The sequence below is a fragment of the Nyctereutes procyonoides genome, unplaced genomic scaffold (genome assembly GCF_905146905.1).
Source record: "Nyctereutes procyonoides isolate TBG_1078 unplaced genomic scaffold, NYPRO_anot_genome, whole genome shotgun sequence".
In the NCBI taxonomy this organism is placed as follows: domain Eukaryota; kingdom Metazoa; phylum Chordata; class Mammalia; order Carnivora; family Canidae; genus Nyctereutes; species Nyctereutes procyonoides.
Window position 1 is genome coordinate 35131031 of NW_026575133.1, and position 69062 is coordinate 35200092.

Sequence of the window (69062 nt, forward strand, 5' to 3'; positions counted from 1 at the left end):
ATTCTAAGCCATAAAGATAATTTAATTCCTACTGATTCTAGATCCTATTTAATTCTAGAAGCTTTGCTGTTTTGCCTTTCATGTCTAGATTGACAACCCATCTGAAATCGTTTTTTATTGATGGTATGCGATACTCATTAAAATTCATTGTTTTCTTTTTTTTAAAATTTTTATTTATTTATGATAGTCACACACACACAGAGAGAGAGAGAGAGAGAGAGAGGCAGAGACACAGGCAGAGGGAGAAGTAGGCTCCATGCACCGGGAGCCCGACGTTGGATTCGATCCCGGATCTCCAGGATCGCGCCCTGGGCCAAAGGCAGGCGCCAAATGCTGCGCCACCCAGGGATCCCAAATTCATTGTTTTCTATAAGGATATCGATTGACCCAGCGCCCGCCCTGTATTGAGAAGACCCTGCCTTCTCCTCTGCGCTGTCACCCTTTCCATATGCCCACCCATGTATCCATCCATCCTCCTCTTTTCAGACTCCTTGTTCTGTTCCATTTGTCTATGTGTCTGTTGCTGCACCAAGGCCAGGCTGTTGTAGTTACTATAGTTTATATATATATATATATATATATATATATATATATATATATATATATCCTGGTATCTGGTATTAAATGCTCCATCCTTGTTCTTGTTTTTCAAGACCGCCTTGGTGGTTCTTAGCCCTTCCCAAATGGGTGGGTGGGGATATAAAACTGAGAAATGGGGATCCCTGGGTGGCGCAGCGGTTTGGCGCCTGCCTTTGGCCCAGGGCGCGACCCTGGAGACCCGGGATCGAATCCCACGTCAGGCTCCCGGTGCATGGAGCCTGCTTCTCCCTCTGCCTGTGTCTCTGCCTCTCTCTCTCTGTGCGACTATCATAAATAAATAAAAAAAAATTAAAAAAAATAAAAATAAAAATAAAACTGAGAAATGGCTTGAAATCGGGATCCCTGGGTGGCTCAGTGGTTTAGCACCTGCCTTCGGCCCAGGGTGTGATCCTGGAGTCCCGGGATCGAGTCCCACGTCGGGCTCCCTGCATGGAGCCTGCTTCCCCCTCTGCCTGTGTCTCTGCCTCTGTGTGTGTGTCTCGTGAATAAATAAATAAAATCTTTTTTTAAAAAAAAAACTGAGAATTGGCCTGAAATTTGTTGGATTCTTATTGGGCTTGTAATGAATCTATAGATCAACCTGGAGAGAACTGTCATCTTTACGATTTTGGGGCTCCTAATCTAAGAGCAAGGCACACTCCTGTATTCACATACGACTTCCTCAACTTCTCAGTACTATTTTGTGATTTTTCAGTGTATCTATCTTCTGCATATTTCTGCATATATTTGAGTTTGGGTTTTTTTTTTAAACTAACACAAATGGTAGCTTTTATTTTTAATTTTTTAAATTAAAAAAATATCTCTGTTCCTTCATTCCTGGTACATATAACATGATCCTTAAACTTTCTTTTTGAAACAGTTATAGATTTTCAAGAAGTTGCAGACAAATACAGAGGGAGGTTCTCTGTGTCCTTTGCCTAGCCTTCACTGCTGGCACCATCCTGCATGACCAGTTCAGCATCAATACCAGGGCATTTACTTCAATGCAACCCACAGAACATATTCACATCCCACTAGCTATACATGTGCTCATCTGTGGGTGCCTGTGTGCACGTAGCTCCATAGTTTTATCACCTGTGTGGCTTTGTGGACTACCACCTTCACAGGATGTGGAATGTTCCATCACCACAAGACACATCCTTGATGTCCTAGCCTCTGGCTACCGCTAATCTGCTCTCTGTCTCTATGATGTTATTTCAAGGATGTTACATGAACGCAGTCATAATCTATTTGAGGTTGGTTCTCTCTATTCAACAAAATACCGCTGTTTCCACCAGCAGTAAGCAAGTGAGCGGTTTCTGCAAGTTCCCCAGCATCGGGATCATCACCATGTCTTGCTTAACGTTCCTGGGAGGTGCGTAGTGACATCTCATTACGGGTTTATTTTACATTTTTCTAACTGCTAATGATGTTGAGCATCCTTTCCTGTGCTTATTGGCCATCTGTGTGTCCTATTCAACGAAGTCTGTTCAAATCTCTTTCCTAACCTCTCTTTCTCTCTCTTATTTTTCAAGATTTGAGAGAGAGAGAGAGAGAGAGAGAGAGAGAGAGCAGGGGAAGGGGCACAAGGAGAGAGAGAATCTCAAGCAGATTCCATGCTGAGTGGGAAGCCCCACACGGGGCTTGATCCCAGGGTCCTGAAATCATGACATGAGCTGAAGCCAAGAGTTGGATGCTTAACTGACTGAGCCACCTGGGCACACCTCCCGTTTCCTAAGTGGATTGTTTCTGAATGTTCAGTTTTGAGAGCTGTTTACATATTCTGGATCCAAGTCCTTTGTCAGATCGCACACCTTTTCCCCCCATCTGACACCTGCCTTTCCATTTGTGTAAGATCACTGATGGAAGCATTTCAATTTTGCTTAGTTCCAATGTATCACATTTTCCTTTTGTGTATCATGCTCTTGAAGCCAAGTCCAAGATTTCTTCCCCTGACCCTTGGTCCTGAAGGCTTTGTTCTACGACCGTTTTCCAAAAGCTGTATAGTTTTACATTTACATTTAGGTCCGTAATCTATTTTAATTTTTGCATGTGGTGTGAAGATCATCTCAAGGTTCATTTTTGTGTGTGTGTGTCCATGTTTGTCCAGTTTCTGCAACACCACTGTGCAAGAAGCGATCCTTCCTTTACTGAATCGCATTTGAATCCTTGTGAAACATCAGTTGAGAATATTTGTGTTGGTTTATTTCTGGTCCTGCATTCTGTTCCGTTGATCTGTGCGTCTGTCCCTCCACCAACATGCATGGGCTTGAGAAATGTTGCTATTTACTAAATTCTTAACATAGCAAGAATGATTGCTTCCCTTCATTCATTCTTCTTTTTCAAAATGAATGTGGCTATTCTAGGGTCCATATGTTTCCTTATAAATTTTATAATAAGCTTCTTTATGTGTACAAAGAATCTTGATGGAGTTTTAGTAGGAATTGCATTGAACCTACAGATCATTTTGAGGAGAATTGGTGTTGTTGCTCTGCTGAGTCTTCCAACCCAGGGACATAGCAAATCTCTCCGATGATTGATGTTTTCTCTGACTTCTTACTCTGGTGGATTGTGGTTTCCAGAACACATATCCTATATATGCCTTGTTAGGTTATACCTAAGTAGTACGTTGTTTTTGTTTTTTTTTTCCTGGAGCAATTACAAACAGTACTGCATTTTTAAATTTCAGCCTCCAATTATTTGCTGTTAGTATACAGAAAGGCAGATTTTTGTGTGTTGACCTTGTAACCTGCAGCCTCACAGGCCTCGTGTATTAGTTCTTGGGGACTTGGGCGTACATTGCTTTGGATTTTCTACATAGCCAACCATGTTATCTGTGAATAAAGGCAGTCTAATTTCTTCCCTTTTCTTCTTCCTTTCCTATCCTTTCTACTCCTGCCTTATTGTACGGTCTAGGATGCCAGGGCTGTTGAATGAGAGCAGGGATGGTGGGTATCTTTGTTGTTTCCTCTCTTACAAGGATTAGAAGGAAGGCATCAGCCTGTCACCATCCAGTGTGATGTCAGCCATGGGATTTGCAGATATTCTTTACCAAGTTGAATGAAGCAGCTCTCCCTTTATTCCCTGCTTGCTGGGTTTGGTTTTGTTTTTTAAAAATCAATGAATGAGCGTTGTTATCTTGTCAAATGCTTCTTCTACTGCAGCGGTTCTGATCACTGATTCTTCTTCACCTGTTAAGGTGGATTGTAGTGACTGACTTTTGAATAGAAAATCGACCTTGCATCCTTTAAACAAATCCCACTTGGTGGTGGTGTAGTCTCCATTTTATTCATTGCTGGATTCAATTTGCTAAGGTTTTGCTGAGGATTTTGGGGTCTAAGTTCAAGAGAAATATTGATCTATAATGTTGTTTTCATTTTTTGTGCTATCCTTGTCCATCTGAGTATCATAAAATGGGCTGGGAGCATTCGCTCTTCTTCTTTTTTCCAGAGGAGACTCTATAAAGTTAAATCTTTAAGTGTTCGACAGAATTCTCCACTGAAATCATCTGGGCCTGGAAATTTCTCTTTTGGGGCAGGGGAGGTGGGGGAAATTATAAAATTAGAAATTCAATTTGGATAATTTAGGTTATCAAATCATTGTTAGGGCTTATGTCTCTTTTCCTTTTTATTTCTTCCCTCTGCTTCTTTTGTCTTGCCTTATGGTTGGAAACCTTTTCACTTTCTAGAGACCCATCATGATTAGTTCCATCATAATAATAGTTCAATTTCCTTATGAGGTGGTGTTTTGGTTAGTGCCGTTCTGTATCCTATGGTTTCCTTACCGGTTGCTCTGGATGTGGCCGTGCATACCTGTGACCTATCACAACCTGTCATATCACTGCTTTACCACTTTGGGTGAATAGTCAACTTCTGTTGACATCCTTGTGCCTGCCCCACTTTCTAAATGTGAATGCTCTGAGTGTTTCCTCCATGCACAGCAAACATGCTTCGACCATCTGATGTGATTTGAGCAGCTCATGATGAAAGGTCATTTAACCCTATGCCATGGTTTTCCCTTCATTCTAAAGTTCCTAGTCTCCTCTTTCCACCATCCTCTTTGCACTTGCAAGCTCCCGTAGCCACGCTTAAGGGTGGGGTCTGATGGAAGCAAAGTCTCTCAGTGTTCCTTCACCTCAGAATGTCTTTGTTTCCCCCCTTTACACCTGAAGCACAGCTATGCTGGATGCAGGAGTCCCAGTCCAGGGGCTCATTCTTCCTCTGTGTTGATGGACAGTCCCCCCAGTGTCACCAGCTGAACCCAGCAAGAGTCTGCCAACCAGTGGTTGGGGAAAGTAAAAGAGGAACACTTCCCACATAATTTCATGAATCCAGTATTATCCTGATAGCGTAATCTTACAAGGACAGTCCAGATTGAAAACTACAGCCCATCTCTCTCATGAATATACATGAAAAATTCTTTTAAAATATTTGCAAATAGCGTCCGGCAATATACCAAAAGCATGAGACAATCTGACCATGTGGTGTTTAGTGGGATTCAAGACGGTTCATTATTCAAAAGCCAATCAGTGAGATCCACTGTATTAATAGGCTGGAGCAGAAGTTACATGTTTCTATCAATAGATGCAAGAAACCTGTTTAACAGAATCTAACATCATCCACGGTAACAATTCTCAGAAAACAAAGAACCGAGGAGCCGCTCCAACTTCATAAAGAGCATTTATAAATCTCCCGGAGTTAGCATTACACTTTGCCAAAAACTGAGTGTTTTCCCCTAAGAATGCAAGGAGGTGGGCTCTTGCCACTACTGTCCAACACAGAACTAGAAGTTCTGTCCAGTGTAATAAAGACAGGGGAAGAAGTGAGGGGCATCCAGGCTGGAAAGAATGAAATAAAACCGTTCCTATTTATAGATGACATGACTGTCTGCACAGGAAGTCCCCAGGATTCTATACAGCATCCTCTAGAACTAACAGTGTATTCAGCAAGGCCACAGAATACACACTAAGCATACAAAAGCCAGTTGTGTTCTCATGTACCAGCAATGAACACAAGTGAAACAAAATTTAAAATACCATTTGATTTCCCCTAAGATCGGGAACAAGACAGGGATGTCCACTCTCACCACTGCTATTCAACATAGTATTGGAAGTCCTAGCCTCAGCAATCAGACAACAAAAAGACATTAAAGGCATTCAAATTTGCAAAGAAGAAGTCAAACTCTCCCTCTTCGCCGATGACATGAGACTCTACGTAGAAAACCCAAAAGTCTCCACCCCAAGATTGCTAGAACTCATACAGCAATTTGGCAGCGTGGCAGGATACAAAATCAATGCCCAGAAGTCAGTGGCATTTCTATACACTAACAATGAGACTGAAGAAAGAGAAATTAAGGAGTCAATCCCATTTACAATTGCACCCAAAAGCATAAGATACCTAGGAATAAACCTAACCAAAGAGGTCAAGGATCTATACCCTAAAAACTACAGAACACTTCTGAAAGAAATTGAGGAAGATACAAAGAGATGGAAAAATATTCCATGCTCATGGATTGGCAGAATTAATATTGTGAAAATGTCAATGTTACCCAGGGCAATTTACATGTTTAATGCAATCCCTATCAAAATACCATGGACTTTCTTCAGAGAGTTGGAACAAATTATTTTAAGATTTGTGTGGAATCAGAAAAGACCCCAGATGGCCAGGGGAATTTTAAAAAAGAAAACCATAGCTGGGGGCATCACAATGCCAGATTTCAGGTTGTACTACAAAGCTGTGGTCATCAAGACAGTGTGGTACTGGCACAAAAACAGACACATAGATCAATGGAACAGAATAGAGAACCCAGAAGTGGACCCTCAACTTTATGGTCAACTAATATTCGACAAAGGAGGAAAGACTACTCCACTGGAAGAAAGACAGTCTCTTCAATAAATGGTGCTGGGAAAATTGGACATCCACATGCAGAAGAATGAAACTGGACCACTCTCTTGCACCAGACACAAAGATAAACTCAAAACGGATGAAAGATCTAAATGTGAGACAAGACTCCATCAAAATCCTAGAGGAGAACACAGGCAACACCCTTTTTGAACTTGGCCACAGTAACTTCTTGCAAGATACATCCACGAAAGCAAAAGAAACAAAAGCAAAAATGAACTATTGGGACTTCATCAAGATAAGAAGCTTTTGCACAGCAAAGGATACAGTCAACAAAACTCAAAGACAACCTACAGAATGGGAGAAGATATTTGCAAATAACATATCAGATAAAGGGCTAGTTTCCAAGATCTATAAAGAACTTATTAAACTCAACACCAAAGAAACCAACAATCCAATCACGAAATGGGTAAAAGACATGAAGAGAAATCTCAGAGGAAGACATAGACATGGCCAACATGCACATGAGAAAATGCTCCGCATCACTTGCCATCAGGGAAATACAAATCAAAACCACAATGAGATCCCACCTCACACCAGTGAGAATGGGGAAAATTAACAAGGCAGGAAACCACAAATGTTGGAGAGGATGCGGAGAAAAGGGAACCCTCTTACACTGTTGGTGGGAATGTGAACTGGTGCAGCCACTCTGGAAAACTGTGTGGAGGTTCCTCAAAGAGTCAAAAATAGACCTGCCCTACGACCCAGCAATTGCACTGTTGGGGATTTTCCCCAAAGACACAGAGGCAGTGAGACGCTGGGACACCTGCACCCCCATTGTTTCTAGCAGCCATGTCCACAATAGCCAAACTGTGGAAGGAGCCTCGGTGCCCATCGAAAGATGAATGGATAAAGAAGATGTGGTTTATGTATACAATGGAATATTCCTCAGCCATTAGAAACGACAAATACCCACCATTTGCTTCAACGTGGATGGAACTGGAGGGTATTATGCTGAGTGAAGTAAGTCAATCGGAGAAGGACAAACAGTGTATGTTGTCATTCATTTGGGGAATATTAAAAACAGTGAAAGGGAATAAAGGGGAAATGAGAGAAAATGAGTGGAAAATATCAGTGAGGGAGACAGAACGTGAGAGACTCCTACCTCTGGGAAATGAACAAGGGGTGATGGAAAGGGAGTTGGGCGGTGGATTGGGGTGACGGGGTGAGAGGCACTGAGAGGGGCACTTGATGGGATAACCACTGGGTGATATGCTATATGTTGGTAAATTGAACTCCAATAAAAAAATACTTCAAAATGAATGAATAAATAAATAAATAAATTTTCAAATCAAAAAGAAAAAGATAAAAATAAATAAAAACAAAAAATAAAATACCATTTGAAGACACTAAACATTTTTTAAGTGTTTAGGTGTACTCTACCCAAACTGCAGAACTTCCATGCTGGAAAGTGTCCGGTGCTGGCGGCAGGACTCAGAGAGGGTGCAGATAAATGGGGGGGGGGAATCTGCTGGGCATGGGGGGTAGGAGTCAGCACAGCAAAGAGGCTAATCCTCCCCAAACTGCTATGCATGTTTATCGCAATCACTATCAGAATCGCAGCAAGAGTTTCCATACGTACAGGGAAGACGACCCTAAAATTTATATGAAAAGGCAAAAGTAGAACGGCTAACAGTTTCGAAGGAGATAAAGCTGGAGGAATTAGTCTACTGACCTTGAGACTCCCTCTACAACTACAGTCGTCGAGGGTATTGTTGCGACACAGATGTTGGTGGGACAGACCAGAGAAGCCCCATGGCACTACTGGCGGCTTCTGTAATTCAAAACTTTACTCAAGTAACGGTAGGTTCACACGCGGTCATAGGAAGCAACACGGAGATCCTTCGTACACTTCGCCCAATTTCTCCCAAAGATAACATTCGCGTAACTCTAGTAGCGTCACCACCGGGACGTGGATGCTGATGGTCCACTCACCTCCTTCAGACTTCCCGCGTTTCCTGTGCTTATTTGCGTCTGCGTCACTGCGCGTGTCCTAAGTTTTACAAAACGTTTTCATCTGTGTAGGTTTTGGGTTCACCATCGCCCCCCCCCCCCAAGACACCGAACTGCCCAACACCACGCGGATTCCTCATGCTGGTCTTGTAAGTGCACCACTTTACTCTCGTTCCTGCAAACGTCCCCCCCACTGCTAACCCTGCGGCTATTACTTAATGTGGCCTCGGTCTCCAAAACGTCATTTCAAAATTGTGTCAATGGAGTCGTGCCTTCTCAGAAGTCATTTTCTCAGAGTGCGATTCCTTGTTCTTTTCCACGTCCGTGGTGCTGGCTGCACTCCGTGGTGTGCGCCGGTCCGTTTACCGCTCACCCTTTGAAGGACACCCCGCCTGGTTACTCCAGGGTCTGGCTGCCACAAACGCCCATGCACAGGTTTTCGTGGGGACACAAGTTCTCGGGGAAGAAGTCAGAGGTGACACAACAATAATGCTTGGGATCTAGGTCAACAATAGTGCTTGGGATCTAGGTCTAGTCAAGTGCTTGGGATCTAGGTCAAGCTGTACATGCTGCCACGTGCATGCGCGCACGCACGAGGCGTGTGGGTTCCTGCGAGGTTTCCATCACTTGCTTTACATTGCTAGGCAGCGTGGACGTGTCGGGCGCTACACACGACCTCACGTGGAGACTGGAGACCTTATGATCTGGGGGATGGTGCTTTACGAGCATACACTACATAAATGTGAATCTTATTAGCACCGGCTCACAAGTCATGTGACCTCGGGATGGAGCAAGAATCTGCCATTCATCCAGAAACATCCACGTTTTCTTATGAACCAATATTGAGTTTTCCCTCACTTGGTTTCACTGCCGTAGTGATCACATAAGGAGTCAGACTGGAGCTGGACAGAAGCACGGCTTGCAGGTGTTTATGAACGAAGCTCATCCGGAAGTGAATTCCCTGAGCGCGTGGTTTTCCCGCCCCAGTGTTTCTGGACAGGGAAGGACACGTTGGTTGTAGCCGGCTACATGGGTCTCCATCGGGGGCAAAGCTGGGAAAGAAAACGGGCAGCGCTAGAGGCAAGATGTGAGTGGGATGGATGACAGGGCAAGGTGAGAACAGACAACACAGGGTGCCCCCCACCCCCGCCAGCCTGGAAGGGGCGCTGGGCTCCCTGGAGACAGAGGTTGAGCGGGGATGAGGTCTTGGGCAGGAGGTGACCCCATGGGGCTGGAGGTGCACCTGCAACGCGGAGGAGCTTTACCTGGGGCTGGGACTTGGCGGGGTAGGAAGCGAAGGTGGGCTTAGCAAGGGTGCCCCTCAATGGGGACCACTGCCCCAGGTTTCAGGGCCCACCCGCCATCTCCTGGTTGCCCTGGATCCACCCACTGGGACCCCGCATCCCGACCAGCACCAGCTTTCAAGTCCGACAAACATCCGCTGGAAGACCTTGGTTTCCAGCCCCGCGTTCCCATGCTGGCCCCCAACTCCGCGAGCATCCCCAAAGGCCGGGACCCAGCGCAAGTCCAACCGCAGAAAACCCTTTAGAGCAGCGGCCAGAGGAGAAACCCTGCCGAGGAGGGCGCAGTTCCGGGGAGCGCTCAGGGCTCGGGGGTCGGGGCGATGCTGTCCGAGGAGGTAGGGGGCTGCCGGCCCGAGGCCCCCCATCCCGGCCGGGAGGATGGGGTCGGGGTCGGGGAGCCCTGCATGCGCCCTGGGGCGGGGAGGTCCGCGTGCACCCCGGGCCCCCATCCCGGCCTGGAGGACGGACACGGGGCGGGGAGCCCTGTCCTGCATGCGCCCTGGGGCGGGGAGGTCCGCGTGCACCAGGCTCCCCATCCCGGCCGGGAGGATGGGGTCGGGGTCGGGGAGCCCTGCCCTGCGCCCTGGGGCGGGGAGGTCCGCGTGCACCCCCGGGGCCCCCATCCCGGCCTGGAGGACGGACACGGGGCGGGGAGCCCTGTCCTGCATGTGCCCTGGGGCGGGGAGGTCCGCGTGCACCAGGCTCCCCATCTCGGCCTGGAGGATGGGGTCGGGGTCGGGGAGCCCTGCCCTGCGCCCTGGGGCGGGGAGGTCCGCGTGCACCCCCGGGGTCCCCATCCCGGCCTGGAGGATGGGGTCGGGGTCGGGGTCGGGGAGCCCTGCCCTGCGCCCTGGGGCGGGGAGGTCCGCGTGCACCCCCGGGGCCCCCATCCCGGCCTGGAGGACGGACACGGGGCGGGGAGCCCTGTCCTGCATGTGCCCTGGGGCGGGGAGGTCCGCGTGCACCCCCGGGCCCCCATCCCGGCCTGGAGGACGGACATGGGGCGGGGAGCCCTGTCCTGCATGCGCCCTGGGGCGGGGAGGTCCGCGTGCACCCCCGGGGTCCCCATCCCGGCCTGGAGGATGGGGTCGGGGTCGGGGAGCCCTGCCCTGCGCCCTGGGGCGGGGAGGTCCGCGTGCACCCCCGGGGCCCCCATCCCGGCCTGGAGGACGGACACGGGGCGGGGAGCCCTGTCCTGCATGTGCCCTGGGGCGGGGAGGTCCGCGTGCACCAGGCTCCCCATCTCGGCCTGGAGGATGGGGTCGGGGTCGGGGAGCCCTGCCCTGCGCCCTGGGGCGGGGAGGTCCGCGTGCACCCCCGGGGTCCCCATCCCGGCCTGGAGGATGGGGTCGGGGTCGGGGAGCCCTGCCCTGCGCCCTGGGGCGGGGAGGTCCGCGTGCACCCCCGGGGCCCCCATCTCGGCCGGGAGGATGGGGTCGGGGTCGGGGAGCCCTGCCCTGCGCCCTGGGGCGGATGTTCAGCTGCGCACCCTGCAGCCCCGGGGACGCGGGGGATCGGCCTCGGCTCCGCGCCCCGCACCCCGGAGACCCCGCAGACGACCTCTCGGTCGCAGCCCCGGAACCGGGTCCGGCTGGCGGGACCCGCTCTGGGCGCATGCGCCGCCCCGCCCCCCGGCGGCAGCTCCCGGCAGGCGCCGCGGGCACCCCGGCCGTGACGTCACGCGGCGCGCCGGCCGCGGAAGAGGCCCCCGTCGCGCCCGCGTCCCCTCGGGTCCTTGAGCCGGTGCCGAGCGCGGAGCCATGGCGTCGAGGCTGCTGAGAGCGCTCCCTGCGTCCGCGGCGGCCGCCCTCCGCGCGGTGAGGCGGGAGCGGGCGGCGGGGTGCTGCTGGGCCGTCCTCCCGGGGTGCTGCGGCCCGATGGTGGGAGAGGCCGGGGGGCGACCGGGGGGGGGGGGGGCGGGGGCGGGCAGGAGGACCCGGGCCGCGGGCGGCCGCAGGGGACGCTGGGAAACCGGCTTTTGTTTGTGTTTATAGTAACCGGGTCGCGCGGGTGCCTCGGCCTGCAGGCGCCTCGCCGCGCGTGGGGGTCGGACCGCGGAGGGCCCTGCCTGACCTCCCTGCTGAGGATGCCGGCCGGAGGGCTCGCAAGAGGACGGCGCAGTGGCCTTTAAAAAAAAAAAAAGTCTTTATTTATATTTATTCCTGAGAGAGAGAGAGGCAGAGACCCAGGCAGAGGGCGAAGCAGGCTCCGTGCAGGGAGCCCGACGTGGGACTCGATCTCAGGACCCCGGGGTCACGCCCTGGGCCCAAGGCTGATGCTCAACCGCTGAGCCTCCCCGGGGTCCCCAGCGCAGTCTTTTTTTTTTTTTTTTTTAAACATTATTTATTTATTTAATTATTAATGAGAGACACAGAGGGAGAAGGAGGCTCTCTGCGGGGACCCCAACATGGGACTCGATCTCAGGACCCCGGGGTCACGCCCTGGGCCCAAGGCTGATGCTCAACCGCTGAGCCTCCCCGGGGTCCCCAGCGCAGTCTTTTTTTTTTTTTTTTTTTTAAACTTTATTTATTTATTTATCTATTTATCTATTTATTTATTTATTTATTAATGAGAGACACAGAGGGAGAAGGAGGCTCCCTGCGGGGACCCCAACATGGGACTCGATCCCAGGACCCCGGGGTCACGCCCTGGGCCCAAGGCAGAGGCTCAGCCGCGGAGCCCACCCCAACCCCCCCCTCCCCCGCCCCGGGCGTCCCCAGTGCAGTAGTCTTAACTAAAAAGCCACCTACATGTTTCCCGACACGACTCAGGCCGCCAAAGAGAAGAAACCTAGGAATAGCGGTCACCTTTATAACGTGCAGTGTCCGGCGAATCGCGTTAGTGGTCCCAGAATCGAGGAGGTGCGCCGGGCTGCAGGTGCCAGCAGTAGGCGGACACCCCCTCCCCCCTGTCAGTCACAGCGTGCTCACTTGCTGCTGGTACCCTCTGCAGGGGGTGTGGGTGAGCTTCAGCCCCAGTCTCGAGAAAACAAGAGTAGGATGGAGAGGGTAGACGGCCCTGTTACCCGGGTAATTGAAGGAATTGGGAATGTGTCGCGAAAGGTCAGCTGCCCCGTGTGGTTCTGGAGAGCAGTAAGACACGACGGAGAGCGCGGAATCCTGGAGAATTGTGCCATGACTGTGAAAACCCACTCTGTGAAGATTTCAGTCGGTAGTTGGCTGTGGCCTGGCCAGACGTTCCCGGGCACCTGCTGCGAGCCCCATGTGTGCCGCGGTCAAGCTGTGGGCACGGATGGAGAGCGTTTGCACAGGGCTCCTGGGTAGCCAGGGGCAGAGAGCTTAGTTTCCGGGGTGCAAGGTGCAGCGTGACCGGCACCCCCTTACCTCCTCTGCTGCTCCCCAGTCCACTTGGCATGAGCTACGCTGGCCTTGCTGATGTTGCAGTGCTCTTGCCTCCACTCTCCCTGAAAGACCCTCTTGCAGATGTCCAGCTGGCCAGTCCCCTTGGCGCCTTCACGTCTTTGTCCACACGTCACTCTGTCCCCCAGTGTAGCATACCTGGCCCATACGCCGTGCTGCCCTCCCCACCACTTATTTCATATGCAGTGGACAACACAGGTTTGAACTGTGCAGGTCCACTTATTTGCTGATTTTTTTTTTTTAAATAAGTACAGTATTGTAAATGTAGTTTCTCTTCTTTAAGAGTTTCCTAAAGTCATGAAGTTTTCTCCAGCTTTATTGTAAGAAAACAGTGTATGATATGTATCACGTACAAAATACATGTTAATCGACTTTTTATTATCAGCAAGGCCTCCAGCCCACAGGAGGCTATTAGTACTTAACTTCTCGGGGACTCAAAAGTTATACGTGGATTTTTACCTGCACAGGGGAGGGGAGGGCAGCATCCCAGCTCCTGCATTGTTCAAGGCTCAACTGTAACGACTTTTTTTTATTTTGTCCCGTTGAATCCATTGGCTCGTTTCCATATCCACATTGTCTAGAGAAAGTGCTTTGCGTTGTGTAGGCTCCTGATAAATACTTGTTGAATGAATAAATAAGTGAGTGAACGTTTCTTTATATGGTTTTTGGCTAGTTTTAATACTTTCAAAATAAGCAACGCATTCCTTTTTTTCCATATTCTATCGATATTCCTTATTGATCCGTATAACCTTTATATACACTAGGGATTTTCTTAGCTGTTTGCCTTTTGATTGTGTCTCTTTATGTCGTGTGTTTTGTTATGTGTGTTGGTGGGGGTGGGTCATTTGGCCTTTTGAGCAGAGAATAGGTTGGGTATGTTGGAGACAGGAGATGAAGCGGGCATTGCATCATAGATGAGAGACGTGAAGATGTCTGCACCATCGTGGCGGGGATAGGGAGGAGACAGTTTGCTCCAGAGTTAAGGTCAGTAGGATTTTGTGAATGATACGGTTGAAGGAAGGAGTAGGATATCCAAGGTGATTCCCGTGTGTGCTCGGTTTTGGTTGGTGGATAGATAGGGAGCTTGGGGGGAGAGCAGATTTGGGGGTTAGGGTATGGATGTTAAATTTCAGTTCTAAGCCTGTTAGCTTTCAGATATTTTCAGGACCTCTAGATGGAGCTGTTCAAAAGCAGGTAACCATCGAGTCTGGAGCTCAGGACGAAGTCTGGACTAGAAAAATGCTCTGTTCCTCTCCTCTCTAACTTCCATTTCCTTCCTCTCTGTCTTCCATCCATCCATCCATCCATCCATCCATCCATCCACCCTTTGTAGAACACGGTATGCATATTCTATTCCAGACCCTGAGGATTTAGCAGTAAACAAAGCAGATAGTCTCTCTGTCCCTATGAACTTAAATTAGGGGTGGGGCAGGGAGACCAGTAGTTAAGTAAGTAGGTAATAAAAAAGTAGGTATTGGCATTTTTATCACCAGGGGTCTTCTCGGCCCTTTTACCTAATGGCTGCTGGTGCCTGCAGTAACCAGAATGCTCACGTGGTGCTGTTGTGTTTTTCAGGGAGGAATCCATACAAGTGCACAGTGTAAGCTACAGTATGGCCCTTTGGCATACATACTCGGCGAAAGAACAACCAAAAAGTTCACGGAACGCAGCAAAGTGATAACTGTAGATGGCAATATATGTTCTGGAAAAAGCAAGGTTGCGAAAGAAATAGCAGAGAAATTAGGTACGGACTTCTGTCTCGTGGAGCACCTTCCTCGCAGGTGCACAACTGCTTCTCTGAGTTTGGTATTACTGTAGCATTGACTAGGTACAATTGGGCCCAAGGTAGGCATTTTACATTTTTAAAATACATTAAAATGTGTTTTTAATGATTGCATTTAATGAAAAATTTAAGAATTCGTACTGGTCATCAATTTGAATTGGAAGTTTTTCTTGATGATGTCAGCAGAGCACTTTCACATGAGTGGTCTTGTTTGAGCTTTGTGACAGTCCTCAGAAGTAGAGCCCCGCTTACTGCTGTCACTCACACGTGTGTACACTCCGTAAGAAGCTGCTGTCACACGGCGGCTGATTCGTACAAAGCCAGGATTTGAACCCTGGGTCCTGATTCCTGGTGAAGGTGTTTGTCCATCATCCTTTTCTGTAGTATTTGGCTGGTGCCCACTTGTACATGGGGGGCTCCCACAGTCCCGGGCCCTTTCCTTTTGGGGAGGAACTTCCATGGGAGCATTGGGGACCCCTGGCAGCACAGCCCTCTCGCTGATGTGCTTCTGTTGCACACGCGTGCTGGATAACGTCTTCAGCGTTTTGTGTAAACACAGGTGTGAGGGTGGCTCAGCCTCAGCGATGTGTCTAGATGGGGCTTTGTTCCTGGAGTCCATGCTGCCCGCGAGGGCAGATGAGGCACTCATGTCGCATTTCTTCTCTCAGGCTTGAGGCACTTCCCCGAAGCAGGGATACATTACGCCGACAGCACTACAGGAGACGGCAGGCCGTTGGACGTGGAGTTCAGTGGCAGCTGCAGCATGGAGAAGTTCTACGACGACCCGAGGAGTAACGACGGCAACAGCTACCGCCTGCAGTCCTGGCTGTATGCCAACCGCCTCCTGCAGTACGCGGACGCCTTGGAGCACTTGCTGAGCACAGGTGCAGTACCCGTGACCTGGTAGCTGTGGGGCGTGCTCAGCACTCGAACCCTGTTCTGGAGTTGAGCCATTTTAGATTGCCACGAAGTAGAGCTTTTCTTTGAGAGTATTTGATGAGGCAAGTCCTGTCTTTTTAAGAAGATCATAAATTCCCCGAGATCCACATTATTCCTGCTTTAGAATACAATTCACTTAGTGTTGTTTCATTTCTGTACTGGAGTGAGGTTCATGGATTATATGGAATTTCCATGCCGCTGCTCTAGGCTCCTAGGTGGGATGTATCCACAGATGCAGGAAAGAGAGAGCCTATAAATGACTGTGATGAAGGGGAGTCACACGTGCAGTGGAGCCAAGCCGTGAGTCACGCAGAGATGTGACACACAAAGTAGGCTTGTGTCTGTGGGCCCAGGGTGGGCTGGGATTCACCTTCTCCACCCCTGGGTAGCAGCTAAACCTGGAGAAAGTGCAGAGGCCGGGGGGATTGGCGGGGTGGGTAGAGCACACAGAGCCCCATGGGCCCCTACAGTGGAAGGGGGTGTACTTCTGGAAGTCTTTGGAAGCTGGCAAGAAATGGACAAGGGCCATATATTGGGTCAGGCACTGTTTGGGAGATGGGCAGCAGGGGTCAGGACGTAAAGTTAGTGCAGAGAAGGGTCCAGTCCAGAAGGGACTGCATCATCCTGGGGACCAGCAGTGTGGGGTTGAACGTGGCTCCTACCCCAGAATGTGCTGGTGTAGCAGACACTGCTGTCCTGGGCCAAAGCTCGTGAGAGGAGATGATGCAGATTGTATGAGCTGCGTCTCCGCCCCTTACGGCAGTGGTTGTCACTCCAAGTCAGCTGTCCAGTTACCTGGTGAACTCATTTACAGACCGCTTAGCTGCCACCCAGAGGGTCGTGGTGTGAGAGCAAGAAGGTATTTTGACAAGGGCCCCAGGTGGCTGAGGAACTGGTTCACAAACCTGCATTTGGGAACCACTGCCTCGTGTTCTAGCAGGCTCCGCTGTGCGGTACATGTCCCGGCAGGGTTGCCCATACACAGCACCTGCTCTGGGGGGCCTCTGCAAATGTAAGGTGCATGCTCTGGTGGGCTTCACCATATGGTACATGCTCCGGTGGGGCTGCAAGTGTACGGTATATGGTACATGCTCCAGCAGGGCTGCACGTATATGGTATATGGTACATGCTTCAGCGGGGCTCCGCGTATATGGACCTGCTCCAGCTGGCTGCACGTATATGGTACATGCTCCAGCCGGTCTCCACATATATGGTACATGCTCCAGCAGGGCTCCGCGTATATGGTATGTGGTACATGCTCCAGCGGGGCTCCGCGTATATGGACCTGCTCCAGCTGGCTGCACATACATGGTACATGCTCCAGCGGGGCTGCACGTATATGGTACGTGTTCCAGCGGGGCTCCACTATGCAGTAATGCTCCAGGGGGCTCCACATATATGGTACATGCTCTGGCAGTCTCCAAGGATATAGTATATGCCATGAGATGCAGGATTCACTCTTCAGTTAAACGGTTATAGAGGAGTCAGGTTATTGTCTTGTTTTTCCAAAATTTTCTTAGTGATACGTTTCTTCCTATGAAGGTAATCATGATTTTCGTTAGTGCTGCTCCTGAGAAGAAATGTGGTGTCCCTTGTGATACCTGTACCAGGACCCGGCTCACAGCAACTGTGTGGTGGCTCAGAATACATACTGCCACTGGGCTTGCTTCAGATTCTTTTAGAAGCATATTTCAGTCCTGTGTTAGGATTTCCTGTTAAAGTCAAAAAGGAGCATTTTAAATGAAAACTTACTTATTCTTGTTATATTAATCATTGAACACTGTGTGAGTGCCTGCTGTGTGCCAGGTGCCAGGTGTGTTCTAGAAGCCAGGGTGGAGGAAGTGAAGCCTGCAGCCTCCTGGAGCTTACACTGTGGTAGGGAGATAAGAGTAAACGTGAGATGCTCAGAAGGGGTTTGCAGTGGGGCTGGGGCTGTTCTTCCAGGTGGGAAGGTGGGGGAGGCCTCAGTGCTGGCATAGCAGGGCTGAGTGCAGGGATCCTGAGGGGGCAGGAGCCAGGAGGGACCGTGCTCAGGGCGGCTGTGGTCACAGGAGGCCACTGTCACATAAGTGCCACGAGTGGGCTGGGACTGAATGAGGCTGAGAAGTTTGGCCTGGGCAAGATGCTTTTCCTCTGGGGGAGAGAGGAAGCCATTGGAGGCTTGAGCGCAGTTTTGAGAGTGCCCATCTGTGTCTGGGAGAGCGGCTGGGAGCAAGGGCAGAGACAGGCCCTAGTTGGCGCTGAGGCTGGGACCTTGCCAGCAGTGAGGAGGTCTTCCTTGGGGGGAGGTGGCTGTGGAAGCCGTGTAGAATGGTCGGGTTCAAGACGTGGTTAGGAGAAGGTTGGTGGTTCACTGAGACTTGGGCACGGGGCATGGGGGGAGAGTCATGCATGCTGCTGGGGACTGGCCAAGCAGTCAGACGGGGGCGGGATTGGGGTGGGTAGCTGGGGTGGGAAAGCTGTGGTTTCAGACAGAAATACTTCCCTCTTAACTGGGTAGCTGGCAGGAGGAGACAGTGTTACATCACCAAGACCAGGAGTGTTCTCCTAGTTTTTGGAAATGTTTAGTATGCGAATGGTGTTATCAGTAACTTGACTTTCTAAAGTGAAGTTACTTGTTCCCACTGGCTTGATTTTTACCTGATTTCTGATTTTTATCTCCCTGTTTTTATACAGGACAAGGTGTCGTATTGGAACGCTCCATCTTCAGTGACTTTGTTTTCTTGGAGGCGATGTACAACCAGCAATTCATCCGAAAGCAGTGTGAGTCGGGCTGCAATCAGGCCTTCTTGGGTGTGTTGTGTTGCTTTGTAAAGGTTCTGTAGATTCCCCTTGCACTTAGGGGGCCCTCTGTGCGTCTGTTAAACATAAGACTAAATGCCATTACCTGTTACATTAACATAGGAAAAAAGAGGGTTCCCTCCACCCTCTTTTCCTCCTAAGTTCGTATCTCCTGGTGAAAGCAGAGGTTCCACCTAACCTTCCCCAAAACCACACCCCCGTCCCTATCTCTTCAACCTTGCAAAATACCTAAGCCCACTTCCTCTGATCTGGTTTAGTTTCGCTGAACTGACCAATTTCTAGTGTGTGATGTTGTGTGTCATTAGGAGGTCTGTTTTCCTTGTGCCAGCACCTGCACGACAGCATGATCATCATCTTCTCCTTCTGTCTGATACGGTGCTGTCCTGATGCTTCTAGGGACAGCCACAGCGTGTGGGGGGAGTTGAAAGTGTGACAGGTGGCACATGGACGAGGATAAGGACTGGTCAAAGGGGGCCTGACGGAGGAGTCACAGAGACAGGTCAGGGAGGGTCTGGGAGGACATTTCACCGAGAGCTTGGCCGGCTGGAGCTGGCGGGTGGCTCACCCTGGAGGGCAGAGTACCAGGGGCTGGTTCATGAACGGGCAGTGGAGCAAGCCAGGGGACCATGAGGGATCCTCTGCTTACACGTTCTGCTGTTAGGGTGGTGCCTGGGCTCGCAGAGAGCGCCGCCAGAGCCCTTGCTTCTGGCCCAGGCACCGGCCCTCTCTGGGCATTCGGAGCAGCAGTAGGGGTTTCTGGGGCAGACATGACAGCAGCGTCAATGCCCGTTCCTCCAGGGTGCTGTGGGCACACACAGCTCTAACTGTTAGAGCTGTGAGCTCTAACTGGCTGGGAGACCCGGGGCTGCCCTCGACAGCATCCCTGAGAAGTGGGCCCGGGCAGGCTGGCAGCAGGGTGCCGGGGAGCTAGGTGAGGCACGGCCGGAGGAGCCTGTGGTGTTGAGGCGGGGAGGGCCCGTGCTGGCAGGGACGGCGCGGGAGAGGCCTGCGCCCCAGCGAGGATGCTTGGCTTCTTCCTGAAAGTACCGAGGAGCCGCTGATGGTGTTGGGTGTGGAAGGATGTGGTCGGGTTGAGTTCATTCGTCTGAGGGGAAATCAAAGGAAAGGAGGCCTGATGGGGGGAAGTCAGCGTGGGATGGCGTCTTACTTAGGATGACGGCCACGCTAGGTATTCAGCTTCGCGGGGGGAGATGGGGGAGTCACACAGATTCACCAGGCTTGCTCCCCTGCAAAGAGGGTGGGAAGCGGCAGCGGGCCGGGAAGGAGGTGTCGCCCACAGGCGTGCTGAGTTCCAGATCCCCGTGAGATGGTCAGGTGCACGTTCTGGCTGGTGGTCGTGTGTCACAGACGTGGCTTGGGGGGCTCGGCAGACAGGAAAGCCCCACCTGAGATGTACGCACGGTGGCCGGGGTCCTTGGGCCTTCTGGGATTCTGGGCAGGGAAGCCTGCTGCGGCATTGAAGCTGAATCAGGTCAGTGAGGGTGGCACGGGCACAGTGGTCGCACGAGTGTGCAGGATCTCCTGGGACAGCAGCTGAGAGGTGCCCTTGAGGAGGCCATGACTTCAGCCAGAGTCATTTCCGTGTGGGGCTGGGGGAGAACATGACTTGAGACTGGCTGGCGCAGCACGAGGTGGAAGATGGCCTCAGAAGTGGGAAGCTCCCAGGAGCACGGAGAAGGAGGCAGAAGAATGCGCGTCTTGCCTGAGGGTGGGCGAGGCTGGCCTGGTTCCGGGCTGACCAGGTAGGAAGCCGGTATCAGGCCGAGTGTTTTCTGCCCGACAGGAGGACAGTACCCCCAGGTGAGCCTCGGGCACTCGCTGTCCCCTCCCCACGCGTGCATCGCAGAGCCTTGCCGACCTTTGGGTCTGTCCCGAATTGCCGCTAGAGCCGCAGTTGCCAGCCGTGGTCACCTGAATGTTTCCTTTAGAGCAGAATTGTCTTTCTGTGGCTCCTTGTGTGATTCCCGTAGTTTATCGCTCCTGGAAGTTTCCACCCTGTGGAAATCTGCAGAGCTGGCTCTGGTACCGTTGCTGTACGGGGAGGCCGCCCGGGGGCAGAGTGCTCCTCGGAACAGCATGGATGTGCTTAGTGTCACAAGTTACGGGGCTGTGGTCTGCGGCCTGTTCTGCGCAGTGCTAACTCGAGGACAGTTCTCTCTCTGCCTTAATTGCTCTTTTATTTCTTATTACTAAATCTGCTTCACTAGGTAGTTCTGTGTAGCTGATTAAAGTTACTGAAATACGTTGGAACCAGGAAAATGTAGTTTCATATTGTTGAGTTCTTTGAAAAAGTGCATAACAAACGTCTGTACTCCTGGAGAATATGAGACTGTTCTCTCCTGCTGTACACAGCAGGGCGCAGGATGCGTTCCAGCCACGGGCTGCCAGGGCGGCCGCTCATGTGCCCTCCCCTTGCCTAGGAAGTAGACGTAGGTGCTGCATTGTGGTCGGATGCCCTTAGAATATGACCTTTCGAATGTTCCTAAGGCCAGTGTTTAAGTCTCATCGTTCCACCCTAGATGTGACGTGCTGTCTCTGGGCCCCCTGCTTGGGGTCTAACGGGGCCGAGCGGCACTGGGGTGCGGGGCTGTGGGAGTGGCGTGCCCTGGCACCTGCCGCGGGTCACGGGTCACGTGTGTCCAGCCAGTGCCGACAGTGGTGCATTCTGGATTCAGATTGACATGTGGAATTGCCTAGACCTTTGCGCTTTTATTCAAAAGGACGCGTGTTGTGGACGCCTGTGGTGGCCTGTACGTGACGGATGTGCCTGTCTCGTGTGTGCCAGGTGTGGACCACTACAACGAGGTGAAGAAGGTCACCATCTGTGAATACCTGCCTCCTCACGTGGTGATCTACATCGACGTGCCTGTTCCAGAGATCCAGAGTCGGATTCAGAAGAAAGGAGATGTAATTCAGCTTTTCAGTTGAAGACCATGCTCTTTTCACGTGTCCTCGTTATTTTGACGTAGATCGGCACTTACTGGTGACGTTGCCGGCAGTTCGCTGTCGGGCACCGCCAGCCTTCACGGGGATGGGCGGCACGCAGTGGGGCCCCCGAGAACGGGCCCTGGTCAGCCCTGCTCTCCAGCAGTGCTCTGCAGCCCCCAGCGCCAGTCCACTGTCATGCCCTGTCCCGTCCCCCGAGCCACCCTGTGAGGATGGGTCAGTGTCCTGGGAGACCAGCTCTGCCCTGCACCTTTCTGTTCTCTAGTGGGGTTTCCACGCCCTATTTTTCTCCTGCAGATTGTGATTTCTAATATCCTTCAGTTCTTCCCTCCTGCCTAACCCAGATTGAGCCCCTCTCTCTTCCGTGCATGGAGACTCTCGAACAGCCGGGCAGCCGTCTCCACACGGGTGGCGTTGGGTGAGCCTGGATCAGGGCACCGAAGCTGCGGTTGGAGCAGCTCACTGGCTCTGCGGGCACGATGCAGGAGACCGGTCACGAAGACCGTCACTGCCCCTCGGGCGGGTTCTTGTTTGGAAATACCACTCCCCCCCCAAAAAAAAAAAGAAAAAAAAAAGAAAATACCACTCCCACTTAGAGTGGTTCTTCCTGGGGCAGAATATGGGTTTCTCCCTGATGCTGGGATGAAGTGTACAGTCGCGTGTGGGAGAGGTCAGCAGCAAACAGGGAGACGAGGAATGTGTCAGGCGAGGTCAGTGCCCCGGGGGATCACGAGATGGGAGATAATGTGGCTTGCTCAGCTGTAGGAGGTTTTAGACTGAAACTTGCCTCTCAGAATAGGAGTTTTCAGCTTCTGAATTTGGCTTAGCACACGTCAGGTGATAAGGGAGGCGAGCAGTGGAGAAAGTGGGAGAGGTAGTTGGGGTGTGAGGGGGGGAAGGCAGTGTGTGAGGGTAGGGGGAGAGGTGGGCCAGTGCCCTTGTCAGTGGTCTGCTGCCAGGCTCTGTATGTGTGCACGTGTGCTGTATGTGTGCCATACGTGTATACTCTGCTGTCTGTGTGTATACGTACGTGCGTGTATTCTCTGTACCATATGCTCTTTGCTGTACGTGTATGCGTGTGCGCTGTGCACGTACCGAATACCATGTGCTCCATGCTGTGTGTATGTGTACACGTGTGCACTGTGTGTACTGTATGCCATATGCTCCACACTGTGCATATATGTGCACGTGCTGTGCGTTTGTGCTATGTACCGAATACCATATGTTCCATGCTGCATGTGTGTGTATGTGCGTGTGTGTGCTGCATGTGTGCCATACGTATATACTCCTGTATGTGTGTATACATACATACATGTATTCTCTGTGTATGTATGCTTTATGTGTATGCGTGTGTGCTGTGCATGTACCGTATACCATATGCTCCGGGCTGTGCATGTGTACACATATGCGCTGTGTGTACTATATACCATATGCTCCGTGCTGTGTGTATGTGTGCACGTATGCTGTGTGTGTGCTGTGTGCGTACCACGTACCGTATGTTCTGTATGTGTGTACATGTGCGTGTGTGTGCTGTGCATGTGTGCCCTGTATACCATATGCTCCGAGCTCTGTGTGTGTATATATCTGCACACGTGTGCTCTGTGTGTACCGTATACCACATGCTCCATGCTGTATGCGTGTATATGTGCACACATGTGCTCCGTGCTGTATGTGTATATACATACATGTGTGTGCTCCATGACGTATGTGTGTATACATGTGCACATGTGCTCCGTGCCGTGTGTGTATACGTGCACACGTGTGCTCCGTGCCATGTGTACTGTAAAAGGGGGCTCTTCTGATCCCATTCTAAGCACGTGTCTTAAAGCCCGTGAGAGGTCATGCTGTGGGATCCCCTGGGTAGATGTGGGCTTCACTGTGGGAGAATGAGGATGATCCTGACCAGTGCCGAGGCCCATTCTCTGTCGTCCCTGCAACTACCACGACTTGTTCCAAGACAACCGTGTCTGTTGCTTGTTTTCCCCGCGTATAGATGCCCAAGTGAAAACAAAAGTCTAAACGTATCATTTGTTTTCTTCTGTTTAGCCCCATGAGATGAAGGTCACATCCGCCTACCTGCAGGACATCGAGAACGCCTATAAGAAGACCTTCCTGCCTGAGATGAGGTGAGCCAAGCGTGTGCTTGGTTTCTGTGACCGGAACATCTGTACAGACGGCCCCCTCTGCCCAGCAGCCCGGGAGTCCGCTCTCATGACTGCAGTGCACGTCTGTGCTGTTTTAACCTGACGTGTATGAGCGAGAATGACACACATTTCAGCTTGACTGGTGGGGGTTTTCAGTTTGCATGTTTTGTCCATACCTTTGTTGTATTTCCGGCATCATTTGAAGCTGGGAGTAAACCCGTGCTGTATCTCACAGTGGTGAAGCTCTCTGATGGTGTTGGCATCGGAGAACTCTATATTTTGACCTGAGGTGGCAGCTGAACATTCCTGCTTACCTGGGAGGCCTGCTCAAATTTGCGTGGAGAATCCATAAAAGACAAGCAATCCCTGTAGATACTTTTAAAAATTATTCCTAGAGGTTGTTTGGATACAGTGAGATCCCACAGATTCTCCTGTTTGTTTCCCTCCTCCTGCTGTCATTGTTCCTTTACTGAAAGCACAAAGGGAAACGTTCTGCGCTCTGCTCGTCATCCTGTGGTCCGTGGCTGCCCGCATGTGAGGGAGGTAGCGGCCACTGTCGCTCGAGTCCCACTAGAAGGTCTCTACCAGCTTTTCTTAAGTTCTTTTAAACCAAAGCCTCTTGATACCTAAAATTTTCATTCCATAGTTTAAGATTTCAACATATGAAATTGTGAATAAAAGCAAAGTACATTGTAGTAATTTTGGAAGAAAAGTTTGATTTGTAAGTGGAAAACCAAGTTTTTTTAAGCATAAGCATTGATGCTTACATTACTGCCTCTCTCTTGTGATAAGCTGTTACCTAGCAGCGGTATGGGCAGGGCGCTGCAGGCCCGTCTTCCTGGTGTACTGCTTTAAGACCAGAGGTGCAGGAAAAATCAGTTTTTTAAAATCTGTGCTAAGGGGAATGTCTAGAGATACATGAAAAAGCAGAAGAAACAGCTTTCATTGACCCTCGTGTGGGTTCCAAAAACTCTTGGAGATCTTCTGACTACAAAAACATCAACTGAAAAATTCTCAAATAGAATTTCTAGCTGCTAATGCCTGAGTTCAACTTGCCAGTCAGGGTGAGGTTTTCTTTTACTTTGCGGTTATTTTCAAGAACTCAAGGGCTTCCTGGTCACAGAGTGTGTTTAGCAGCCGTCCTAAGCGTCCCTTGCATCATTTGGTTGCCAAGACTTGACTTGCAGTGGGAGTTTGCCCTGCAGCCTCACGTGCTGTGCGCCCCGGCTCCCGTACGCCTCTCCCAAGGCCCACAGCGGTGCTGGTGTCCATCGTGCTGGCCGACTGGCCCAGCCTAGCATGTTTGGCGACGCTGATCCCTGCGTGGAGCGGAGCAGAGCAGTGTTCCGATCCTTACAAGTCAGGGCAGGCGATGTGTGCTTTGTGTTTCTTCCGGTGTGGACCTAATGGATCACGCACAGAGTCTGGGCATCATTGCTTGGCAGTGCCTGACATGACAGTTCCTGTGGGTGGAACGGCCACTGTGCGCTCAGCGCACCCATCCTGGTTCAGCGTACTGAGCCTGATGAGTTTCAGCACAGTGTCGCAAATGCTCTTAGTCTGGGCGGTGATTTCCAGTCCTTCCCCACAGTCCTGGCCTCAGGCCCTGATCGTATAGGCCAGGGTGTCTCCTGCATCCCTGAGAGGCCCCGCCTCGGCGTTCAGAGCCCTTGTTGGCAGGCAGTGCAGAGGATGTGCAGTGCTCTGCTGTGGAGCTTTGTGTTCTTGTGAGTTCACGTGGGGCCTCGCGGCCTGTGCTGAGCCCTGGTAGTACAGTGCCTCCTGCTCGGATGAGAAGCAGAGGCTCACACTTTGGGGGAGAGAGCTCCCCTCCTTCCTTCCCAGGATGTTTGGATGTTTCTCAGGTCCAGGCATTCATGCCACCATGGGTCAGGAGGTTTAGACTTACAGAGAAAACAGACCTCTGTTTTGAATAAGAGAAGTGTTTTTAGTTTGAAAGTTAGTATTTGAAGTAGAGCGGATTTACTGGACACGATCCTGTCTGCTCCTGAGCTGGCCTCACCTGTGTGAGCTCTTCTTTCATGACCGGGACACATGGCAATGCATCATTGTCTTTTTACATGACGTTTGTGAGCACATGAAGAACGGTGAGGCTTTAGCCGAAGTCAGCATTGGTGAGATTTCAGGAGGCAGAGTGACCTACCAGAGGAATTTTCTGGTATTTTTTGGCCATGTCAACATTGACGCTTAAAATTGTTGGAGAACATGTTTTTATCCTCATTACCTGATTCTGAATGTGTTGTAAATAAGTTTGAGCGATAGCTTGGTTTAGCAGACATCGGTGCATCACTCATGAAGACGTTTACTTTGCTCTGTCTGTAAATGTTGCCATCAGCACCGTGGTTCCCAGAGACCTGGTGGTTCCTGGGACAGGTGGGCATGGGGTGTCAGTCGGTTTTGAGTTGCTCCTTAGGCCGTTGTCCCCAAATCTGAGACCCTTGTTGGCCACCCTCTTTGTTCCGGCCTCCTTCACAAACCAGTAGGAGCGAGAGGCGAGCGCGACCCAACAGGAGGATTTGCTTTGTCCTGTGTCTTCTGTCGGTTTGTTACTGGGACATTTGGCATGGGATGCTGCTCATTATAAGCACTCAGAAAATAAAAGTTCATTGAATTGAGTCACACGGAAGATGGAAACATTAGGCTTTGAAATTGGCTCTGTAGGTTTGCAGTCGATGGTCTGGAATCTCAAATTCTGTCAGCAGAAGCCCCATCTTTGTCCCCTTGTCCACCCCATGCAGCGCCTGGTGGGGGCTTCGGAAATGTGCCGATCACTGTGCTGGAGGTACCCATCACTGCTTTCCTGACCTGTGACCGCTATGCCAGGGAGCCACATCAATTCTGGCCGTCTCCATTGCTGTGTGATAGACAATAACGTTTCCATGCCAGCTGCCCTCCCTGGATTGTCAAGGAGTGTCCCCAACCTCTGCCCTCTGCACACTTGGTTTTATCCTGATGTGTGTGGCTTTAGAGGGAGATGACCTTTGTGCCTTTCTCCTCATAGTGACGGTCGGAGGCCGCAGGCCCTTGAGGAGCAAATACACCGAGTTCCCTAACGAGGGGTAGCTTTTACTCCAGCTGGAAGGCGGGTGCAGTGAGCGCACGTTTCCGGCCTTATGGATCCATCGTCATTCTGCTTATGGTTTCTGACCATTTTCACGTATCTTTACTGATGAAGAGTTGCAGTGACTCCGCTGCAGTGAGAAACGGTTACCTAGTCGGATGGCTTCCTTTGAATGTAGAATATAGGCTTATCTATAATCACGGCTCCTAAGAAGTTTGAGCTTAGTAGGAGTTGGTGGTAATGATGCTAATACAGGTACTTCAGCGGTACCGAGTTCATTGACCCGGGGCTGGCTGCAGGTGGTTCCCGGCTGCTGAAGCTGGATAGCACTGCAGAGGGCAGATGGGGAGTTTAGGTTGAGCCCAGCTTGTGAAGCCTTGGACTCTATAGACTGATGCCCATCAGTAGGGAGGTGCTGTGGTAAGGACGCCTAAAAGAGGGAGCGTCCTTGTTTATGCCGGCAGACGGTCTGTGGGACGTCTGTCCTTGACATTCCGCTGTCCCCTCTGTGGGAAGGGGGTCAGACATTTCTGCAGTGATGGGCTTTCCAGTGGGACTCCGGTCTGGGCAGCCTTGCTGGCCTCTCTGGTCGGGGTTGTGGCCTGGGATCTCCCACTGGCTGGTCTGGAGGTGGTGGCAGAGGCAGCCTGCTTCATTTGTCGGGTACAGACTTAGCAATCTGTTGGCTTCCAGTCCTCTCCCGGGGGGGGGGGGCAGTCTACCATCCGAATGGTGGTACACGTGGTGGGGGAAATGGGCAGGCATGCTGGAAATGGCAGCCTGCTGCCCCCTTCTTTTTGGCACCTACCTGTGATTCTTCAGTGTCCAGGCTAAGGGCCAAGGACTGAGGAAACTGAGCTGCTGCCTTTCTGCTGCAGAGTTGGGTTGAAACAGGTCATCGTGACACAGTTGGTTTGTCTCCTGGATTCCAGCAGCTCAAGTCACCCGCGGTGGTCCTCCAGCCCCCCTTGACTGCTCTCTGTGCCCCGTGTCCCCCTTGGCCGCTGGTCTCCTGCTCACCACGTTTCTGCTGCTGGCAGGTGCTCCTCAGTCATTCTGGCCACACGAGCCAGCATGTGTCCAGCACATTGTTCTAGCCTAAGAACGCAGTCTTAATGTTTATAGGGGTAGACTTTAACGTCGTGTTCTTTTGTACGTTAAGCTTGCAAAATTTACATTAAATTCTCGTGTTTTCTTACAGTGAGAAATGTGAGGTTTTACAGTATAGTGCAAGGGAAGCTCAAGATGCAGAAAAGGTAAGAAATTGGTGGGAGAGTTTATAGTTCTTAAATTTAATTTGTAAGGTTCTTATAAATCATATAACCGGTTCTGCTCCTACAGGTCTTAGAAATGTTTGTATTTCATAAGCTAAAAGAGGTACTAAGCCAACCTATTGCACTCCCGTCATGAGATTTTCATCTTCATTTAAATAATTCAGTTTCTAAGATCCTAAAATTGTAGAAGATACATTATTAAGTGCATTTGTAAAATTCAAGTCAATCTCAGTGCAATTTTCAGGAGAACTTAATGAATAACAGCCAAAAAACTTGAAAAAGAAAGGAACATTTGCCTTTCCCAGTACAGAAACATAGTCCAAAATCATGGTAATGAAAGCGCTGTGATATTAACACCGGAATTAATAAATAGCTTAATGGAATGGATCAGAGAGTGGGGAAACAGGTGCATGTGTCAGCACACGTGTGTGCAAGTGTGTGTGTGTCTTGACTTTGGTAAAGGCAGTGCTTTGAAGGATAATGACGAAGTAGAAGAAAATTACTTCTTAAATGTCATGGGGGCAATGGATCATCCATTAGGCAAAAAAAAAAGTCCCATTTTTATATATATTAATCATAAATTACTAAAATGCAAAACAAAAGGTATAAAAATTCTAGAAGAAAATACCGGTTTTATGATCTGCGGTCGAGGCCTATGTGGTGGTATGAGCAGGACTGAAGAGGTGACTGCTGCGGTGCACACCTGCGGCGGTCAGCTCCGGGCGCGGGAGGGGTGAATGTTGCGAGGAAGGTCTTCTCCACAGAGTAGCGCCCTCCCTTAAGGCCGTGTCGTGGTGCGGCTTTGGGACAGCACTGAGGACCGCACCCGGCCTGTTGTGCTTGGATGACACTGGTCCACATGCTTCTGTTGCTGTGACCTGAATGTGTGTGTGTTTGTACTATTTTACACCTGGACAGACCGTTCAGATGCCATGCGTCTGAGTAGAGGAACACGTTCCCTCTCTAAGACCATGCTGTGTTTTGAGTTCATAACTGAATGTATCAAATGCTTGAAACCTAAGAGAGGATCCTAAGTTTGGCATGTTTGGGGGCAGCCCCTCTGGGTGGACTGCAGGGTGCGGGGTGGGGGGTGGAAACAGGTTATTAGATCTCTCTAGAAAGTGTATCAATTTTCTTGTTGTTCTGTTGCCTTCAGTGGCTAGGTCTTGTGTTCTAGAATGAAGTCCCTGGGCAGGAATTGAGCAGTTTGTCACTGACACTGGCGCCCCCCTTCTTGATTTTTCTTTTGTCCTGCGCTGCGTCTCCCAGCCTCACGTGTAGTTTCTGCACCACTCGTGTGTTAACTGGGCCACACTGAGGGTCATTGCCACCCCTCAACCCCAGGGTCACCTGGGGCCTGGCACCCACACCGGGGGTCACCTGAGCTGGGTTCCCACGCTGAGGATCAGTGCCACCCCCCTACCCCGGTGTCACCGGGGGCCCAGCACCCACAGGGGATGAGCGCTCTGTCCCATTTCTCACTGAAGCCCATCTGTCTAATTTTTCTTTTTGATTTCTGCGGTGATTCTTCCTGCTATATATTTGTGGTTTATGATGTATTAAAATGCTGTCTCATTTAAATTTCCGAAGTGGGACTCTGCATTAAAACTGGAATTGTCCCTGTCTTAGGTAATAGAGGATATCGAATACCTCAAGTATGACAAAGGGCCGTGGCTCTATCAGGACGACCGGACTTTTCACCATCTGCGGATGCTGTAAGTTCCATGCTGTTGGGGAGCCGCGCAGATGGGACGAGGGGCTGGGTTTTTGAGCACAGGCCCTGGCCTGCTGTAGAAAGTTACAGAAGTTTGAAGGAATTCTTTTTCAAGTTAGATGTTAACAGTGCCACCGATAATGGGGTGTATCTCCTGTTCCCTTCAGTCTCTTGCATTCTGTGGTCTGACAACTAATTAATTGATTGCCAATATTAATTCAACAGGTAAGTGTGTCCACCACACACCAAGCAATGTTCCAGATTTAGAGGATTTAGAGTCCAATAAAACTTCCACTTTCCTCTTCTCTGGGCACTTTGTCCACCAGCCTCCAGGCCCAGGGTGGTGCGGAGAGGGCTCTAAATCCTGCTGCTGGTTAGCTGGTCGGACAGCACCCCGCCTCTCGCAAGCACACAACGAGGTGCTCTCTCCAGCTAGTGCCTGACATCCTCCCAGGGACATTGGCTGTTCTGTTGGGCCAGCTGTGTCAAGACGATGAATGTCACGTACTTGGAGCCATCGTCACACTTCCCATGCCATGAAACGCGTCCCTTGGTCAGGGCCACGCTATGCTCATGACCGTGTGCATGAGTGCCCTCGGGCTGCCATGACTAGTAACCACACACCAGGGGTGCTAAAAACAATGGAAGTTTATTCTCCTGGCTCTGGAGTCCAGAAGCCCAAAATGAAGGTGTTGGCAGGGCCACCCTGCTCTTCAGGTTCTAGGAAGAGTCCTTCCTGCCTCTTCCAGCTTCCTGTGGCTGCTGGCGATCCTCCGCGTTCCTCGGCGCGTGGCTATGTCACTCCCACTCCGCCTCTGTCCTCACATGGCCTTCTCCCCTGTGTGACTGTGTCTCTGTCTACATTCCTCTCTTCCTATAAATTAAGTAGTCACAGGATTAGGACTCACGCCAGTCCCCTGTGATCACATTTTAACTTCTCTCTGCAAAGGCCCTGTTTCCAAATAAGATCACGGTCACAGGTTCCAAGTGCACATGAACTTTGGGGGGACACTACTCAACCCAGTACACCATGTGTTTTGAGGTCCCTGAACCCAACCAACCCCACACTTGAGAAGTCACAGGAAGGACTTGGAAATCACAGCGTATAGCTGTGCTCATGGCGCAGGGGATCAGCAAGGATTCATAGCTGGTCCATGAGGAGAAGGACACGGCAAATGTGGAGCAGTCCACGCGCGGACCGCGATGCTCCCTCCCTCCATGAGGGACATGCCAAATGAGCCGCTTCGTTCACGAGAAAAGCAGTGCTGAACACATGGGCATGGGCGGTAGGTATTTCTGCCCACAGAGCCCATCAGATAGATGCTCAGCACCCAGAGTTTCTATTGAGTGCTAGTCATGCTGGCACCTTCTGCCTTAGCAGCTACGCACGTTCCTGACCCCCATGAATCCCACTGTACCCTGGTGCCTGGTGTGCAGTGCCCCCGCCTTAGGGCAGTGTTTAGTAGACACCAGCCCAGGGGGACCGCGGTCTCAGGCCTGCTCTGTTTAGGACAGTGGAAAGGCCTTCTGTGTGCACGTGAGCTGGGCTTCTGGCAGAAATGTCTCGGGCAGGAAGGCGAATCTAGACCCAGGAAACGTAAGCATCCTGTGAGGGTCCGTGTCTGCCCCTCCATGAAGGGTGGGACCCATGGTACTGACTTCCCCCCTTTGTCTCCAAAGATCAGCTGTGCTGGAGGCTCAGCATTGGCCTCTGCCCTTGCCATGCTGGGCACACAGTGGCCGGGCCACATCCGTTTTGAGGAGCACCAGTCTGGGTGTCGAGCCCGTGGATAATCTCTGGCAGAGCTGGGCCCCAAGTGCCACCTTCCTCTGTGCACTGGATATTTTGCTAGCTCACAGCTTTTCTCTTGATAACTACTGCACTTGTTTTTCTGTACTCCATGCACCCTAATGTCAGCATATATAGAAGCCATATCCTGTGCTTGAGATGGGATAATTTCTCATGTTGAACCTACTGCTTTAGTTTTTAAAAGTAAGACCTAAGATTTTACTTATTTTTAGCAGTTTTTGGTTTATGCTTGAGATGGAAGAAATAGGGTATTTCATGGGAAGGATCCTATGGTTGTAGGGTGGGGGTTGATGCAGAAAGGGAAGGAGGGTTCCTGGGGGAAGACTGTGAGTGGCCTCTGAAGGTGGGGCCTCGTGCTCCGTGGCCGTCCATGCTTCTCACAGGGTGGAGGAGGGGGTGTGACCAGGGTCCGGGTGAGGGGGATATACCTTAGGCGTGTGGGACTTCTCTGATGGCCCCCTCTGTCTTCATGGTGATGGAAAGTGGGTCATCATCCACGAGGGGCAGTGGGGGTGGGGAAGGGCATATTGGAGGTTTGAGGAGGCCATATTGGAGGAGGACAGGTACGAAATGTCTGGGCCTCGGCGTGGGGAGGACCGGCCTGGAAGCGTGCTGTGGATAGCAGGGCAGGGCAGTGGTCCTGATGTCCAGTGGAGGGAGCACCCCTTCCCGCCCTCTGCTGCCCCAGTGCCCTCGGGCAGTGGGCAGAGCTGTGCATTTGAAGAGGATCAGCGGGTAGGAGAGGGCAGGAGAGCGGAGAACCATACAAAAGTGAATGAGTGTGATGGTGAGAGATTGAATGTGGGTGAGGCTAGGTGGAGAACACAGAAAAGGTGGTTGAGCTCAGTGCATGACAGGTGGGGGTCACACCCACTCACACAGGTCCAGGATCAGGTCCGGTCACCTGTGGTTCCAGCACATTGCACGTGGTCTTGCTCCCCATCGGGAGTAAAAGCGGGGTGAACTGGGTGCGGTCGTATGAACGCACTGTACAGCTCTCCGTGTGTTGGAGAACTGTTCTCTGGAAAACGCACACCAGTCTGCGAGCTTGACCATCCTTTGGACGTCATAGACTAACTGTAGTGCAAACAAAAAGCTAATGGAAATTTTGTGATTTTGACACAAAAGATAAGTGTTTGCTTTACTTTGCATTCTATAAACATGAACTTCAGTTTATTTTTTTTTTGCCTATTTTTCATTTGTGAATTTTGTATTTATATTTATTGACCTTTTTAAAAAACCAGCTTTTTGTTTTATTGGATTTCTCTATTTTTCTGTTTTCAGTCTACCTGATTTCTGCTCTAGTTCTTTTTATTTTCCTAACCTGCTTCCTTTAGGCTTCATTCATCTTCCTTCCTTGTTCTCTAGGGTAGAGGCCTTGATGCTCAATTTCAGGTCCTCATGCGTGCACCCAGTGCTGTCGGCCACCCTCCAGTCTAATCCCAATTGTGCTCTGAGTACAAGCAGCGTGTGATTTCTGCTCATTTGCACTGGTGCGGGGGCTTTATGTGGCTGGGAGTGTGTTCCGTGCAGATTCGTGATCCAGTTGAGCTTAGGAAAAAACGTGTGTCCTGCTGTTGAGTGGAACAAGGAGGTGTCAGGGTCGGGGGCACCAGGCTGCGTGATGGGGGTGTCAGCTCATCCGTGTCTCCCGGGCTTCTCTGCTCACAGGGGCCTGTCCACCGGGGAGGGGGCGGCGAGCTCTCCAGCCACAGCAGCACGTCAGCCCCTCTGCGTGCCGGCTCCTGTTTTTGCCTCCTATAGTTTGATGCTCTGCTCTCAGGTGTTTGCAGCGGTTGTGTCTTCGTGGAGGACTGACCGTTTTCTCGCTGCGCCATGCCCTGCTTCGTGCCCGGTGATTGTTCTCATTCTGCAGTCCCTGTGTCTGCACGCTTGCCTCTGTTCCAGCTTTGGTTGGTGTAGGCGTCTTCCTCCACCCCTTTCCTTCGACCTGAGTCTTGTTTACCGTGGGTTCCTTGTAGCCAGTGTTGATCCGGGTCTCATGTTTTTATCTGTTCTGACAGCCTCTCTCTTTTAATTGCTATGTTTGGATGGTTCACTTTTAAAAAGAACGTTGATACATGTGGATTAACGTTTACGGTGTCTGTCACTCTTTTCCGTTTGTTGCCTTTGTGCTTTGTTTTCTTCTGCTCCTTTTTTCTGCCTTCTCTGTTGGAACAGAGCATTCAGTGTGATTCCATGTTCTCTCCCCTCCTAGCAGACCAGGTGCCTGCCTCGTGTTGTAGCTCTGGGGCCCCCGGGGTGCATTTGCAGCTTGTCTCCATCCGCTTTCCGATGGCCCTGCCGCCTCACGGGGTGAGCAGAGCAGAGCGGTCCCGCTTCCTCCCTTCCATCCAGGTGCCATCATCTGCCAATGCGTCGCCGCTCTTCTTCCGGGACAAGTAATTGATTTTCAGGGATATTTTGTTGTTGTAAGGATAGGAGTGATGGCTTTCAAGCTCTTGTTGGAGCTGAAACTGGAAGTCTGTTTTTAAAAACTGGTAAACTTTTTTTGTTTAGATGCCTATATGTGTAAATGTTTTTGTGAACTTAACCTAAACAGAGTATGCATATGTCTCTTTAATCTTGCTGAAAACCCTGTGTCCTTTGTTTTAGCTGCTGTGTAGTGTCTTCCTCTAGGTCTGAAGCCTCGAGGTGTTAGCCTGAATCAAGTTACAGTGTCAGCACTGGACCCAGAAGCTGTTCCAGAAACGTTTTCCTGAGGCCACAGCACTGCTGCCTGGTGGGGGCTTCCCTCACTTTACAGGTGTGGAAGCCATGGCTCAGGAGCGCAGACCTGCCACAGGTGGGGAGCGGCCAACATGAGCTTCCCTGCGGTCCTGAGCACAAACCATGCCGCCTCCCCTCCTCTCAGTGGCTCAGGCTAGGATCCTGGCGGGCTTGTCCCCTCCTCCTTCAGCTGTCATGCTGCCAGGACCCTCCTTTTGCCTGACAGCCCCCTTACCACACACCCTAAGTGACACACTAAGGTCTGTGTGCTTGTCCCTGGTGATTTCACACCTTCTCCTTTTCTTTCATGACTTTTGCTGTCCTTGGGGTTTAATCCTTTCATTCTTTTTTTCTTTTAACTTTTTTTTTTTTAATTCGACAGAGCATGTATGTGCACACACAAGCAGGGGGAGCAGCAGGTAGAGGGAGAGGGGGAAGCAGGCTCCCTGCTGAGCAGGGAGCCCAGTGTGGGGCTCGATCTCAGGACCCAGGGATCATGACCTGAGCAGAGGGCAGATGCCCAACCGACTGAGCCACCCACATGCCCCTGGTCCCCTCATTCTTGATCTTTATTCCTGCCATCTATTATTTCTTACTCCTTCTCATCCTGTGTGCACACACCCACCAGGTTAATTTTCATAAAAATGTCACAGTGGCCCTGTTTTCCCTTCACTCTGGATCCTTCCGTGGCCTGCCTTCATTTAGTGGTGAATCCAAATTTCATTTCTGAGTAGTTCAGAATCCTGATCATCTGGTTCTACCTCCTGAATAATCTGTTACCTCCTCTACCTGCCTGGTAATTATCTAAAAATCCTAGTTTATGTCTAAGCCTTTCCCCCCCTGAATACCTTGTCTTAACTTCGCCCCACTTTATCTGCAATTCTGGTTGGCATCAGCGACAGCTGGACACAGACGTGAGGCAGCGTGTGAGGAGGTGGCTGGCTTCATGCCCTGCTGTCCCACTGAGGCCAGGTGCTGGGCCAGGGCCTGGTGACTTATTCCACCGATATCAGGGTCGTGTTCATTTGATTCCAGACTGTGTCCAAAATGGTGTCTTCAGATCATGATTTTGGTAATTACTTAGTTGCGTTTTTGTCTGGAGAAAGATTCAATAATTCCCTTGAAGTTTACAGATGACAGCATCCAATTCACTGTTTTGATTTATTTTGCTATAAATGGCCTATCACTCCTTCTCCCCATCTCTTGCTCCCCTGCCCCCCGGATATTTCATAACAGTGTGGAACGGTAATTGTGTTTATTTTCATGTGAGTGTCATTTCTTAATTTGGGGACTCACATGAAAATTATGACCAATTTTCTAAGATAATTGCTGTAAACATCCCATTTACTAGTTATACTCATTTTGTCTAGAACCTGACCAAATTACTGGTTCAGCGCATTTTTGTTCCATTTCAGTGACGTATGCCGGTGTATAATTAAGTGTGTGTGTGCTTATGCTAAGAGACAGTAACTGTATTTGTCAAGCTGGTAGCATTTTGTGTCCATATGCATACCCCATGACTGGCTGGCGCCCGCCATGCTCACCTCCATTCCTGTGTTGGGGACTGTGGTCCCGATACAGGGCTCCATGCGTGCAGGGCTCTGAGCCCCTTCCTCCTGCTTCCCCAGAGCCTGGGCCGCCCTCCTGCTCACCCCGTTTGGTTCATCACAGACACTTCTGCTTCCTGTGACTCGGGGACACAGGGTCCTTGTAGTAGGAAATCCCAGTAGTGCCAAGCTGGTGGGATATGAATCTAGCATCAGAGTGTAGGGTTCAGACATAGCTTTGCAGTTCAGGACAAGCCAACAGATAGACTGTGGACATGGTTTAGAGCAGGGATAGACATTCTGTTAATTGGGAATCAGTGTGAGCCATAAAACGTAATTTACTAGGTATTTTTTCTGTCTTTTCCTGCCTCATTCTTTTAGAATATGTGGCACACCGCCTTGTGTTGTAAATCAAGCTGCACTACTCTTCATCATCTTCTTTGGGCACTTTGGCTTATGATGTTAAGAGGATATATTATCCTCAGCCAGTTTCTGAATTCTTCTCAATTAGACTAAGTGCTTTGTGAACGGAATGTTTTCTTTCTCCGCTTTTTGCTCCCTGGGTCATAAAGTGCTTCCCATCGTCTCTGTTCCTTTACTTATCGTCAATCTAGAGTAAATCTCGTTGATGGGAGGTTATGACTTTTGGGATTTACGGGAGACGTGACACCATAGGCTCATCCTGATAGTCACTGCTTAAGTTCATGGTGACAAATTGACGGAACAGTTTAGCCAAGTTTAAATAAGTTATAGACAGTTGCAGATTTTTTTTTTTTTTTTTTTTTAATATTCGAAAACAGTTGGAAGCATATTTGTTGAAAGATGCACTGTTTTGGGGGGGAGGTTTCTTGTAGACTGTACTTCAGCCGGATGAGGCATAGATGGCACTGTTGCTCTGCATATTGTGGACCAGCTCCTAGGCCAACAATGCCTTTCAGATTTTCCAGAATTCTGTGGGTTTTTCACACTACTGAGAAAACCAAGTCCTCCACCTCGATATTTGTTAACGTCCAAATACGTTAATTTCATTTTAGTGGAAGTTGTTTATTGTGAGATCACTTGAAAAATCATCTTTACAAAACAGTAAGAATAATTTGTTAAAAATAAAGAGATGTGTATTTGTGCATTATCTACAGTAGCCTACAAAGATCTAGTGTAAACAACTTACTACAGGGCTGAGAAAGAGTCCTCCTCTTGGAGTCGATATGTTGTAGCCACTTGGGTGCCCACATAGATACACTTGGGAAGACAGCCGTTTGCATTTCCTTGGGTGATACTTGTTACCAAAGTATTAGTCCATGTATGAGTGACAGTTTGTACTGGTGACACTCAGGATGTACCTTTTCCTGCCCATTGCTCTTGTTGGGCCTGCCGCAGGTTCTCGGTAGGAGAGGGCCCCAGGAGCCCAGGCCCCGATGGGATGGGACGTTCTGACCACGGCAGTCAGCTCCGGGTGCCAGTGGGCACTAGCTTGGGGTTTACGTGGGTTTGGACTCTTAATCATCAAAGTAGCTGAAAGCCAGATGCTTTTAAAGAACTTCCATTTGGGCCATTATAAACAGAAACATCTTTTGCCATTATAACTTATTAATGGGAAAGTGGTCATTTAAAATAATTATTTGCTTTGTTTTGAACCCTAAAGAAAGGAGACTTTATTTAAGTGTTTCTTTCTAAAAGCCCCAAAAAATGTTTTTCATCTTCAAGTATAGTGGTCATATTCAGACTAAACTTAATTTGAAATAAGCAGTTGTAACACAGTATAAATATTTTAGAATTGAGCAAAATAAAGTGGTGAAACAAGGAGCATATCCTATGATTTGTATTTGTCAGTGCCAAACAAGGCAGAGAGTTAGACCTTTACAGGCGCGGGCGCGCCCAGCTGCCCTGTGTGGGCCTGCCCCACCCTATGCTCCTGACTTCCCCGTGTTCCTTCTCCTCCTGGAATCTTTCAGGCAGGGCAGCAAGAAGCTGCATGGTAAATCTGGAAGGACCAGAGTCGCTTGCTGCCTTTCCCTGGAGATTCATTAATTTTGCATGTTTGTAATGAGGGCGCACTATGTGCATGACACTGTTGTGGATGGCGTTGGGTTTAGTGTTTTATTTGTGCCATTCCTGTGTTTAAAACACAGCGTGGCTCCTTTTTTATTCTTCCAAACCTCACCCATTCCCAAAAGGTGATCCTCTCTGTCTGCTCAGGCTTTTGGAAAACTCTCCTCAGGTTCTGAAGGTCGCTTCAGAAAAGCAGCTGCACACAGACCTCACGGTCTTTGGGATGAAGGTTTGCTTCTAGAGGACTGCCCTGGGGGTGAATGTTATTTAGTTGGATGTATGATTTTTATTTTTCTAATTACCCTTACAGCTTATTTTGTTATATTTATTTTGATGGTTTAATGAGATCTCTATTTGTCTTATATTGTAGGGTTCAGAATAAGCTGGAGGTGCTGAATTACACAACCATTCCTATCTATCTCCCAGAAGTCACAATCGGAGCGCACCAGAGTGACCGCATCTTCCATAAATTCACACAGGTGGGATTCTGAAGCCAGGTGAAGCTGTCTGCTGTGGGCCCCCGTGGATGGCACCTAGGTCACGGCTCTGAAAAGTAGCTTTTGTGATTTTTTGCCTGTTTGTTTCAGTGAAGGAGATTCCTTTTCATTGAAGTAATTCTTTCTTCCCCTCACGGTCATGTCTAAAGCTGGTACAGCTTCTCCCTCCGCAGGGTGGCGTGTAGTGGGCTGCCCTGGGGAGGCGTGTCGCAGGCAGCCTTCTTCGTCAGCATGTTATCTTGATCGCAACGTACCATCTGCTCTTTAGCTCTTGTCAATGTGTCTTCAGCGTCAAATTGTAATTGGGGTATTGCCTTACTCCTTACGCTACATCCATCCATAAAGGATGAAGGCGAGCGTTCCTACAGAGGGTCGGCAGAGCAGGTGGGAGAGTGCAGGGGTGGGGCCCGCAGCTGGGCCAGGGTGAGGCAGAGCTCAGGAGGCTCCGACTGTGTTATTGATCGTCTTCTCTGGTTTCCATATCTTTTTAGTGAATTATTGGTTTCCAGGATCATTTGTGGAGGGTCATTTTAGGCAAAATTCCATGAACTGAGGGGATACTCGTGAGTTGTGTTGTGGAAGCCGGCAGATGAGGGAGAGACTTCTCCAGGAATCCTGACGTCAGTGGAAGACTAAGGACACGATCCATTTCTGCATCAGCTGTGGTTGGGGGGTTGTTATTGGCAGATGTGTGAAAAGATTATATTTAAATTAGATCGCCAAGCTGAGCAGCCAACATTTAGATAAGTTTAAATCTTAAATATTTTTGCATTGCTATAATTCTGTGATGCTTGCAAATTGCTTGAAGCACTGATTGGATGTCCGAGTATATCCCGTTGCTTGCTCTCTTACTTGAGATACTTGGCATGTTCTTTAATAGAAGTTCTTCTGGTTGTTTTGAAAGTGAGTGTATACGATGTTGGAATTTGGGGAAGTACATAAAACCATGAGGCTATCACTCAGCAGTACCCACATTAGCATGTTTGCACACTACTTCTTTGTGACTGATGTGGGCGTGTAAGCGCGGGTGGCAGCGGCGGTAGCGTCTGGGGGCTGGGCTGGCCTCTCCCTGTGCTTGCAGGTGGTTCCTGGTCTGCAGTGGATGCTCACCAAGGTCCTGCTGAGCCTGGTGCACAAGCCCTCATGACTCCCACCTTGGTCCCAGCAGTCACCATGAGACTTGGATAGGCGCCCCTCTGTCTTGCCAAAGCCTCATGCTTGTGTGCACAGCCTGTGGTGCCAGGCCCACCCCTGTGGCCCTGAACGGTGTGGCTCCCACTACCCAGGAACCCGGCCAGGCTGTGGGACATGGGAGTCCTGGCTTCCAGGGAGCCCCCTCCCTTGCCGCAGCCCTGAGGGCGGCCACTTCCGTCTCCCCCATGCTTGTTGGTCCAAAACACTAGTGCTTTGGGCTTTGAGGTGTGTGCACACAGGGGATACATAGTAAATTACCTCGTGAGAAATTTTTACCCTTTTAAATTTAAAAAAAAAAAAAAGTCATCTGATTATGTCAGTGTGTTGACTTAGTAATAATAGATCTTTAACATCCCAGTTATTTTTGATGACCTCACTTTTAGACAAGGAAACCGTAGGCTGCAAGCTCAGATTTTGGAGTCACTGATAGGTGGTAATGATTAGTAACTTTTTCTTATGCTCTCTGTGTGATGAGCGGTGCTGGCTTTCCATTGTGTGACTGATACAAAGCTTCCTCTCTAAATTACTTAGTTTTTCTAAATGTAAGCAAGGAATTTGGCTTGCAGCTATGACCCCAGTGGGGAGGGGGCCTCAGATGAGTTGAGTGGCCGAGCTCTACTATCGACCACAGGTAGGGCATGTGCAACAGCATAGACAGGCTCAGGAGGGGCTCGTCTGTGGTGGACAGCCTGCCACACCACGGAGGGTGTTCTTGAGGTGGGTGGGCCCTCCGGGTGGCCCTGCTCAGAACCGGTCAACTCCCAGGTGACCCCCAGCCCTGGCCATCCTAATGACAATTGTGGGACACGTGGGGACTGTTAGAATTACCTCTGTATGGAAGGTGGATATTTAAAAGTCCCAGCATGTAAAGAGAAATAAAAATGCGTGCTAGCAGGTAGACAGCTGGTTTCTCTCTAATCTGTACACTGCCTTTTCTTCCCCTGCCTTGATGGGTCTCTAGTTCACGGGTGAGTAGGAGGTGCAGGTGGCTGTCCCAGTCTGCTTTCTGCTCTCATGGAGGAAGTTCTCAGTAATTCACCGCTAGGGTTATGTTTGCTCTAGGTTGATGTAGATATTCTTTAAGAACTTAAGGAAGTTCCATTTTATCAGTAGTTGAATTTTGGTCACAAAATTGGGTATTTTTTTTATCACTTGTTTGCTCTACATGATTTTTTTCCTCCTTTTCCTTTTTTAAAGATTTTATTTATTTATTCATGAGAGACACATACAGAGAGAGAGAGAGAGAGAGACAGGCAGAAGGAGAAGCAGGCTCCATGCAGGGAGCCCGATGTGGGACTCGATCCCAGGTCTCCAGGATCAGGCCCTGGGCTGAAGGCGGCGCTAAACCGCGGAGCCGCCCGGGCTGCCCTCCTTTTTCTATTCATGTGGTCAGTTATACTGTGAGGCCAGCCTTGATGTCATGGAGTCCCACTTTGTGTATCCTCTTTGTATGTAGCTGACCCAGTTCATGTATTTAATTTAGGATTTTTGTACCTATATTCTTGAGAAACTGGATGATAATTTTCCTTTGCTGTGACACACTCCCAGGAGTCATCAACACATGTTGTCCACATCATGCGGACACCCAACACTGAGTTGAGGTGGGACCGTCATTTTTGCTCCCTGAGAATTTGCATAAGATGAGCATCACGTCTTCCTTCAGTGTGTGCAAGGATGGAGCTCCACTGGGACATTCTACAGTGTAGATTCAGTTTCTTTACTAAATATGGAATATTCAGTATCCTGTCCTTCCTCGGGAAAGGTGTATGTATCAAGGAATTTGCGCCTTTTCCTCAGGTATTCCTTGACACTTCTGAGGATGACAGGACAGGCAGTGTCTGAACGTCCCTCAGTTTGGTTCTGTTTGCTCTTTGCCCAGGACTGGGCTTGTGCCGTCTGCCTTTTCCAAGGAGCCTCCCGGAGCTCATCACGTGGGGCCCTCACGGGTCAAACCGACTCTGATCACTTGGCGGAGGTGCTGTCATCGTTGTCAGTTACTCTCTTACTCCTTGTAATTAATCTTTTCAGGGAAAGTTCTTTGAGACTTTGTCAGTGTCCATTTCCTCCTTGGACTGCCAGTGGCTTGAGCATCCACTGATTGTTGTGGCTCCGTTGTTAATGTCATGGTCACCAAATTGTCACCTTCCCACTTCTGTCCCTCACCCAGTATTGCTTACTGTTCAGTGTAAGCCAGTGCTTTCTCTTCTCCCTGCAGATTCGCTTATTTGGACTCTTACGCCCACACACCTGTATTTACTTCTGCTTCTGGGTGCTGGCAACTCTAGGCTCGGTAGCGCAGCAGGCACCTCCTCACATTGCGAGGGGCCTGGCTCCCGCGGCCTTGGGGTACGGGCATCCTGGGTTGATGGGAGTGTGACCGTTGCACACACGCTTGTCGGCCGCAGTGAGCACCTGTGTCCTGGCCCCTACAGGGGCCCCCACCACATGCATCTGGACTTCTGTCTCGACTTTGCTTGGGGGCTCCTGATGTTCCTTGGCTGACATTCGTTGCAGTTTCAGAAAAGACTGGCTAGGACCTCTTCAGTGTGGCCTGCACCCCTCTCTGTGTGCTCCTCTTACTGGGCCCTCCTCAGCCACGTGGACGGTTGTGCATGTTCTGTGCCCTTGGGCACTTCCCTCTGTTTTTCATCCTGGGTTCTCTGAGCTTCAGCCAGCATGTTCTTCTCATGTGGCTTCCAAGAAGCTCATCGTCCCAGCTCTTTCTCATCTGCTCTCAGACCTGCCTTTCCTTGTTTCCCAGTTTAATTTTAATCATAGTCCTGTTTGATTCTAGAATTTCCATTTTTTCTAATGTCAAGTTATTTGTGGAGATTAGTTTGTAATGGATTTCTTGAGCACATTAATCACAAGGTTATCTGGTGACTGCTCCACCTAGACCACTTGCCCCGGCCCTTTCATGGCTGGTGATTCAGTCCTGTTTTTCCTTCCTTTAAGTGCCAGTTGTTGTAAAGATAGCTGGAAGCTATGGATGACATTCTCTTACCTGAGGAGGACACAGGCGCTATTTCCTGGCTGGTCACCAGAGTCCATTCACAGGCCAGCGTAGGTGTGCCCCTCCCCTGCAGCTCCTCAGGCCCCCAGCTACCCCTGTAGGAGGGGGAGGACCAGGCAGCTCGTCTTTTCTGCTTTCCTCCCTGGGACCTGGAATCTCCCTGCCTTGGTGCCTTTGCACAGGTGTTTTCCACATAGTGCCCGTCTCTCCTGGTGGCTCAGGTGGGGAGTGTCATCGGCACCAGTCCACTGAGCCCTGGATCTGTTAGCCTTTTGAACCACAGACATGGTGGAGGGACTTGGCAGTTGTTTCCCCTTTATTACTGTGTCCTGTGTGTTAATGTCTGATCTTTAGTTTGTGAGTATTCAGAGAATCTACTATGTTGGACTTAGGATTTTAATTAAATGTTTATAAATCCTGAAATTTTTAATTTAATAATTTCTAAGCATTTTTAAAAAGTATTTTTAGAACAGTATTAGATTTGCAGGGAAGCTGTGAAGCTGCTGGACAGTTCCTGTGCGCCCCGCACACCTGTGCGCTGTGTCGTTGCAGGGATGAACCAGCATCCGTACAGTACAGTTTGCTAGAGTCCATACTGTATTTGATCTCCTTAGTTTCCCTGATGCTCTGTTTCTGTTCCAGGACGCCTTCCGGGGACCACATGACACTGAGTTTGGGATGTCTCCCAAAGCTCCATTTGGCCATGACTGTCACATTTCCTTGTGTTTAATCCTTATGTCAGTTTTAAGGAGGGCAGGTCAGGTACTTTGTAGACTGTCCCCCAGGTAGGGCTTGTCTGATGTTTTTCTCAAGTTTAGCCTGGGTTTATGTTTTTGGGGAGAGAGCCCCCAGAGGTGAAGTGCCGTTCCCATCACATCACGGACCACACACATGTCACCGCTGGTGTCGGCCGTGCAGGTGCACGTTCCCTTTGCAGAAAGTGAGCGTGCGTATGGTAGGCTTTCCATGTGTCCACTGAGTGGGAACTGTGTCAACATTTAGAGGAACGCTAATGTTTTTAAAGGAAATCCAGTTGCTTGATATTTAAAAAAGTGATACAATTAGATAGAACATAAATAATAGTGACCATTTGCTCTCATTCGCAGGTGTGCACACCCATTCTTACCAGGTGTCCCTCTGGAGAGCACCTGGCGGGGGGCGTGGGGACGAGCGATGCAGCCGTTATGCTGATTTCACATGCAGCAGCTGCAGAGCTGGGGAGAGCTGTAGCTCCCAGAAGAGGGGTCCCTGGCCATGCGGCAGAGCTTCCTTCTGGAAATGCTCGAGGGAGCAGCAGGTGCGGCTGGTCTGCCTCTGAGACACCTGACACACTGGTTGGTTTGCTGTGGGGGAGGCAAGTGAGCAAGCAGTGTGGGGACATTTCACAGAATTGTTTCCTTCAAGACGAGTTGTTCAGTGTTGGAGCAGAGGGCATGTTGTGGCCACGTATTTCCTGGAACAAGTGGGTTGGTGGGCGCCGTTATGGCAGGGACCCTCAGAAGTCGACTGCCCTGCTTGGCTGTCATTTTGTAGGAAAAAAACTTTTTGTAATGTTGAAAATGTGTTTTAGCCAAACTACCAACAGCATGAGAAGTTTCTATAAACTAACTCACGCAATAAGGGTGATAAAATTACTAAAGTCACACCTCATAATTTCATGAGGAGCTGGAAATGTATTTGCACCGCACTTACAGAGACACTTAGGACAGAGGAGGTGGTGCCCTGCACGTTGTAGCACATCCATTACGTATTATGCATATTTTATAGTAGACACTGAACTTGCTGGTACTTGTGGTTAGGAATTATTGGATAGCACTTCTGATTCTTGGAAGCAGGAGCAGCGCGCTGACCTTTTGTTTTTAATTAAGTGTTCTGGTCTTCCTTTCTCTTTTAGGATCTTTCTGCTCTTTATGTCTTTGCTGTTTTGGGTCTGGACTTAAATTTCTTTTCTACTTATACCAGCGCTTTCTGGGTCTCGTTGATGGGATATTTCTCTTGCTTATATTTTCAGTGGCTTCTCTTTCTTGGGTTCTGTATCTGGTGACGCTGGGTTTGGAGAACCATCAGACTTTGTCATTTATCATTTCCTCTCATTCTTAGCCGTGGCAGCTTCTTCCCTTCTGTGCTTTGGACACATTGGACACCGAGTTCATGCTTTGTGGGCATCTCTCCATGGGCATTTAGTGAGAGTCCCTCCTAAATCCAGGATGGCAGGTTCACTTTGAATTCAGATTAAGCAACCATGCTGTTTGGGCGTAAGCATGCCTCAAACGTTTCATTTGCCGGGGCATCCGACATTGTTTGCCAGCTCTGGCCGCCCCGCTCCTGGAGGACTGTTTGCTGCTGGCCTGAGACTCACGATGAGCAGGGACTCCGGGCCCCAGAGGTGATGAGATTGGAACCCCACCCCCGTGTGGACAGACTGTGGCTGTGGGTCCCGAGATGGCAGCTGAGGTCCCCTGGCAGGGCAGAGGGGCTCTCTTCCCTTCCTCTGACGGTGCTGTCCTCCTGGGGTGTGCTGCTCTGGAGGGAAGGCCCTGGCCATGCTCCACCTTGCTCAGACCAGCGTCTTTGCCTTCTGTCTCCGGGCAGCTCTTCCCGTGTCCCCAGGGCCGCAGAGCCTTCAGCTCACTGCTCTGGTTATCATCCTGCTCTTCATTTTTAGCCCCTTGTGATTTCTTGCAGAGCTCAGCAATGCATTTAAAAGCATTTCTCGAGGTTTTATATCAAGAGCTCTTTCAGGGCTTGGGGGCTGTTGTTTTGCTGGAAATGGAAAGCCTCTCTGTTTATGCTCTGAAAGCCAGTTTTGGTGTTGGTTCGTCCTGTGCCCATGCTGCAGAGGAGCTGAGGTGGAAGCTCTGTGTCTCTAGGCTCAGTAGTAGGTGTTTGCTCAGTGAACCCCCAGGACAGAGAATTCATGAAATCCCCTGAGGAAAGACTTTGTATCTCCTGCTACCATCAGAGAACCCTGTCCAGGGGACGTATTCAGATGTCGTGGGAGCACTAAGATATTTCGAGGAGTTATAGTCTACCCCTAACACTTGCTGCTAAGCCTGACACTGCCACCGCCACTCCCCCAAAACTGTCACCTCCAACATTTTACGTTTACTCAGTTATCATTTGGCAAGTATTTGTTGTTCCAGGCAGTGTTCTAGGCATTGGGGCCACATCAGGGACTGAAACAAAGTCTTTCTCTCGAGGAACGTATGTCCTGGTTTGGGGGAAAGAGGGACAGATGATAAATATATAGTAGCTCATCAAAGTGTTACAGGGCAAAAATAAAGTTGTCTCGGGTGGGAGGTGTGCTGCAGAGAGGGATAGAGGGTACCTGCAGAGCGTTGTGGGTGAGGGTACCAGCCTCACCCACAGGCAGGGGTTGGGAGGTGGAGGCAGGCTGGACACAGTCTGGGGAGAGAAGAGCCCACCGTGGTGAAAGGAAGGGGCTGGGGGTGGCAGGCAGAGCTGCAGGTGAGGTTGGAAGGTAGCAGGGCATGACCAGAGGGGCCGTAGGCAATGCCGTGAAGACTGGGTTGTCGTTTTCATGAGACTAAGCCAGTGCTGTGTATGAGAGTGACAGCATCTGAATTATGTGTAGGAACAATCGCTCTGCTTGCCATCTTGGATTCGGGTTTGCTGGAAGGGAGCAGAGAAACAGGGGTGAGAGATGGTGGGGACATGGCTCTGACCTCCGGGCAAGCTGCATTCCCTTACCCAAGAGCCCCTGTCTACAGTGGCAGTTGTTGCTCTTTCCCGTTAGTGGAATTTGTTCTTCTGTGTCAGGTGTGCAGCTGAGTAAGCTGTTGTCCAAGGGTTCCAGCACAGGAGGGTGCTCAAGGGAGGGACATGGCCTCGGGGTAGGGGTGGGCGCCTTGGCTGGCACTGGGCACGGTGTTTGTCTCACTGCTTTCCTTCTAGGCCTGTGGGGCGCATGGTCCCCGGAGTGAGTGTAGACCACACTGGGAGCTGTCCTCTGAAGTGGAGGGGTCGTGGGGTGCTAGCTGGGCTGTTGGGTCGGCGGGGGCGGGGCGGGGGGAGTTGTAAGAGGGAAGCTGCTTACTTGGACATTGGGTTTCATTGGGCCTCAGGCAACGTAATCACGGATACCTGTTACCTTTATGTTCACTGAATTCCCCGATGAACTTGGATGAACCCAGAAGGCCTGACTCACTAGAGAACTTTCCAGGGGACAGCCTGTCCCCTCTGCATGCTGGACTGGTGCTGTGGTCTAACCTGCGCACAGGCCACGTCCTCCTTGTCAGTGGTACTCACGGCAGCACCTGTCCCAGGCTTGTAGAGCATGGTGACCGCTGGGAACACGGGGCGTGTCCCCTCTCCCCGACCCTGGGCTACTGCACCTGTCACCTCCTTGTCAGGCTCAGACTCCTCTGTTTTCAGGACTTAAGTAGATTCTGCAGTTACAGTGACAGGTGCCATTGGCATAGCTGTTGAAGCGACCACTGACCCATTGCAGCGGGGTGGGGGGGGCGGTTGGTGGGGAGCAGAAGTGCCCCGGCCACCAGAGGAGCTACCCCTTCCCCTTCAGTGTGCTGGCCTGGGGCCTGGGGCCCGGGGCCGACAGGTGGGCCTGTTAGCTGGTGCGTGGGCAGCAGGGGAGGGCGGGGCAGCTGGAGCAGAGCCACTCCCAGGGCCAGCAGGCCCTGCTGCACCCGCACGGTGCTTGTTTACCTGCTGGGGAAGGTCGAGGGTGGTGCAGGCTGCCAGGCCTGGGGAGATTTGGGTGGAGTGGTAGAAATAGGCTTTCCCTGTTTCATCGGCCTATTGTTTTATTTCAGAAGGCTGAGACGTTCTCAGTCTGTTTATGGGCAAAGGGGCAAGAGCCCATGTGAGGTGAGGGAGATGGTGCAGGAGGGTCAGAGATTCTGGAGGCACAGAAGGGGTCCCCAGCGCACCGGGTGGGTGTGGCCACCCCAGAGGGGTCCACAGCGTTCCCACAGGGCAGGCCGGGGCTCCCGTGGGAGGAGCCCCCTGGAGGGAGAGTGGAGCCCTGCCTGGTAAGACCAGGGTGGAACAGGCCCCTGTGGTGCCAGAGACCCTTCCCACTGGTCGGCCACTGGCCCGACGTGTGGAGAACCTGCCTGGAGGGAGGCGGAGGGGGGGTGGGCAGCAAGCTCAGCTCGGCACCGGGCACGCATGCCACCCAGCACGGGGCTGCGGGCACCAAAGCCTCTTGTTCCCTAGTTAACGTCACTGGTGCTCCTTCCAGGGCCAGGTTTGGGGGGTAGATGATAGCTGTTTGACTTCCTGCGTTTACGTCTGCGTAAGACCAGCACTTTAGTGTTTAGCGTCGTGTCCCACGTGACGTACAGCCGGTGAGTATCTGGGGATAGAGTTCCCCCGGAAGACGTCTTGACCACCTGTCAAAGGTGACGTTCTCCAGCTACTAAATGTTCATGTGTCACCTTTGCACAGTGGTCCCTGTGGGTCCTATCACCTGTATGGCTTTCTCGCAAGCCCGCCGGTGGGGACGATGGGAAGACTGCGACCCTGAGCCCCAGGGCAGTGCTGGTCCACCTAGACGGCGGCAGTGCGGGCCATGGAGGCGACCCCCGGTGGACTCTGGACCCCTGCCCCTTAGCCGGCCTGCCAGAATGCGTTCACAGGGTCACTTTCAGGAGAGCGGGTGTGTGGCGGCCTGCAGCCAGGGCCCCCACAGCGTTGTCCGGCTGCCTGTCCTGTGTCCCCCAGCCTGGGCCTCGCTGCCCCCCTGAGCTGAGGCATCCCTTGGGGTGAAGAGTCCCACTTCCTCCCATGGCTGGACAGACTCTGTGACGCAGGCCCGAGTCTGTGCAGCGTCCGACTCACAGGGTCCAGCCGGCTCATTTTGCCTCTTGGGGTTTTCTGATTTTTACTTTTGCTCATGCTTGTAGTCTGAGGTACAGCGTTTGTACTTGGGCACAGCATTCTGAGGCCGTGAAGTGGCCCAGGGCCGCGGGGTTCGACCCTGTTTCTCCTGGCTGCTCTGCCAGCCTGCAGGCGGCGCCCCGTTCAGGCTCTGCACCGAGGATGGAGTTGGTGTGGTGGCGCCGCTTCCCACCCCGCAGAGCAACGAAGAGGCCTTGCCGCCGGTCGCTGGGAGCTCTCCGGTGCCAGTGTTCCTCTGGTGCCTGTTCCCTGCACGCTCCATGTCCTGTGCCAAGGACGCAGGGACAGACCCGGTGCCGTGCCCTGGAGACTCGCCAGCCGCTGGGAACCACACACACGTGGGCAGAGGACATGACGTAGTTCCCAGGCTCATCGGTGTCAGATTTCAAGAATCTCAAGAGGTTTGCGGGATGAAGGTTTGCCAGGTGCAAGAGGGGCCGGGGGTCTTGGGTGTTAGTGAAGGCTAGAGGCAGAGCGGCAGGCTTGGGGGTACCAGCTCAGGTATTGAGGAAGGAAGGAAGAGGAGAAGACGTAGAAAGGACGTTCATCAGTCCTGTATGATGATCTGTGCCCCTTATTCGGGATTGCCCGTTGACTGCCAGAAACCCTCTGGGGTGAATTTTAGAGATAGGGAGACCGTGAGGCTTGGGGGCAGCTCAGGGTAGCACCCTACCAAGGGAAAATGTGAAGAACTGAAGTTGGGGCGATGGTTTGGAAGACACTGTCATGGCCAGTGAGTGGTGTCTGTTGGCTAGTGGCAGGTACACAGCCCGGGCTAGGTTCCTGGAGGGCCTTGCGGCCCTCGTGCTGGTTGGCAGTAAGAAGGAGAGGGTTTCTGGAGGAATGGCTAGGATGGAAGTGGGGTGCATGGGACAAGGGCACCTGGGGCAGCGGCGAGAGTAGAGAGGCAGGGCTGATGGGGAAGCAGGGCCCCAGGATGGCTAATTCCCAGGGTCTGGGCCCAGGGCCCCATGCTGTTGCCACAGGGCGTCCGGGCTGTTACTCTTCCCAAGGGCGAATGAGCCTCCAGGCGCTAAAAGGCTGGCTGAGGTGGAGGATATGGGGGCTCCACCCCGTTGCAGCCCCTTCTGCACAGCAGCCAGCCAGGGGCTGCTGGGGTGACCCCGTGCACAGCTGGGCCCGGGGTCCCTGCGTGACACATGGGGGTGAGCGTTTCCTGGTTAGCTGTGTTGGTGACCTCAGGACAGAGGATCTAAGAGTCTGTATGAATAGGATTTTATTTTTTTTAAAGATTTTAGTTATTCATGAGAATATACAGAGAGGAGAGAGAGGCAGAGAGAGAAGCAGGCTCTATGCAGGAACCCGATGTGGGGCTTGATCCTGGGTCTCCGGGATCATGCCCTGGGCCAAAGGTGGGGCTAAACCACTGAGCCACCCGGGCTGCCCTGAATAGGATTTTAAATTCTAGTTTTGTTTTCTTGATCCTGTGACCTGGCTGTTTGTTCAGCTCTGCTGCTGGTCTGGCTGGAGCCCGGGGGGCTCTCAGGCGCCCGTGGTACTCCAGGGGACTGCCTGAGCAATCTTTAGGTTCTTCTGAAGTGTCATTTGCAGAGGGACACGACATCTGGAGTCTGGGAATACGTATCCATACGTTTCCCATTCACTCGGCCCCCATTCTGCTGTGGGAACAGACCCGTGCACGCACACGTGAGTGCTGATGTGTGCATAGCAGCTTGCTCATGTTTTAAAGTCATTTTTCAAATACTGTATTGGGTCAGTTTTTATTTCTGTGCAGTCCTTCCTTGGGGCAGACAAGCTGTGAATTGGTTTCCGCTTTACCGATTCAGTGTCTTTTCAATTTAGGGAGGCCAGATGCTATTAAGATACGGTGCTCCCTCCACGAATCTGATTGTGTCCGAGACAGTTGCCAGGACGACAGAGTCTTCTGCTTTCTCTCCTGCTATTTTTATTTCTTTACTATCTCAAGTTGTTTTTGTCTCAGCCCCAAGTTAGCATTGTCTAGAATAGCGACGCTTCATAGCTGGAGTGTGTTGACACCGTGTGCTCTTGCCTCTGTGTTCGCTTGGATAAGGACAGACTCTCGGTACATGGGGAGCCTCAGGGTCAGTTGACCTCAGCATGCTGACGTTTAGCTTCCTGGAGTCTTCTCGACGTTCAGACCTTAGTTAGAACTTAATCCGGTACCGGCTTGTTTGTGTTAAATTATAGATTTTCCATTTAGAAGTTCATTTAAGCGCAAGAGCGCGTGGAGTCTTCAGTTGTCCTTTGCTCACTAGGCTGGAAGACGCGCTAAGATGTGCGCTGCTGCTGCACCTCCGAGCTCCATGCAGGGCGCGTGGCTGAGGCTCACGCTCATCACCGGTCCGTGTACCCCGTTGTTTAGATTTCTACGTGTGGAAGATCACGTGTCCCCTGGGGAGACTTGGCACCAGGTCCTCTGGGTTCAGTGTCCTTGCAGGGTATCCCATGGTGTCTGTGGCTCTGCTGAGGTCCAGTCACAGGGTAACATCCTTGCACTCAACCTGACAAGCCCCAGGTGCCCGGACTTTGCAGTGTATTTGGCCAGTACTTCTGTTTCAGAATTTCTGCAAAGAACACTGTTTTCAGGTATTCAAACAAGGGTTTGAGTTAGGAGCTTTTCCACTCACAGCTGATGTGAGTCATTTGAAGTGTATGATCCTGTGATGCTTATGGCAGTGGGTTTGGCGGCTAAGTAGGGATGTATTTGTAGCAGGTTGTGGTGTTTGTGCTAAAAATAGAAGACACTCTTAAAAAGATGGCTTCTGAAAATTGTCTTTGATAAAATAAGATTTTGGGGGGGAGTTGATTTTAGAGTTTTTCGATTTGATTTATGCTTAGCAGTAATGGGAAATCGGGGAAATTGTGTATCAAAGAAGTGACTTCACTAAATTTCTTCAGTGCTCTTTAAAATCAAAGAAATGTCCTTAGAGCTCATTAGCCTCTAGGTGTAATAATGGATGACAGAGTGAAAATTGGAATCCTCATCACTCCAGACTTACTTAGCCATTTGAGCTCCTCAGAGCATCTGGAAAGAACAGAATCCGTCGTACCTGTTGGAACCCACATCCTGCCCCCAGTGGGGTGAAGCGGATCCAAGACAGATTCATTTAATCTTTCTTTAAAAATTCACTTTTTGACAGTCACACAACAAGGGACTTGATACATGTGTACAGTTCTCCAGGAGAACTCAGCTAAGGAACTGTGAGCGTCCATGAGCGCCCCCGACACGACTGCCAGGAGCCAGAAATTCCCCGGCGGGACTTTGCAGTGAACCTGAGGGGTGGGAGACCATGAGAGTCCATCCCCAGGCCAGTGGGCCGGAAGGGCCGGGCCCCGGCACATGCCCAGGTCCCTCTCGGCCAGAACCTGGAGCAGCAGAGCTCTATGCATACGGACTGGCGGGTCTGCCAGCCATGAACCAGTAGCTCTTGCTCAGGAAAGATACTCGTGCTTCCATTTCATTTTCATATATGACGTCACCCGGCCTAGAGTCCTGTGTTGGCCGCTTGTTTCCTCCGACACCCTGAGATCCCCCCCAGACCTCTGGCCGCTCGGCTTCGTGGACAAGTCTGAGGTCCCACCATGTGCCGTCCTTGGGCCCGAGGGACATGTTCTCTGGCTGCTTCTGAGAGACTCTCCGTGTCTTTGTCACTGCTTCCCAGCCACCTGGCGACCTTGTGCTTCTGGGTGGCTTTCTTTGGGTTTATCCTGCTTGGGGCTCACGGAGCGCCCCGGATGTGAGCCGTCCATCGTTTCCCTGTCATTTGTAACACGTTTAGTCATGATCCCCCCGAGACGTCTTTCTTAACCCCTTCTGAGGACTCTCGACAGTGACCCACAGGTCACCGAGACTCTGTCCGTTTGTTGTTGTCCTTTTTCTCCGATGCCTCACCGTGGATAGTTTCTCTTGTCCCGTCTCCAAGTTCACAGCTGTGTCCTTGTGTCTGTGTGATATGCTTTAATTCCATTGGGTTAGTTTGGGTCCTCCGAGAAACAGAAGTCAAGATAGGATCAGATGTTGAGACTTGGGGAAACACCTGGGAAGGGGAAAGGAGAAAGACGTGGTGCGGGGGGCAGAGGGGTCTTTAGTTCTTGGTGCCCTGTGCCGTCTGCGACAGGAGAGGAGGAGCGCAATGTGGCGTAGCAGCGGTGCAGGGTGGCCCCGGGCCAGTGGAACCTGTCGGTGGAGCCCCACGGCCCCCCGGAGCAGGCGGGCTGAGATGCTCTGCTGCTCCCAGCCTGGCTGAGTGACCGCCTCCGGGGGGGTCGTGGCACAGCAGGACCAGGGTGGTGGATCGCAGGGGCAGCTGCTGGCACTGTGAGCACCTCGGAGCGGCACATTCTTGTGGCAGCCACACCCATCCAGTGGATTTTTATTTCAGAAATCTGTTTTTTTAATCCTAGGAGTTTGTTTCTTTTTATGTTTTCCAGTTTTCTCATTGACTTTCATTTTTCACTTAATTCCCTGAGCATATGGAATATTTTTATAATAGGTTTCTAACGGTCTTGTTTCCTAATCCGTCCTCTTCGTTACCTCTGAGTCAGCTTGATGTGTTCTTCCCTGGACACGGGTCACCTTTTCCCCCTCACACGGCTAGAGGCCTTCCAGTGACTGCTGTCCATGGTGAGTTCTCTGGTTTTGAGTACTGGATCGTGTTCCCTCCCTTTGAAGAGCGGTAGGATGCTTACTCTGCCTGGCGTAGATCAGCTTCCGCTCTGCGGGTTTGAGTTGGATCTCTTAGCTTTTTGGTGAGTCTTACGTAGCTGGACTTGGAGGGAAGGGCTAACCCGGTACCCCGCTGTGCGGTCAGCCCGGCTGCTGGGGCCTCGGTCACGCTGCCCGTCTCTGGGAGTGTCCCCCCACACGTGCAGGGACACACACACACCCCAATCAGGGCTCCTTTTCTGCCCACCCCACCCCCCACCCCCAGCTCTGCCCACGAGTGCTAGCCACCCTGACCTGTTCGTCCAGTGTCCGGATGCGGACGGCTGAGGGGCGAGTCCGTGGTGGATTGGTCTGGTGGCCCTCACGTGGCCTGTCCCGAGCTGCAGCACTGGCCAGGGTATGGGGGTCCAGGTGGGCTGCGTCACTGCGTGCTCTGCACAGTCTTGTCGCCCTCGCTCCCCGTCCTGCCCCCTAAGCCGTTCCTCTTCTCTGCTGACCCGCAGATCCTGTCTGTACCTGAAGCCTCTGTTCCTGTAGGTCAGACCGGGTTTCTCCAGCCTCAGGCACCTCCACTTTCTGAGGAAAGTATCTCATGAGGTCAGAAAAAGTGGGATTGATTCACGCCTCAGACACTGCCGGGGCATAGTGTGCTTCACCTGTAGATGGAGTTCAGAGCTTTTTCCCAGGAGATTCAGTGAATATATGTGACTTCTCAGCTGGGTTGTGTCCAAGCTGCTGGCACGAAGCTGTGTGGAGAGCGTCCCCGCTGTGTGCGTGAGGGAAGCGGCTGGGAGAAGCCTCCGTGTGTGACCCCCGACCTCATTGGCCACCTCACGGCACAAATACTGACCTGGCTCGGAGCATTGAGCGGCAGGGACCTTTTTCTACGATCCTGGAGTTTAAAATAGAGTCTCACAGTCAAACTCTGTGGCATCACTTTGCATTCAAAAGGTGCCCGTTTCAGCCGCCTCTGAAGCCTCCCCTGGAGCTCCGTGGCCCCGTTGCCGAACATGGGACCTGGCACGTGTGGCTCTTAGCGCATTGGTTGAATAGGTGAACTTTTCACCAAGTAGTAAAGTCAGGTTCAGTGTCCTGTCCTTCCCCTTAGGGCAGTGGGCAGCATGGTTTTGTGGGGATTTTTTTGATGTCGTTGTTGTTTTTAGGAAGAGTCAGAGAATAAATAATTGAAGCTTTATGCCCCCTCTGCCACAACTGCTCAGTTGGTTCCCCTGCTGGGCGGAGAGCATGCACGCCACATGACCAAGCTCCAGCGAACCTTGTTTTTACGGAAAATGGTCGTCAGGCCGGATTCGGTCTGCAGGCCGGGCTTTGCCGACCCGGCACCAGGCAGTAAAAGGCCAACAGCCTGGTGTAAATTCCCAGGGGAGCTGGAAGCCCTGACTCCCACAGTGTGAGCAGCAGCGTGATAATCTGGACCAGAGTCCTCTGCATGGGAAATGAAACCCATCCTGATTGCTGTGTCAGCATCTGCTCATTGTTTACTTTTTCCTTGAGTAAGCAGTTCCACTTCTCGAAGTCCGTCTGAAGCACATGAATCTGGAGGGGCGCACCGGAGGGTTATTTCTCATCAGGAAAGCTCGACAGAGTAGGGCCTGGCCGCTCGGGGGTGCCGGGGCCGGAGGAGCTGGAGGCCTAGCGGGCAGGAGTGGACGCAGAGCCAGAGGACGCGGGTTCGGATTCTAGTTCCGTGGACATTCTGGCCGTTGACCTGGACAAGCTGCGTAGCCTTTCTTTTAGGGGGAAAGAAAAAGAAGTGCGTGTGGTAGAAAGTAGTACGAAGGGAGTGCACTCAGCACGACCGCCCTTCCTTGGCTCCTGGGCCCCGGAGAGGCAGCCCTGCGGGAAGTTTCTCCTGCGCGCACCCTTCCAGGGGTAGTTGGGTCGTTCGCAGCTTTGTTGCAACGAGCAGATGCACATAGGAGGTAACATGGAAGAAGCAGCTAATTTTTGTTCCCTCAGCGTGAAGTGTTCTGAACGGAAACCCTCCCTGGGGCCTCTGTTGGCCGACACGCGCTGGGCAGGGACCTGGGAATCTGGAATCGAAGTCCAGGGACGCCGCCCCGAGAGGCCCAGGGAGCCTGCTGGTGAGGCCGTGCGTAGTAGCTTCCGGCTGGGCTCAGCGCCTCTCATGGCGTGCGAGCTTTGCTTTGCTCTGTGGCTTCAAATTCGCCGTGCAAGGATGCAGGCGGGCCCAAGTGGCCGCACACCAGCCCTTCCTCAGCAGCGGACTCCGGCGGACGGTGGCGGGGAGCGCATGCTCCTTGCTGGGGACACGGGTGACGTTGGAGAGCCTTCTGGAGCTCTTCCCCTGACAGGTGCACGCTCTGGCCCCTGGACCCGGTGCTGCGGGTGCTCCTAGAGCTGAACAGGGGTCCCTCTCTGGTGGGCCCGCTCTTGGACCCTGTGGAGCCTCTGCTGCCGAGGCTGCCGTGCCTACACGGCAGTTGGGAGGGGCGAGCCCAGGGCGCCCCGGCCTGCGCTCCCTCCTCATCCTTGCCGTCGGCAGGTTGCCTGCTGTCTCCGCAGCCGGGGCCTCCATCCGGGTGCCCTGCCTCACTGTTCAGACGTGCCCCGCGTGTCCTGCAGGCAGAGCATTCGGGTGTGTCCCCTGGGGCTGCCGCAGCGAGCGCCCTCACACGAGCTGTGGAAGGCAGCAGGCCTGTGTTGTCTCAGCTCTGAGGTCGGGGGTATGAGCTCAGCGCGTGTTCCTCCTGGACGCTCCAGGGGCGGGCCTGTTTCCTGCCCACCTCCGTGGTCTGGCCGCCTCCTCTCGTCGACCTCGTGGGCCTCTTATGCCGACCCTGGGCCCGCGTGGACAATCCAGGGCAATCTGCAAAGCCCCTTGTGCCGTGGGAGCTCCTGCAGGCCCAGGACCTGGGGGTCGGGCTGTTGTTCCACCTGACACGGTCCCCCTCCTTGATGCAGGCACTCCATGGACGCCCGTGCTCGTCCTCGTAGTACCAGCTTCCCTGAGCTGCCCCCTCTGCCCTCCTTTCCTTGGTTTCCCTGGGCCTCCGCTTGGAGCCGGGGCGACTGCCCCAGGCTGCCTCAGTCCCGCTCGCCAGGCCGTCTGCGTCCACGGGTCAGGTCCCCATGGCATCTCCTTGCTCTTCCTTGGGCACCCACAGCAGTTGGGGCGGCGCACACCTGTGGATCCCAGCACAGCTCCGTGTCTGGAGCCTCGGACCACCTTTGGAGCTGCCCCTCGCCTTCCCCGTGCAGTGTCTACGCCAGGCCGCCGCCTGCCCTCCCTGCTCCCCTCCTTCACTCGGGGCTCCCTGAGCTCCTAACGCGCGAGGGAGCCCAACACGGCTGTTAGTTCCTGCGGCCCCCACAGAGCGCGCTGCCTGCCACCGGCCTGGCCCCTCAGCCACTGGTGCCCCGGTGCTCGTCAGAGCCAGAGAGCGGAAGAACTGGCCTCGTCCTGCCACTGCCCGTGGCCCGTGTGCAGCCGGGGTGCCTGCCTCTCCCCAGAGTGTCCCCCGCTCTGTGCGGTGCTGCCCTGGGCTGTGGGTGTGTGTGGGGCCCGCTCCCTTCCCGGCTCCCCCCAAGACTGACCTCCTAGGGAGCTGGGTTATGTCTCGTGTTTTCCCTTTGGGTTCCGAGCGCCCCTGGCACCGGGTGTCCCAGCCTGAGTAGCAGAGCCAGCCTGCCCTTGCCTCCTCTGCCCACGTCCAGCTCCCTGCTTGGACACGCCCAGGCTCAGCCCTGCCGCCAGCCCCCAGCAGCCCGGCCTCCGCCGCAGCCTCCAGAATCCCCCTGCAGACCTGCGTGACCCACACGGGGCCGCCGGGCAGGTAGTGGCGAGAGAGTGCGGGTCCGGGGCCTGGGGCCTGCCAGTTGGCAGAGCTCTGTGCGGCCTGGCGGCGGCCTTCACAGCCTCCATCGGGACTCCCCTTGCTGTGGCCACACATAAAGGAAGGACTGATTTATTTTTAAATCCTTTAGTACCTAACGGCAAAACGTGGAAGGTTTTTGTACGTAGTGTGTACAAATCTGTCCACATTGATTTGAAAACATGAGAACATAAATTCAGTGTCTTGCTCCCATTTAGTAGTAACTTGGCAAAGCCTCCATGCTCGAGTGTTTGCCCGGCCCCACGCAGCCCTTCCCTCCAGCGTGAGTGAGTCGTGTGCAGCGCCGTTGCGGGACGCCCTGTGCTGTGGCCGGTGCTGCCTTCCGTGGCCACCCAGAGCCCACGGTCCCTGGTGTTGCCGCAGACGCCTCTGCCCGTGGGAGTGGGCTTTGGCTGCAGGCCGTGGGAGGGCCGGAAGGAGACCTCTGTCCTCCCAGCCCCGCTGCTGCCCCGACACAGCCCGCCAGGGGCCAGTCCGCCTCCGTGACCTGCCTGTGTAGACCCGGAGGGCGGAGGGTCCGTGGTAAACCCACCGGAGTCCCCCCGAGTGTGCTGTTGCAGCCAGGACCCTGGAGAGCAGTGCCCTCTGCGGGTGTGAGTGGGTGCTTCAGCATGACTGCGTTTTCACACCGAGGCCCCCCAGGCGTCTGCACGTGTGGGTGCCCGTGGAGCCCTGTCCCCGCAGGGCGCTCGGGGCGATAGAGGCCGCCGGGGCGGGTGGGGCTTGTGTGCCTCGTTACCGTTGTGACCATGGCTTTCCCTCCCACAGCTGCCAGGCCGCAAGTACTGCCCTGGGTACAACGCGGACGTGGGTGACAAGTGGATCTGGCTAAAGTGACGGACTTCCCCCCCGCCCCCCCCCCCACGGGCTGCATCGCGGCGACGACGAAGAGGCTGCCACCTGCCGCGTCCTGTGGACTCCACGTAACTTTAACACGCGGGGGGAAGGTAACGGACTGGGGCGCGGCCTGGCCAGAGCAGGCTCCCTGTAGAGTAGCTGAGCCCGGGGAGGGCCTCGGGGTTACGAGGCTCCTGAGGCTCCGCAGCTTGTAGCTTTGTTCAGGAAAACCCTGCTGTGAAAGGCCAGATTAGTAGAGGAAGCTCCTTTCATTACAGCTGTGCTCTGTGTCCTGCACATCTTGTACTTGGTGGCCTCTGACTTCAAGAAATAAAACCGCTTCCACGGTGTTTCCCTGCATCCTACATCTGCACCTGCACTCGTCACGTGTGTGCACACGCGTGTTTGCTTACACTTCACCACCGTGTGCTGTCGTGGGTCTGGTTTACTGAGACAGAGGCCAGGACTCGGGGCTTCTGAAGCGCTGACTCCACCTGGCTGGGCGGCACACCTGCAGCGGGAGGGGGAGGCCAGGACAGGGAGGAAGTCGCCGTGGGGGGACACGGGTGGGGTGTGCGGTGCATTTCAAAGAAACGTCAGAAAACATGCACGATGCCCATCACCATCCGGGCTTGAAACCCACCCCCGGGAGGGGAGCGTGAGCTCAGAAAGTGCAGTGACGAGTACGGATGGCGGAAAGGCTCCTCTCTTTACTGAAACTGGGAAACCGGCCCTTGTAGAGGTGGGTGCTGCGTCCCAGGAATGGCTGCGCGTCCCAGGAACGGGAGCCCCCAGCCAGGCTGGCCCTGCCCCACACACAGGCCCCTGGCCACCCGCCCCGTTTAAACCTGGGTGATAGAAGCTACATGCAGTGTAGGGTTCCGCTCCTCGCCCTGCGGGCTGCTCACTGGGGTGCACGCCATCCCCCTGGTGGACAGGTCGGGGAGGGGAGGCCGCAGACCGCCCCTTGGCCGGCCGTCCTGCTCCCCTGCCCTCCCCCTCCCACTTCTTCCTTTCCCCTTCCCACCTTCCCTTTTGGGGAAGGGTGTTTTACAATTGAAAAGAAAGTTTCCCAGCAGCAGCCTGGGAGTTGGAGGCGCCGACTTCAGGGTGGAAGCTCTGCGCCTCCCTGAGAAACCCTGCTCTCACCGCTGCGTGGAGGTGCACTCGGCACCCGGCCAGCCGTGCAGTGTCTACTGGACTAAGTGCCTCACAAACCATTAAGGAGGAGAGGAAGGAAAAGAAAAACCTCTTTAATTATCTCGGCTGTCCCCGATGTCTCGGCCATAATGAGCTCGCTCTCTGCGGCAGCGTCCCCACTGGGGGGCGGCTCTGCTGTGCGGTCAGGACCGCCGGGGTGGGAGCGGGGTGGGAGCCGGCTCGCTCCACCCGCGGACGCGTCCCTCCCAGCCTGTGTGGGGCGCCGGGTGACCTAACCCCGTGGGGGGCGCGCTGGTGGTTTGTGTGCTGAGAAAGCCTCTGTTTCACTTCCCGGTGCTGCCGGCCTGTGAGTGCCGGGCAGAGAAAAGCAAATAAACAGTGACCAGGGCGTCTCTCCAGGCAGACCTGGGTGTTTGGGAGGTGCCCCTGCAGGGTCTCCGTACTTCAGAGCAGCCGGCTTCGCAGAAATGCCGACAACCCCTAGAAACCCCAGAGCTGAATGAGACCGTGCGTGTTGAGACCCGCCGTGTTGGGGTCTCAGCGCGCCAAGGACCAGGCGCTGTGCTGTTGCGGCCGCGCACTCCCGTCCGCAGGCTTGCTCACCGGCTCCGGCTCACGGAGAAAGTGCTCATTTTTCCCTAAAGAACTTTTCTGTCCCGTCAAATTTTGTAACCCAGAGAGGTGAGGAACATTTAGCCCCTCGAAGGGAGTTAGAGACCGTTCCCTCCGTCCACCTCGGCCAGCAGGTCGCCGTGTCCTGTGGCCGTGTCCTGTGGCCGCCCCGCTCCGCCAGCACGGCTCCCGCAGGCGGGTGGCTGTGTCCAGAGCAGCAGGTGAGGAGGCTCGGCCCTGGGGCGGGGGAGCCTGCAGGCCCTGGACCTCCGCCGACGCTTGCCAGGACCCATCCTGTTTCTCCAAAGCCCGTTTTTCTCCCCCAGCAGCCTGCTGGCCGCTAATCTGGCTTGGAATCTTTCTGTGTCCCGTTTTCCAGTGACCCGTTTCTGGCTTGGTGGTTCTGCGCCGCGCACATGTCAGAACAAAGGCAGGCCGGCAGCTGCTTCTTGGGGGAAGGCACAGTCCATGCCCACCCTGGGTGCAGATCTGCAGGCTGTGGGGCCTTGGCAGAGTAGGGGCGGAGAGAGAGCCACAATCACTGTCATACATTTGGGCTTTTAGAGGGAAAGAGGAGTAGGCGGCAGCCCCTGGCTGGTCAGGATTCGATGAATGAAGCATGTGCCCGGGTAATTCTAGGTTTTATATCTGGAGAGAAATAAGAGCTGGGAACCAGAGGCTTTGCTTTGGGAAGATCACGAGCCAGCGCTCAGAGGCGGAGACTCTGCGGCCCCCCCGTCGGGAGGGATTGTCTCATACCGTCGTGGACTTCAGCGGGGAGAGGGCCCCGTGGAGCGACGTGTCCCCAACCTGAACGGGGGAGCCTCTGGGAGAGGCCCCCCGCCCGCCCCGATGCCCCAGGCTGTGGAACCCCGTTAGAAACCACTCCCCCAGGGGCCCCGGGGGCGCCATCGGCTAAGCATCTGACTCTTGATTTCGGCCCAGGTCGTGATCTCAGGGTCCCGGGGTCGAGCCCCACTTCGGGCTCCAGGCTCAGCACCGAGGCTGCTTGGGTTTCTCCCTCCCCCAGGAGCTTCCTCCAGGACGTGCAGGCCCCCAGGAGTCTTTGCCCGCAGGATGCCAGGCACTCGCCGCTGCCTGCCAGCCCCGTCCTGTGGGGCAGCCCTCCTGGAGGGGAGGTCACCGCTGTGGACACCTCGTCTCTCCACCCGAAGGGGCCACGTTCCCCTGAATGTCGCAGTGGAGCGCGCTCGGCCCGAACCCTCCGTAAAAGCCTGGAGGCCCGAGGACCATTTCAATCTTCATATTCCAGCCGCTCGTGGCGAACAGGGGCCCCAGCCCTTGCACCACAATGACGGGTGTAAGGACGGGCGGCCGGGTGCCGCGTTGGAGCCCACGTCTGGCCCCTGGGGTGCGCCCCCCGCCGGCCCGCGCTCGGGGTTTGTATGGCGAGGAAGGCCCTGGTGTGAGTGCTGGGCCGAGTCCCAGGCTCCTCCGGGGGACCCGGGGAGCTTGGGGGACGCCCTGCAGGGTCCCCTTACTGCAGGCCGGCCAGGGTTTAGTCTCACCCCAGGGCTGCGCTTGGCCCGGCTCCCGGTGAGCACGGGCTGCTCAGGGCTCCCGCCGAAGGGGACTCGGTGCCGCGGGTGACGGATCGGCCGGTGAGCGTGGTCACGGGTCCCCGGGGGCGCAGGTGGGCAGGGAGTCAGCAGCTGGGGCCCGGGGCGGGGGCGGGTGTTGGGGGCCAGGGACCGGCGTGCCCGCCGTGGGGTCGTGCCGACGCTGGACCGCAACCTGGCTGCTTCTCCGCGGCTTGCCCCCCTCCTCCCCTCCCAGCCCCGCACAGGGGGTGACACCAGAGGCCCCTGCAGTGTCCGCCCCTAGACCCTTCCGTCAGGAGTCGCGGCTGTCCGCAGGGCTGAGCAGAGTCCACAGCCAGAGGCTGCTGTCCGGCGGCCCCTGGTTCGGAGCTCTCGGCTGCGCCCTCCCCGAGATCGCAGTCCCCTGGCCCCGCTCGTGCCCCCCTGGCCCCGCCGACCCCAGCGCACCTGCCTGCTAGTGCTACTGCCGCGGTGGCCTCGCCTCGTCGGGCATCTGGTGAGCCTCGCGCCGCCCCTCCCCTCCCTGTCACAGCTGCTGGGCCCCAGGCACCTTTGGGAGAGGACCCCGGGGCTGGGCCTCGAGGAGGGTGACGGGCGCCACGTTCAGGACGGCCCTCAGTCCTAGTGCCGGCCGCGGGACAGCGAGCTCCTGGTCATGTTGCCGTGGCCCCTGCCACCCCGAGGCCTGGACGCCTGCACCGCGGCTCGGTCCGCACACCCGGGCGCTCTGGGGCCCCGCTGCCCCCTCCGCCCTTCACGCTGTGCAGGACATGGGCTCCTGCCCGCCCGGCGCCCGGGGGTGAGCGTGCCTGCACACTCGGCTCCGGCACGGCCCTCCGTGCACACGCCGTCTGGCGTCTGTACACTTGACGTGAATCTGCCTCTCGCTGGAAGTGACAGGGAATAGAAGGGAAGGGACAGGACGTGTGGGAAATGTCAGGAAGGGACACAGAACATGGAGACTCCTGACTCTGGGAAACGAGCTGGGGGTGGTGGAAGGGGAGGAGGGCGGGGGGTGGGGGTGACTGGGTGGCGGGCACTGAGGGGGGCCCTTGACGGGATGAGCACTGGGTGTCATTCTGTATGTTGGCAAATTGAACAGCAATAAAAAAATAAATTTATTAAAAAAAAAAAAAGAAACGAGAAGCAGGAGGAGCCCCTTCTACACCGGCCAGAGCCGAAATGAAAACGAGCCGCTCCTGCGAAGGGGAGCCAGCCTCGCTGAGAGGATGTCGTCTAGCTGCGCCCCCGGCTCCCGCCGGCCAGAAGCCCCGCCGCACGGAGCTGGCCAACCAGCCATTGGAGCAGCGCGGCCCTCGGGGCCCTTCCGGAATCCGCGCCGCCCGGTGCTCAGGCCGTCAGGGCCCACGGGCCGGCTGGGCGGTCGGTCAGGGCGCGGCTGCACCTGCCCCGGGGAGCCCCGGTCTCTGCTCGCCCAGCGGGCACCTGTGCCGTCCGTGTGGCCGCCTCGCGTCGGGGCTGCCCCGCCGGGCCCTCAGCTCTGAGAGCGGCGTGGCCGTGGGCCGCGGGGGACGCTGCGTGACCCCGCCGGGCGGACCCTGTGCCTGGAGCACCGCCCCTGACCCCGGCAGCCCCGAGGGCTGGGACCCGCTGCCCGGAGCTGACAGCGTGGTGCTGCCGGCGGGCCCTTGGGAGGCGGGCGAGGGGGGTGCTGCTTCCCGGCCTCGCCCTCGGCTCCCAGACCCCCCACCCCAGCTGAGCGCTGCTTCTGTCCTCACGTGTCCTCCTCTGTCCGCTGAGGGCCCTGCGATGACGTCGACGCCGCACGGCGTCCGGGCCGTCCCCACCCCAACATCCTGACACCTGCGACGTCCCCTGGCCGCCCAAGGTCGTGGAGGCGCCTGTCCCCGCGGTCAGTGCCCCTGGGGGGCCCTCACGCTGCTGCAGACCCCGAGACACCTCAGGGAACCACGGGGCGGTCCTGCCGCCTCCTGCCTCGCTCCGTGCTCTGCTGTGCGTGGAGGCGTCCACCGCCCCGTTGTCCGCAGGTGTGCGTCAGGCCCGCCCAGCCCCTGGGGCGGAGCGTACTGTGTCCCCACGGTGGGTCCCAGGATGGCTCCCGGGGCTCCCGGGGCTCCCGGGCTCCTGCCTGTGGTGGGAGCGGAGGGGAAGCCAGGCCCTGCGGGCCCTGGTGCAGCCTGTGGTCGGAGCGCCTGCACCTGTCACGCGGCCGGGGAGAGCCCTGGCCCCGGCTTCCCCCAGACCTCCCGGCGGCTCCGGCACCGCACACAGGCGGCTCCCGGGGTCGCCCGGCGACATCCCTCCCCTCGGGCCTCCCGCCTGCTTTGTTAGGGGCGTGGACCCAGCCCTGCGAATGGGCACGGGGATCCCGGGCAGCCCCCCGCGTGGCCAGGACGGAGGAGGCCTTGGTGAGGCTCCGGGGCGGCCGTGGCCCATTCCCACCCTAAACCCTCTGGCCTGCGTTCATGGGAGACAGAGAGGCGGTCCGAGGGGTGGCCTCCTGCTGCGGCCCCTCCACCCTGGACAGTGCCGGGTCCTTGGTCCGGGCTCCTCTGCCCCTCCCGGAGGGGCCCAGAGAAGCCGCAAGGACACGTGAGGTCTGGGACTCCTAGGTTTGTGGGGAGGCTGGTCGTCAGCCACGAGATCCCGTCCTCGAGGCCATGCTCCCGAGAGAAGGACAGAGCCTGGGGGTGGGGGGGGTGGTCTCCGGGCCCAGCCGGGGTCCTGGGGAGCCATTCTCATGGGGGCACTCACAGGAAGGCCCTGGACGACGCACAGCAGGGCCGGTGGGCCCCCCAGGGGGTGAATGGGGCGCTCCGAGAGCCCGGCCTTTCCTCTCTCTGCCCCCGGAGCCCGTAGCCGCAGCCAAGCTCAGCCTAGGGACACGTCCCTCAAAGTCAGCGTGGCCCCGGGCATGGGGAGTGGGCTGGCGGGCGTGAGGGCCTGCGGATGGACAGACGGACGGAGCTCTGCCGGGGGGGGCACGGTGGCCCCGGGCTGCCAGGGGGCCGTGGAGCCGCCAGGGCTCCTTCTTGCTTCCAGAAGCCCCGGGCCTTTGTTGGCTTGCAAATCCTCCTCCTTGACGCCAGCAGCCAGCTGTGCTGAGGAAACGCCCAGAAACGGGTGTGGTGGGGGCCGCACCTCCCGCCGGGCCAGGCCCAGACCAAAGTGGTGCCCGCCGACAGCACAGGCCTGACGGTCACTCACGGTGGCCCTCGGCCAGGACGGGTGGGCGCTGCCAGGCCACAGGGAGCTGCCGGGCGGGGGCCTGGTTCCCGGCGCTCGTGGGTCCTTCCCATCCAGCATCGGGACCCTTGGAGCGGGCCGCGGGGCCAGGCCGGCTGTCCTCCTCCTCGGGAGCCGGGGTCTGGCTGTCGGGGGGCGGCTCCGTGTGCACCCCTCCAGCAGGCTGGGTCCCCGGGGGCCGACGCCGGGTGGGGTCAGCAGCTCCGGGGGCAGCCTGTCTGGAGGGCTCGGGGGCGCAGGGACGGAGCTGTCGAGTCCCCGAGCAGCTGCCTGGAGGAGGCCCTGGCGTCCAGGAGCCCCGAGGGCGGCCCTGGCTCCCCCCAGGCCTGGGTTTGCACCGCCCGTCCGGAGAGCTGAGGGCGGCCGCTCGGGAACACGGGGAGCCCAGCAGGACACCCTTCCGGTCCCGGCACCTGGGACGAGAAAGCCCCGCAGCCGGGGCGGGGCAGGCTGGCCCGGGGACACCCCGACCTTCCTCAGGAGCCCACGTCCCACCGTCCGGAGTGCGTGCCGGTCGGCGCCTGCCCGAGGGAAGACGGACTTCACGGTCTTCAGGTTAATCTTCCTTTCTTGTCTGACTTGTGCGCCGGTCGTAGAAGAGCTGCCTGTGCCCTCCCGGTGACGTCACGCTGCCCCCCCCCCCCCCCGGCAGGTACGTTCCTGTGGGACTGAGGTCCGTCCCCAGCAGTGCGTTCAGAAGGGACACGGACGGCAGAGGGAAGCGGAGCCTCGGGCTGTCCCACCCCCGGTCCCAGAAAGCACGGACCGGGCGAAATTAGGGAAAGTTAGACGCAGACTCCAGCAAGACGCGGACGAGGTGGGAAACTGCGCAGACGGGGCAGGGCAAGAAGGGGCCACTCTGCCGCGGAGCGGGGTGCAGCCTGGGTGGGCCCGCCCGTCGCCCGTCGCCCGGCCCAGAGCCACTGGGCACCCTCGCTCGTGCTGCAGTATGGGGACGGGCAGCAGCAACTGGCGCCACCCACCAGGGTGGGAAGGGCGTCCGGGACGCAGGCTCTGCTGGGCCCTGTGGGCCTGCTGCTCCGTGGGAGCTCGGGGTGCTCCGACAGACTGGCTGGGGCCCGCAGGCGGCAGGGCAGGGGCGGGGGGAGGGGAGAGCAGGGGCTGGGGCAGGGGAGGGGAGGGCAGGAGTAGGGGCAGGGGAGGGGCAGGGGACAGGAGGCCAGGGGCAGGGCAGGTCTGATGCAAACCACCCCCGGAGCGCGAGGGCTCAGTGCCCAAGGCCGGTCACCGCGACCGCAGGGCAGGGACGACAGCGGCGCCCAGAAGTCTCCCGACCCCCCCCCCACCCCGACGGTGGAGCGCGAGAAGCACACGGATTCGGTGGACACGCCTGGAGAGGGGCCGCCGCCCGGAGCGAGCGAGCGAGCCTGCCGAGGGCCGGCCTCAGACAGGACGCTCAGAGCCGCCCACGGGGCCGGGGCCGGGGCCGGGGCCGGGGACACCCGATTCAGCAAGTGGGCTTTTATTTAAGAACCTCAGGAATAAGACATAAATTCTTATCTAAGAACGCGCGTCAACGGACGGGCCCCCGGGCGTCAGGATGGCGGCTGCGAGGAGGGGCTCCCGAGTGGAGCAGGTCTGTGCCTGCGGGACGTGTCATGGGGCATGTGCGGACACGCGTGGGGTGTGGATATGTGCCTGCGTGTGTGGTGTGTGTGTGTACGAGTGTGTCTGTATGACCTGTGCGGGGGGGGGTGTAGGTGTGTGATGCGAGTGCACGTGTGACGTGTGCATGCGCGTACGACTGTGTGACGTGACGCGACCCTTCAGGGTCGACGCCCCTGTGTCATTTCTTGGGGATTCAAGGTGAAAGGTGCCGACGGTTGTGCAGAAATCGTTCAAGCTCGGAAACCGCGCTCGCCTCCGTGTGCACGTGGGCCACGGCTGCCGGTGAGGGACGTGGGACGTGGTTCGGAGCAGCGTCCACAGGGGCCCGTGTCCCAGGGTAGCTGTCCCCGACGTGCACGCACCGAGGTGGCTGCGGTCGCTCGCGTTAGCCCCGAAAAACCAGGTGAGGTGCAGTCGCTTGTGCTGTGGGGGGAGGGGTGTGGGGGGGGAGGGGGCGCCCGTGGGGAGGGGGCGGCGGGGTCGCGGGGCTCTGGGCGCCCCTTTCCTGTGTGTGGAGTGCTCAGGGCCCCCCGTGCTCACCCCCAGGGGCCACGCTCTGCTCCCACCCGACGTCCCGCGCGCAGCGTGTTTAGCGCAGTACATGGTGCCTCCTCCTCCCGCCCTGTGTGGTGCCGACCCAGCACCGTCCACGGCGGCCAGCGCCTGCTTGGTCGTGTCCAACGGCTTCGTGCGGTCCGACGCCCCGCCTCGCGCGCCTCACCCTCCTGCAGTGTGGACACGCAGACCCCTCACCGTGTGGGCACCATGGGGCCTTCCTCCTTGGACGCTGCTGTCTACACCGTATGCCCCCAGTCACTGGGTTCTGAACTCTCACGGGGCTGCGAGGCCTCAGGAGCCCACAGCAGCATGACACGATTCTCCCGGACATGCCGATCCTGCTGTCACCGGTGGACACCCACTGCCACCGTCCCCGGGGGGACACCCGACTGTCACCGTCCCTGGGGGGACCCCCACTGACACTGTCCCCAGGGGGACACCTGCTACTGTCACTGTCCCCGGGGGGACCCCCACTGACACCGTCCCTGGGGGTAGATCTGACTGTCACCATCCCCGGGGGGACACCCGACTGCCACCGTCCCTGCAGGGACACCCACTGACACTGTCCCTGGGGGTAGACCCGACTGTCACCGTCCCCGGGGAGACACCCGACTGTCACCGTCCCTGCGGGGACCCCCACTGCCACTGTGCCCCGGCTGGAAAGGCCAGTTTGCCACCATCCACGCTGTGCTCCTCCAATATCCCTCACCCGTCAGGGTTGCCTGTTCCTTGGACCCCTCGAGCGGTCGTAACGCCGTGTGACCCGCTGCCAGCAGACGGCGGCCAGTCCCACGCGTCCTGTCCTGTGTCGTGAGAGCCTGGTTCCTCTTCCTTCCTGAAGGTGAGCTGCTCCCTCAGGGCACATGTGTCTCCTTGCGCTGCCCGCAGCTCATCGAGAACGACGCGCTGGCCTTCAGTCCCCCCCGCGACCCGGAGGGCCGGCTCCAGGCCCCGGCCGGCGGCAGGACCGCGACCCCCGCAAGCACGACCCCCACAAGCCCCCCACCGTGCGTGCAGGAGACTCGGCGTGTCCAGGCTGCCGCGGGGAAGCCGGGGGTGAGATCGCCGTGCCTCACGGTCCCCCGTCCCTACACGTGGGCACGGGCCGTGGCGGAGATCAGGGCCTGGCCCCACGGCCCCGGGCGCCCGCCACCTGCTGTGTCAGGGAGGCCGGAGCGGACCTCGCGGGCACCAGCTGCGCTGCTTGTCCTGAGGGCGGCCTGGACGACCGGCCAGAGGGGCCATGTGGCCACGGGCCTCCCACCTCGCCTGGACCGCAGAGGCTGGCGACCCCCACCCTGACCCCGTGGAGCCCTGGGGGTCCCTGCACAGAGACAGGCCATAGTGGGAGCCGCCGCCTTCGGGAGGTGCCCGGCCCCGCGCCGGCCCCGGCCCCCCTCAGCACAGCTCCGTGACCGCGTGGCCCGGTTTCATTCCTGGCTTTGTGCGCACGGCAGCTGGGGCCTTGCGTCCCGCCCTCGGCCCTGGGATTCCTTCCCCGCGTCACCGCTGCGTGTTTTGCCCGCGTCTGGCGGAGAGACCGTCGCTGTGTCGTCGACGTGCAGAAGTCCCTGTCCCTTCCGGAAGTGGTGGACTTTCACGTATCTTCGACCATTTCTTGACTTTTTCTGCCCCCCTCTAGTCCCTCATGATGAACTTGTACATCTTTACCCCTTGAACATTCATGCGGTCGGGCTTTTTTTCTTTTTTTTTTTTTTTGATTTTTTTTATCTATTTATGATAGTCACAGAGAGAGAGAGAGAGAGAGAGAGGCAGAGACACAGGCAGAGGGAGAAGCAGGCTCCTTGCACTGGGAGCCCGATGTGGGATTCGATCCCGGGTCTCCAGGATCGCGCCCTGGGCCAAAGGCAGGCGCCAAACCGCTGGGTCGGGCTTTTTTTCTTACAGATACACAAGCAGAAGCGCGGCAAGAACAGACGTGCGACCGGCGCCGCAGGAACACTGGGTGCAGCGCCGCGCGGGGAAGGCCTTGACCGCGGCAGCGCCGCCCCCTCGGTGCTCTGCGCTGATGCGCGTCGTCCCGCAGCTTGGCCTCGTCACCCCAAGGCCACGCCCGGGCCGCCCCCGCCCTGCTTGGTGAGGGGCCGGGGGCTGGGGGCGCCTGGGCCCGCTGAGGCTGAAAGGCCGGGCGCCTCACCGACCACCCTGCTCCGCTCACGTGGGAGCCAGGGCGACTGGTGCGCCCGGGGGGACGGCGGGGGCATGTCCCGGGAACGTGGGGAGCTCGCCCGGCTGCTTGCACGGCCTCTGACCCACCGGGAAGCCGTACCTGGGGAGCAGGTCCTGGAGACCCGACAGCCCCGCGTGCTGACACCTCGGCGGCCGAAGGGCGGCAGGTGCTGGGCGCTGCCTGGGTAACAGGT

At 54.6% G+C, this 69062-nt stretch overlaps 3 protein-coding genes across 3 annotated transcripts; all 3 read left to right on the top strand.

The window, feature by feature from the left end:
- Positions 1-11431: 11431 nt before the first annotated feature.
- Positions 11432-58278, top strand: NDUFA10 (NADH:ubiquinone oxidoreductase subunit A10). The gene is made up of 10 exons (XM_055300590.1): positions 11432-11553; positions 14692-14860; positions 15568-15783; positions 18515-18601; positions 21447-21568; positions 23654-23733; positions 28035-28089; positions 29737-29822; positions 38328-38436; positions 57860-58278. Exons 1-10 carry the CDS (start codon positions 11497-11499, stop codon positions 57926-57928), a joined length of 1050 nt encoding a protein of 349 aa, XP_055156565.1. The 5' UTR covers positions 11432-11496; the 3' UTR covers positions 57929-58278.
- A 5773-nt stretch (positions 58279-64051) lies between these two features.
- LOC129523172 (Wilms tumor protein 1-interacting protein-like) lies at positions 64052-65569 on the top strand. Its single transcript, XM_055345790.1, has 3 exons — positions 64052-64180; positions 64469-65046; positions 65144-65569. The coding sequence occupies exons 1-3, from the start codon at positions 64052-64054 to the stop codon at positions 65268-65270; spliced, it is 834 nt and encodes a 277-aa protein (XP_055201765.1). The 3' UTR covers positions 65271-65569.
- Positions 65570-66229: 660 nt separating this feature from the next.
- Positions 66230-68364, top strand: LOC129493913 (cuticle collagen 7-like). The gene is made up of 2 exons (XM_055300596.1): positions 66230-66523; positions 66667-68364. Exon 2 carries the CDS (start codon positions 67542-67544, stop codon positions 68091-68093), a length of 552 nt encoding a protein of 183 aa, XP_055156571.1. The 5' UTR covers positions 66230-66523; positions 66667-67541; the 3' UTR covers positions 68094-68364.
- Positions 68365-69062: the final 698 nt, after the last annotated feature.

Coding starts and splice junctions, on each gene's coding strand:
- NDUFA10 (XM_055300590.1), top strand. CDS start 11,497: ATGGCGTCGAGGCTGCTGAGAGCGCTCCCTGCGTCCGCGGCGGCCGCC. Junction 21,569..23,653: donor GGATTCAGAAGAAAGGAGAT/GTAATTCAGCTT, acceptor TCTTCTGTTTAG/CCCCATGAGATGAAGGTCAC. Junction 28,090..29,736: donor AAGCTCAAGATGCAGAAAAG/GTAAGAAATTGG, acceptor TCCCTGTCTTAG/GTAATAGAGGATATCGAATA.
- LOC129523172 (XM_055345790.1), top strand. CDS start 64,052: ATGGGGCGCTCCGAGAGCCCGGCCTTTCCTCTCTCTGCCCCCGGAGCC. Junction 64,181..64,468: donor TGGGGAGTGGGCTGGCGGGC/GTGAGGGCCTGC, acceptor GCCCTCGGCCAG/GACGGGTGGGCGCTGCCAGG. Junction 65,047..65,143: donor ACGGACTTCACGGTCTTCAG/GTTAATCTTCCT, acceptor CCCCCCCGGCAG/GTACGTTCCTGTGGGACTGA.
- LOC129493913 (XM_055300596.1), top strand. CDS start 67,542: ATGTGTCTCCTTGCGCTGCCCGCAGCTCATCGAGAACGACGCGCTGGC.